Source organism: Lithobates pipiens, unplaced genomic scaffold (genome assembly GCF_037356315.1).
Source record: "Lithobates pipiens isolate NorthernLeopardFrog02 unplaced genomic scaffold, aLitPip1_a1.2 Scaffold_22, whole genome shotgun sequence".
Taxonomy (NCBI): Eukaryota; Metazoa; Chordata; class Amphibia; order Anura; family Ranidae; genus Lithobates; species Lithobates pipiens.
Window position 1 is genome coordinate 223,594,334 of NW_027507784.1, and position 72,089 is coordinate 223,666,422.

The 72,089-nt window shown below is 45.5% G+C and overlaps 1 long non-coding RNA gene across 1 annotated transcript; it reads right to left on the reverse strand.

Moving 5' to 3' along the window:
- Positions 1-23,536: 23,536 nt before the first annotated feature.
- On the reverse strand, positions 23,537-55,407 carry LOC143925487 (uncharacterized). The gene is made up of 3 exons (XR_013262004.1): positions 55,337-55,407; positions 24,306-24,428; positions 23,537-24,219 (listed from the first exon to the last, which is right to left on the reverse strand). It is a non-coding gene; the product is annotated as an uncharacterized LOC143925487 (long non-coding RNA).
- Positions 55,408-72,089: the final 16,682 nt, after the last annotated feature.

Here is a 72,089-nt window from a genome sequence, read left to right on the forward strand (position 1 = left end):
CTTCCCGACAACCCTGGCCGTTGGTTGTCGGGGTCTGCGGGCGGGGGGCTTATCGGAATCCGGGAGCCCCCTTTAAGAAGGGGGCCCCCGGATACCGGCCCCCCACCCTATGTGAATGAGTATGGGGTACAATGTACCCCTACCCATTCACCTGTAAAATAAAAGTACCCAAAAAAAAAACACAACACACGAGAAAAAATGTTTTATTGCACAGCTCCGGGGGTCTTCCGTCTTCGGGGGTCTTCTCGCCGGACTCCTCCGCTATCTTCTTGTAGCTCTTTTACTAGCGGAGGAGTCCGGCTTTCTTCCTCCCCGCCGCCGGCCTCTTCTCCTGACTTCGGGGGTCTTGTCCCCCTCTTCGGTTCTTCTGCCGGGCCACCGCGCCTTCTTGTAGCTCTTTTGCAGGCGGTGGCCCGGTCTTCTGTCGCCGCTGTCGCCGTCGCCGCCTTCCGTTCTTCTTCTTCTTCTTGTTCTTCTTCTTCTTCTCCAGGAGATGTTGACACGACGCTCTCTCCGGCCGGAATGCCAGAGCCGCCCTGCGCTGCCACTTATATAGTGCCAATGGGGCGGTGTCACATGGTATATGTCACATGGGTTGGTCACATGGGTTGATGTCACATGGTGACCCCGCCCCCTTACGATGTCATAGTCCCCATGTGACATCAACCCATGTGACCAACCCATGTGACATATACCATGTGACACCGCCCCATTGGCACTATATAAGTGGCAGCGCAGGGCGGCTCTGGCATTCCGGCCGGAGAGAGCGTCGTGTCAACATCTCCTGGAGAAGAAGAAGAAGAACAAGAAGAAGAAGAAGAACGGAAGGCGGCGACGGCGACAGCGGCGACAGCGGCGACACCGCCTGCAAAAGAGCTATAAGAAGGCGCGGTGGCCCGGCAGAAGAACGGAAGGCGGCGGCGACAGAAGACCGGGCCACCGCCTGCAAAAGAGCTACAAGAAGGCGCGGTGGCCCGGCAGAAGAACCGAAGAGGGGGACAAGACCCCCGAAGTCGGGAGAAGAGGCCGGCGGCGGGGAGGAAGAAAGCCGGACTCCTCCGCTAGTAAAAGAGCTACAAGAAGATAGCGGAGGAGTCCGGCGAGAAGACCCCCGAAGACGGAAGACCCCCGGAGCTGTGCAATAAAACATTTTTTCTCGTGTGTTGTGTTTTTTTTTTGGGTACTTTTATTTTACAGGTGAATGGGTAGGGGTACATTGTACCCCATACTCATTCACATAGGGTGGGGGGCCGGTATCCAGGGGCCCCCTTCTTAAAGGGGGCTCCCGGATTCCGATAAGCCCCCCGCCCGCAGACCCCGACAACCAACGGCCAGGGTTGTCGGGAAGAGGCCCTTGTCCTCATCAACATGGGGACAAGGTGCTTTGGGGTGGGGGGGCCGCGCGGCCCCCCCTTCCCCAAGGCACCCCCCATGTTGAGGGCACGCGGCCTGGTACGGCTCAGGAGGGGGGGCGCGCTCGCTCGCCCCCCTTTCCTGGCCGGCCGGGTAGCGTGCTCGGACAAGGGTCTGTTGTGGACTTTGGGGGGACCCCCACGCCGATTTTTTTCGGCGTTGGGGTTCCCCTTTAAGTCCATTCCAGGCGGCGGAGCCCGCGACGTCTCCTTCGCGGGCCCCGCCTACCTGTACACGCGCTCAAAATGGGCGGACTTGCCTCCGCCTTACGTGGGCGAGTCCGTTCATTTCAAAAGTTGAGCGAACTGTTTGGCAAACAGTTCGCTGAAACAGTCCGCTCATGTGTGGGCAAGTCCGCTCATGCAAATTTTGAGCGGACTGTTTGCCGAAACTGTTTGACGAACAAGGTTGGGCGAACAGTCCGCGCGTGTGTACGCGGCCTGAGATGTAGTGCATAATAAAAGCAAAAAGAAAGTGTTCTGAAATACAGAAAATACTGAATAAAAATACTATGTAGATCAAATTGTAAATGTAAAAGTCCTCAATCAAAGTGTTCCTATAAAGTTCATTAAATCCACAATATGTATATCCAAGTGCAAAAAAAACAAAAAATATATATATCACTAATACGTCCAATGTGACACTGGATTCCAAAACGAAGTCCAAAAAAAAATGTGCAAATTTGTAAATAAATTTTGCAAAAGGATGTGCAAAAATACAAATAAATGTGCAGAAAAAATGTGCAAAAATGCAGTACTCAAAGTTCCTTAACCACTTGCTTACTGGACACTTAAACACCCTTCCTGCCCAGACCAATTTTCAGCTTTCGGTGCTCTCACACTTTGAATGACAATTACTCAGTCATGCAACACTGTACCCAAATGAATTTTTTGTCCTTTTTTTCCCACAAATAGAGCTTTCTTTTGGTGGTATTTGATCACCTCTGGGGTTTTTATTTTTTGCGCTATAAATGAAAAAAGACCGAAAATTTTGAAAAAAAATGCATATTTCTTTGTTTCTGTGATGGAATTATGCAAATTATTAATTTTTCTTCATAAATTTTGGCCACAATTTATACGGCTACATATCTTTGGTAAAAATAACCCAAATTAGTGGATATTATTTGGTCTTTGTGAAAGTTAGAGAGTCTACAAGCTGTGGTGCGAATCGCACAAAATTGATCACATCTGATGTACTGGTGGCCTATCTCACTTCTTGTGACCCGAACAAGTCAGGAAAGTACAAATACCCCCCAAATGACCCCTTTTTGGAAAGTAGACATTCCAAGGTATTTAGTAAGAGGCATGGCGGGCTTTTTTATGTTGTCATTTTTTTCCCACAATTCTTTGCAAAATTAAGATTTTTCATTTTTTTTTTCTCCACAAAATTGTCATTGTAATAGGTTATTTCTCTCACATGGCATGTGTATACCACAAATGACACCCCCCAAAAAAATTCTGCTACTCCTCCTGAGTATTACAATACCACATGTGTGGGACTTTTTCACAGCCTGGCCCAACATGCAGGGAGCGCCATCATGTGTTCTAGGAACATAAATTACACATCTAACTTGTTGACTACTTATTACACTTTTGAAGCACCAGGACAATGACACATGACACTGATGACAGATGGCACTGATACGTGGCAATGATGACACTTATACGTGGCACTGATGACACGTGGCACTGATGACAGATGGCACTAATATGTGGCACTGATGACAGATGGCACTAATATGTGGCACTGATGACAGATGGCACTAATATGTGGCACTGATGACACGTGGCACTTATACGTGGCACTGATGACACGTGGCACTAATACGTGGCACTGAAGACACATGGCACTAATACGTGGCACTGATGACAGATGGCACTAATACGTGGCACTAATACGTGGCACCGATGACAGATGGCACTAATACCACAAATGACCCCCCAAAAAAATTCTGCTACTCCTCCTGAGTATTACAATACCACATGTGTGGGACTTTTTCACAGCCTGGCCACATAGAGAGGCCCAACATGCAGGGAGCGCCATCATGTGTTCTAGGAACATAAATTACACATCTAACTTGTTGACTACTTATTACACTTTTGAAGCACCAAGACAATGACACATGACACTGATGACAGATGGCACTGATACGTGGCAATGATGACACTTATACGTGGCACTGATGACACGTGGCACTGATGACAGATGGCACTAATATGTGGCACTGATGACAGATGGCACTAATATGTGGCACTGATGACACGTGGCACTAATACGTGGCACTGAAGACACATGGCACTAATACGTGGCACTGATGACAGATGGCACTAATACGTGGCACCGATGACAGATGGCACTAATACGTGGCACCGATGACACGTGACACTGATGACAGATGGCACATGACACTGACAGGTGGCACTGATGACAAATGGCACTGATACGTGGCACTGATGACAGATGGCACTAATACGTGGCACTGATGACAGATGGCACTATGTGGCACTGATGACATGTGGCACTGATGACAGATGGCACTTATACGTGGCACTGATGACAGATGGCATTGGGGACAAATGGCACTGACAACAGGTGGCACTGGGGGCAGGTGGCACTGGGGGCGGATGGCACTGGGGGCGGATGGCACTGGGGCGGATGGCACTGGGGCGGATGGTACTGGGGCAGGATGGCACTGGGGGAGGATGGCACTTTTTTTTACTTTTTTTTTACTTTTTGTTTTTTACACTGACGGCCGCTGCAGCCGTTCATCTCTCCCCTCTCACACTCTGTCTGTGTGAGGAGGGAGAGCGGCGCTGAGAGATGATCTCATATGTTTACATATGAGATCATCTCCCATTGGACACGCCGATCGCGCTGTAAACGGCCACTGTGATTGGCCGTTTACAGCGATCTGTGTTTGCCTGTCCCCGGGGGACATGGCAAACACAGAACTTCCCCGATGCGTGCCCGCGGCGGCGCGCATTGCGGAAGTAAACATTAGGACGTCCAGGGATGGCCACCCAGACGAAAGCGCCTGCTCTACGGCCGTCATTCGGCTATAGGGCGGGCACGAGGTGGTTAAAATGCAGTGTGCAAAATATGCAAAATTTCATAATCAAAGTAGATATAAAGTGCCCAGTCAATATGTAGTAGATCTTTAATCGGATCAAAAAAAGTGACTTTAGTGCTCATTTAAAGAAGTCCAGTGACTTCCGTGCTTACCCCCTCGGGTCCCCACTCACCAGATTTTTGTACCCATGGGGGGTTGTGTGCGTGTAATGACTCTTCAGCCGCTTTACAGCCAAATCCTCCAACTTCTTTCACTGCTTTGTATCTTGAATGATTCCCCTTTAAAAAAGTTAAAGGCAGGCCAGCGGATCCTCAGAAGGAAAAAAAGAAGCTCCCATAGTGCAGTACTTTCGTCACCAAAAAGTGTATTTTGTTAAAAAAAAAAAATTACAAATCAAAACAAGAAAAAAAACGATTTTTATATATAAAGAAATAAAAAATTGAAATTGTAAAAAAATAATTAAAAACCAACACCAGTAAGGTGCATGAGGGCAAAACATTGCACATACTGGGTCCCAGGTAAATACACTGATATCACTGTATCTCAGCGTGCTCTCCTACTGGCCCGAGTGCTGAGAAGAATTGTCCTCATACGCTAGGTAGAAAATATGGGCAGACTAATTTGCAAAAAATTTCGGCTATAACGCAAGATCTGTGGAGGAGTGGCGTGCGTTCCAGCTGTGCTCCACACTATCTGCAGACCGGAAGTGACATAATCTGCTGCTATTGTGTTAGTGTTGTGAACTTGATAGTGATAGTGTTGTGATAGCCTCAGAGGTTGCCCGTGTTGTGTTGTGGGGGGGGGGGGTATTATTATAGATTCTATATTATAGATTGAGATTCTATATAGATTATATATACCCTATCTTGTTACCTGTCTGATCAGTGATCACTATCCCCAGTCCATTTTCTGCTTGAACTATATACATTCACATGAACGACAAAGATTCGACAAAGCAGCGGAGAAAATACAAACGTTGAATCTTTGGCTTATGGTGTCTATTGAAAGTTCTAAGAAGATTCGACGGAGCAGCTAAACTATACATAGTCATACAGTTAGCTGCTCCGTCAAATCTTATTTGAACATTCGACAGACACCATAAGCCTTCAATGACAGATTCAACCTTAATTTGGATTTTCGGACTAATGCAATTTTTAACGAAAAACTAAATAAATAAAAACAAATTTCGGGAGTAACTAAATAAATGTATTTTTCGGATGAAAACTAAATTCCAAAACAAAATATTTGCATGTGCATATGTCTACTGAAGGGCCCATACATTTTTTATTTTTTTTTGGTTCCCTGTGGGGAAATTCCATGACGTTTTTATCAATGAACTATTATGTGTATTGTCGGACCGACAATTCATTATAGCAGCGAGTAGTTTTAAATTACTTTTTTTCCTTTAGAAATGTAATTTTGCTGTCAGACTGTTCTAAACACGGGAAAACATGCACCCCTTTACAGGCATACTATAGATACCCCCAGGTATGAAATTTAAAGGAATATTACCCTTTTATTGTTTCACTTTAACCACTTAAGGACCGCCGCATGGCAATGTACGTCGGTGCAATGGCACCAACAGGCACAAGCACGTACATGTACGTGCTCGCCTTCCAGCGGGTGGGGGGTCCGATCGGACCCCCTCCCGCTGGATGCGGCGGTCCGTTTCGCTGCAGGAGCGATCCGGGATGAGGGGATGGCCGTTGGTTTCTGGCCATCCCCTCTCGATCGCTCCTGGCGAATGAGAAGCTTCCTCCCACTGTGTATAGTAAACACAGGCAGGGAGGAAGTGATGTCATTCTCCTCGGGGCGGTCTTATTGACCGGACTACGAGGAGAGGACACAGTAAGTCTGCACCAAACACTACACTAACACATAGGCACACACAGGCACACAACCCCCCCGATCACCCCCCCGATTGCCCCCGATCCCCCCCGCCCCCCCTCCCCCACAGTCACAGTGTCACTGATTGCAGTGATCATTTATTTACTGATCACTGCATTCAGTGTCAGTTGTGACAGTAAAAACTGTCAGGGCAGTAAAGCCGCGTACACACGGGCGGACTGTCTGTCCAACTTAGTCCGCTGAAACACATTTCAGCGGACAGTCCGCTTGTGTGTGGGCTTCAGCGGACTTTTTCAGCGGACAGTCTGGCGGACTAAGTCTTTCGGAATTTCCGTAATATTGTCCGTCCAACTTTGGTTTCAGCGGACAGTCCGCTCGTGAGTAGGCAAGTTGGACGGACTAAGTATGGCGCATGCTCAGAAAGGATTTACACGGCGAAAGGTTGCATTGCTGTGTATTGAACGTCCTATTTCTAGTCCCGTCGTACGTGCTGTACACGTCATCGCGCAAGCTTTCAACGGACTGTCTGTTCATCGTGTGTGGTCAAGTCCGTTCATTCAAAAGTAGGACGGACTGTCCGTCGGATTGTCTGACGGACTTAGTTGGCCAGACAGTCCGCCCGTGTGTACGCGGCTTTAGTGTTAGGTCCAGGGTAGCACCCTACCACCCCCCAATAAAGGTTTAACCCCCTGATTGCCCCTAGAGTTAACCCTTTCACCCCCTTTTGCCAGTGTCACTAAGTGATCATTTTTCTGATCACTGCATTAGTGTCGCTAGTGTCGCTAGGTAGCTAGTTATTTTTTTAGGTTCACCGCCAGGTTTTTATAGCGCTAGGTACCCCGATATACTACCCAATAATGGTTTTAACCCCTTGATTGCCCCTAGTTAACCCTTTCACCCCCTTTTGCCAGTGTCACTAAGCGATCATTTTTCTGATCGCTGCATTAGTGTCACTGGTGCCGCTAAGTAGCTAGTCATTTTTTTTAGGTTCACCGCCAGGTTTTTATAGCGCTAGGTACCCCCATATACTACCCAATAAGGGTTTTAACCCCCCGATTGCCCCTAGTTAACCCTTTCACCCCCTTTTGCCAGTGTCACTAAGCGATCATTTTTCTGATCACTGCATTAGTGTCACTAGTGTCGCTAGGTAGCTAGTTATTTTTTTAGGTTCACCGCCAGGTTTTTATAGCGCTAGGTACCCCCATATACTACCCAATAATGGTTTTAACCCCCTGATTACCCCTAGTTAACCCTTTCACCAGCGATCACCGTATAAGTTTCACTGGTGACGCTGGTTAGCCAGTTAGTTATTTAGGTTCCCCGTCAGGTTTTTATATAGCGCCAGGGACCCCCATATACTACCTAATAAAAATTTGAACCCCCTGATTGCCCCTAGTTAACCCTTTCACCAGTGATCACCGTATAAGTGTTACGGGTGACTCTGGTTAGTTAGTTTGCTTTTTATAGCATCAGGGCACCCGCCATTTATTACCCAATAAAGGTTTAACCCCCTGATCACCCGGCGGGTGATATCAATTAGGTTTTAGGGTCAGGGTCTGCGTCGCCCCAGGCAGCGCTAGGTTAGTGCCAGTACCGCTAACACCCACGCGCAAGCATAAACCTCCCGTAGTGGTATAGAATCTGAACAGATCAATATCTGATCTGATCAGATCTATACTAGCGTCCCCAGCAGTTTAGGGTTATTGACCGGACTACGAGGAGAGGACACAGTAAGTCTGCACCAAACACTACACTAACACATAGGCACACACAGGCACACAACCCCCCCGATCACCCCCCCGATCGCCCCCGATCCCCCCCGCCCCCCCTCCCCCACAGTCACAGTGTCACTGATTGCAGTGATCATTTATTTACTGATCACTGCATTCAGTGTCAGTTGTGACAGTAAAAACTGTCAGGGCAGTTAGTGTTAGGTCCAGGGTAGCCCCCTACCACCCCCCAATAAAGGTTTAACCCCCTGATTGCCCCTAGAGTTAACCCTTTCACCCCCTTTTGCCAGTGTCACTAAGTGATCATTTTTCTGATCGCTGCATTAGTGTCGCTAGTGTCGCTAGGTAGCTAGTTATTTTTTTAGGTTCACCGCCAGGTTTTTATAGTGCTAGGTACCCCGATATACTACCCAATAATGGTTTTAACCCCCTGATTGCCCCTAGTTAACCCTTTCACCCCCTTTTGCCAGTGTCACTAAGCGATCATTTTTCTGATCACTGCATTAGTGTCACTAGTGTCGCTAGGTAGCTAGTTATTTTTTTAGGTTCACCGCCAGGTTTTTATAGCGCTAGGTACCCCCATATACTAACCAATAATGGTTTTAACCCCCTGATTACCCCTAGTTAACCCTTTCACCAGCGATCACCGTATAAGTGTCACTGGTGACGCTGGTTAGCCAGTTAGTTATTTAGGTTCCCCGTCAGGTTTTTATATAGCGCCAGGGACCCCCATATACTACCTAATAAAAATTTGAACCCCCTGATTGCCCCTAGTTAACCCTTTCACCAGTGATCACCGCATAAGTGTTACGGGTGACTCTGGTTAGTTAGTTTGCTTTTTATAACATCAGGGCACCCGCCATTTATTACCCAATAAAGATTTAACCCCCTGATCACCCGGCGGGTGATATCAATTAGGTTTTAGGGTCAGGGTCTGCGTCGCCCCAGGCAGCGCTAGGTTAGTGCCAGTACCGCTAACACCCACGCGCAAGCATAAACCTCCCGTAGTGGTATAGAATCTGAACAAATCAATATCTGATCTGATCAGATCTATACTAGCGTCCCCAGCAGTTTAGGGTTATTGACCGGACTACGAGGAGAGGACACAGTAAGTCTGCACCAAACACTACACTAACACATAGGCACACACAGGCACACAACCCCCCCCCGATCACCCCCCCGATCGCCCCCCGATCCCCCCCGCCCCCCCTCCCCCACAGTCACAGTGTCACTGATTGCAGTGATCATTTATTTACTGATCACTGCATTCAGTGTCAGTTGTGACAGTAAAAACTGTCAGGGCAGTTAGTGTTAGGTCCAGGGTAGCCCCCTACCACCCCCCAATAAAGGTTTAACCCCCTGATTGCCCCTAGAGTTAACCCTTTCACCCCCTTTTGCCAGTGTCACTAAGTGATCATTTTTCTGATCGCTGCATTAGTGTCGCTAGTGTCGCTAGGTAGCTAGTTATTTCTTTAGGTTCACCGCCAGGTTTTTATAGTGCTAGGTACCCCGATATACTACCCAATAATGGTTTTAACCCCCCGATTGCCCCTAGTTAACCCTTTCACCCCCTTTTGCCAGTGTCACTAAGCGATCATTTTTCTGATCACTGCATTAGTGTCACTAGTGTCGCTAGGTAGCTAGTTATTTTTTTAGGTTCACCGCCAGGTTTTTATAGCGCTAGGTACCCCCATATACTACCCAATAATGGTTTTAACCCCCTGATTACCGCTAGTTAACCCTTTCACCAGCGATCACCGTATAAGTGTCACTGGTGACGCTGGTTAGCCAGTTAGTTATTTAGGTTCCCCGTCAGGTTTTTATATAGCGCCAGGGACCCCCATATACTACCTAATAAAAATTTGAACCCCCTGATTGCCCCTAGTTAACCCTTTCACCAGTGATCACCGTATAAGTGTTACGGGTGACTCTGGTTAGTTAGTTTGCTTTTTATAGCATCAGGGCACCCGCCATTTATTACCCAATAAAGGTTTAACCCCCTGATCACCCGGCGGGTGATATCAATTAGGTTTTAGGGTCAGGGTCTGCGTCACCCCAGGCAGCGCTAGGTTAGTGCCAGTACCGCTAACACCCACGCGCAAGCATAAACCTCCCGTAGTGGTATAGAATCTGAACAAATCAATATCTGATCTGATCAGATCTATACTAGCGTCCCCAGCAGTTTAGGGTTATTGACCGGACTACGAGGAGAGGACACAGTAAGTCTGCACCAAACACTACACTAACACATAGGCACACACAGGCACACAACCCCCCCGATCGCCCCCCGATCCCCCCCGCCCCCCCTCCCCCACAGTCACAGTGTCACTGATTGCAGTGATCATTTATTTACTGATCACTGCATTCAGTGTCAGTTGTGACAGTAAAAACTGTCAGGGCAGTTAGTGTTAGGTCCAGGGTAGCCCCCTACCACCCCCCAATAAAGATTTAACCCCCTGATTGCCCCTAGAGTTAACCCTTTCACCCCCTTTTGCCAGTGTCACTAAGTGATCGTTTTTCTGATCGCTGCATTAGTGTCGCTAGTGTCGCTAGGTAGCTAGTTATTTTTTTAGGTTCACCGCCAGGTTTTTATAGTGCTAGGTACCCCGATATACTAGCCAATAATGGTTTTAACCCCCTGATTGCCCCTAGTTAACCCTTTCACCCCCTTTTGCCAGTGTCACTAAGCGATCATTTTTCTGATCACTGCATTAGTGTCACTAGTGTCGCTAGGTAGCTAGTTATCTTTTTAGGTTCACCGCCAGGTTTTTATAGCGCTAGGTACCCCCATATACTACCCAATAATGGTTTTAACCCCCTGATTACCCCTAGTTAACCCTTTCACCAGCGATCACCGTATAAGTGTCACTGGTGACGCTGGTTAGCCAGTTAGTTATTTAGGTTCCCCGTCAGGTTTTTATATAGCGCCAGGGACCCCCATATACTACCTAATAAAAATTTGAACCCCCTGATTGCCCCTAGTTAACCCTTTCACCAGTGATCACCGCATAAGTGTTACGGGTGACTCTGGTTAGTTAGTTTGCTTTTTATAGCATCAGGGCACCCGCCATTTATTACCCAATAAAGGTTTAACCCCCTGATCACTCGGCGGGTGATATCAATTAGGTTTTAGGGTCAGGGTCTGCGTCGCCCCAGGCAGCGCTAGGTTAGTGCCAGTACCGCTAACACCCACGCGCAAGCATAAACCTCCCGTAGTGGTATAGAATCTGAACAAATCAATATCTGATCTGATCAGATCTATACTAGCGTCCCCAGCAGTTTAGGGTTATTGACCGGACTACGAGGAGAGGACACAGTAAGTCTGCACCAAACACTACACTAACACATAGGCACACACAGGCACACAACCCCCCCCCGATCACCCCCCCCGATCGCCCCCCGATACCCCCCGCCCCCCCTCCCCCACAGTCACAGTGTCACTGATTGCAGTGATCATTTATTTACTGATCACTGCATTCAGTGTCAGTTGTGACAGTAAAAACTGTCAGGGCAGTTAGTGTTAGGTCCAGGGTAGCCCCCTACCACCCCCCAATAAAGGTTTAACCCCCTGATTGCCCCTAGAGTTAACCCTTTCACCCCCTTTTGCCAGTGTCACTAAGTGATCATTTTTCTGATCGCTGCATTAGTGTCGCTAGTGTCGCTAGGTAGCTAGTTATTTTTTTAGGTTCACCGCCAGGTTTTTATAGTGCTAGGTACCCCGATATACTACCCAATAATGGTTTTAACCCCCTGATTGCCCCTAGTTAACCCTTTCACCCTCTTTTGCCAGTGTCACTAAGCGATCATTTTTCTGATCACTGCATTAGTGTCACTAGTGTCGCTAGGTAGCTAGTTATTATTTTAGGTTCACCGCCAGGTTTTTATAGCGCTAGGTACCCCCATATACTACCCAATAATGGTTTTAACCCCCTGATTACCCCTAGTTAACCCTTTCACCAGCGATCACCGTATAAGTGTCACTGGTGACGCTGGTTAGCCAGTTAGTTATTTAGGTTCCCCGTCAGGTTTTTATATAGCGCCAGGGACCCCCATATACTACCTAATAAAAATTTGAACCCCCTGATTGCCCCTAGTTAACCCTTTCACCCCCTTTTGCCAGTGTCACTAAGCGATCATTTTTCTGATCACTGCATTAGTGTCACTAGTGTCGCTAGGTAGCTAGTTATTTTTTTAGGTTCACCGCCAGGTTTTTATAGCGCTAGGTACCCCCATATACTACCCAATAATGGTTTTAACCCCCTGATTACCCCTAGTTAACCCTTTCACCAGCGATCACCGTATAAGTGTCACTGGTGACGCTGGTTAGCCAGTTAGTTATTTAGGTTCCCCGTCAGGTTTTTATATAGCGCCAGGGACCCCCATATACTACCTAATAAAAATTTGAACCCCCTGATTGCCCCTAGTTAACCCTTTCACCAGTGATCACCGCATAAGTGTTACGGGTGACTCTGGTTAGTTAGTTTGCTTTTTATAGCATCAGGGCACCCGCCATTTATTACCCAATAAAGGTTTAACCCCCTGATCACCCGGCGGGTGATATCAATTAGGTTTTAGGGTCAGGGTCTGCGTCGCCCCAGGCAGCGCTAGGTTAGTGCCAGTACCGCTAACACCCACGCGCAAGCATAAACCTCCCGTAGTGGTATAGAATCTGAACAAATCAATATCTGATCTGATCAGATCTATACTAGCGTCCCCAGCAGTTTAGGGTTATTGACCGGACTACGAGGAGAGGACACAGTAAGTCTGCACCAAACACTACACTAACACATAGGCACACACAGGCACACAACCCCCCCCCGATCACCCCCCCCGATCGCCCCCCGATACCCCCCGCCCCCCCTCCCCCACAGTCACAGTGTCACTGATTGCAGTGATCATTTATTTACTGATCACTGCATTCAGTGTCAGTTGTGACAGTAAAAACTGTCAGGGCAGTTAGTGTTAGGTCCAGGGTAGCCCCCTACCACCCCCCAATAAAGGTTTAACCCCCTGATTGCCCCTAGAGTTAACCCTTTCACCCCCTTTTGCCAGTGTCACTAAGTGATCATTTTTCTGATCGCTGCATTAGTGTCGCTAGTGTCGCTAGGTAGCTAGTTATTTTTTTAGGTTCACCGCCAGGTTTTTATAGTGCTAGGTACCCCGATATACTACCCAATAATGGTTTTAACCCCCTGATTGCCCCTAGTTAACCCTTTCACCCTCTTTTGCCAGTGTCACTAAGCGATCATTTTTCTGATCACTGCATTAGTGTCACTAGTGTCGCTAGGTAGCTAGTTATTATTTTAGGTTCACCGCCAGGTTTTTATAGCGCTAGGTACCCCCATATACTACCCAATAATGGTTTTAACCCCCTGATTACCCCTAGTTAACCCTTTCACCAGCGATCACCGTATAAGTGTCACTGGTGACGCTGGTTAGCCAGTTAGTTATTTAGGTTCCCCGTCAGGTTTTTATATAGCGCCAGGGACCCCCATATACTTCCCTAATAAAAATTTGAACCCCCTGATTGCCCCTAGTTAACCCTTTCACCAGTGATCACTGTATAAGTGTTACGGGTGACTCTGGTTAGTTAGTTTGCTTTTTATAGCATCAGGGCACCCACCATTTATTACCCAATAAAGGTTTAACCCCCTGATCACCCGGCGGGTGATATCAATTAGGTTTTAGGTACAAGGTCTGCGTCGCCCCAGGCAGCGCTAGGTTAGTGCCAGTACCGCTAACACCCACGCGCAAGCATAAACCTCCTGTAGTGGTATAGAATCTGAACAGATCAATATCTGATCTGATCAGATCTATACTAGCGTCCCCAGCAGTTTAGGGTTCCAAAAAAACGCATTGTTAGCAGAATCAGCCCAGGTACCTGCTAGCACCTGCGTTTTGCCCCTCCGCCCAGCCCACCCAAGTGCAGTATTGATCGATCACTGTCACTTACAAAACAGTAAACACATAACTGCAGCGATCGCAGAGTCAGGCCTGATCCCTGCGATCGCTAACAGTTTTTTTTTGGTAGCGTTTTATATTTAAATTCGGAAGGCAGTGCTTGGTTTTCGGGGTCCCGTACGTGGCTAGGCTCCCAAAAAGTCCCACATATGTGGTATCCCCGTACTCAGGACAAGCAGCAGAATGTATTTTGGGGTGCAATTCCACATATAACTATGGCAAGTGTGAGCAATATATCATTTAGTGACAACTTTTTGTAAACTTTTTTTTTTTTTCATTATTCAATCATTGGGACAAAAAAAAATATTCAATGGGCTCAACATGCCCTTCAGCAATTTCCTTGGGGTGTCTACTTTCCAAAATGGGGTCATTTGGGGGGGTTTTGTGTTATTTTGGTATTTTATGGCCTTCGAAACTGTGATAGGTAGTGAGGAGTGAAATCAAAAATTTGCACCCTTAGAAATCCTGAAGGCAGTGATTGGATTTCGGGGTGCCGTACGCAGCTAGACTCCCAAAAAGTCCCACATATGTGGTTTCCCCGTACTCAGGAGAAGCAGCAGAATATATTTTGGGGTGCAATTCCACATATAACTATGGCATGTGTGAGCAATATATCATTTAGTGACAACTTTTTGTAAACTTTTTTTTTTTTTCATTATTCAATCATTGGGACAAAAAAAAATATTCAATGGGCTCAACATGCCCCTCAGCAATTTCCTTGGGGTGTCTACTTTCCAACATGGGGTCATTTGGGGGGGTTTGTACTGCCCTGCCATTTGAGCACCTCAAGAAATGAGATAGGCAGTCGCAAATTAAAAGCTGTGTAAATTCCAGAAAATGTACTCTAGTTTGTAGACGCTATAACTTTTGCGCAAACCAATAAATACGCTTAGTGACATTTTTTTTTTACTAAAGAGATGTGGCTGAATAAATTTTGCCCTAAATGTATGACTAAAATTGAGTTTATTCGATTTTTCTTATAACAAAAAGTAGAAAATATATTTTTTTCTCCAAATTTTCGGTCTTTTTCCATTTATATTGCAAAAATAAAAATCGCAGAGACAATCAAATACCATCAAAAGAAAGCTCTATTTATGGGAAGAAAAGGACACAAATTTTGTTTGGGTACAACATTGCATGACCGCGCAATTACCAGTTAAAGCAGTGCAGTGCGAAATTGTAAAAAGACCTCTGGTCCTTAGGCTGAAAATTGGTCCGGGGCTGAAGTGGTTAAGCATTATTAAAATCACTGCTACCGGAAAAATAGACGTTTTTAAACCTTTTTTTTGCATTGATACATGTCCCCTGGGGCAGGACTCAGGTCCCCAAAGACTTTTTATGACAATACCATGCATATAAGCCTTTAAAAATAGCACTTTTGATTTCTCCCCATAGACTTTTAAAGGGTGTTCCATGGCTTTCGAATTTGCTGCAAACACCCAAAATTGTTCGCTGTTTGGAAAACTGGTGACCAGTCAATGTTCGAGTCAAACTCATGCTCGACTCGAACATAAAGCCCATCCCTAGACAGTAGTAGCCAAAAATGATTGGGAGAAGAATGAAAAATGCGGGGGTCAGAATAATAGTCTTTTCTATTTGTCAACATTCAATTTGCAACAGTCATGAGCTCTAAATTGTGTGTGATTGATCACTAAAGAACTAAAACTATGTCCCATTTTCATACACAGGAAAGTCTCAGCCAGGAGGAGGGCATGGAAATTGGCAGTCAGAAGGTGGACATGGAAAGTGGCAGCCAAGAGGCGGTGGGGAAAGTGGCAGCCAGGAGGTGGCCGGGCCCAGTAGCCTGATGAATCCCATGCTCCTCCTCCACTTTCTGCAACAACTCCAACACCACAGCCATAGCCTGGAAGGAAGCGTGGAAGTCAAGAGAGTGATGGCCTGGGTTTGGTCTGGTCTGGTAAAAAATGCAGCCTGTTGTAAGACCACAGCCTTGGGACATATATGTCATCTAATGCCGCTCCCGATCTCTCGGAGTCCTGGACGAGATTGTGCTCCCTATTAAATGAACTCCTCAGGCTACCAATTTTGCCTGCCAAATAATTGATGTCTGCCTGAGGTACAAAGATTTTGCCAATTTCAATAGTTTATCCAGCATTGCATTCCTCTTTAATTTGTTATGACACCTAATAAATTACCTTTTTTTTTATAAATACTTGGCTATGTGTTTTAGTTCAAAAAGGACAGTTTGTTTGTGAGTAGGCAGGTACATTTCAAAAATACAATGTCAAATTAACAAGGGACACCAACACCAACCAACCTCTTTGAGGTTAAAAATACAAGATAATAATAGTGTTGTGGTAACTTGACACACAAAACGACAAAAAATATTATGGAGATCACTATACAAAAAAAAAAATTCAGGAGATCTTGATTAAAAAAAATTAAAAAAGTAGATCACTCTAAAAAATAAGAAACATTATTCTGGAGGTCTGGCAGAAAAAAAAATAAAAAAGATTCAGGAGATCACAAGAAATAATAAAGAAATCAGTTTGTCAGAACTGTGTGTGAATATCAGCAGCAAAGCAACTTCATTATTCTAGCATTATAAAGAAGAAGAGAATGTGCTGCATTAAAAGATTAAAAAATTTGCAGCGTGATCAATGTGTTATCTCCCTCCGAACGCTAGTTTTACCAGACCGAGCGCTTCCATCTCGTATTTGATTCTGAGCATGCGTGGAGTTTTGTGCCTCGGACTTGTGTACACACGCTTGGAATTTTTGACAACGTTTTTTGTCAGAAAACTTGAGAACCTGCTCTCAAGCAGTTGTTGTCCGATGGAGCATACACATGGTCAGAATTTCCAACAACAAACTCACTTCGAACATTTCCCGTCGGAAAATCAGTTTGTGTGTAGGCGGCATAAGAGTTACTCCTTTCCACAAATGATAACATGGTAATGCTCCAGTGTGAAATGCTTACCTGTGTGTGGAAGAGCACTGGAGCACCCACTTAGTGTGATAGTAAGAGGAGCAAGCCTGGTTTGATTATCCAAACCTGCCTGTATATATACCCCATCTGGGGAGGTGATCACCTCCGTAGGCCACCCATAGCAGTCAGGCTGGGACAAATACAATGGAGGTCCTGGAGGGAAAGGCGGGGGGGAGGGGAAGGGAGGAGGCAGGATAGATGAGAGTAAGGGGGGAGGGAGAGGGGGAAGGCAGAGGAGGGACCTCAACTACATAATTGGTTTTGCTTAGCATAAGGTAATTATTCAAGAGATCCTGTCAGTGGTTCATAATCATAGAGCAGGTACATCAACAATACCTTGAATGTCGTCTGCTACCTCAGCACCCCATGCATCTATCCATCCTGACCATATCTTGTCAAATTTGTTAGGGCAGTTGCGATTAGCATACGTGAGTTTATATAATGGGAGCACAGAGTTCATTGTTAGGCGCCATAAAGACACCCTAGGGGGTGTAGCGTCCTTCCAGTGGAGGAATCTCTCTCTGGGCATAAAAAGTAGCATAACTCAGGAACAATTTGGTATATTTGCTCCGTACATTAGGATTAGAAATATTTAGCAATATCGCTTTGGGGTTAGTTCCAACATCAAGGAGGTCAAGAATATCAGCTATTCCCAACCAATAGTCCCTGAGGTGGGGGCAGGACCATACCATGTGAAGGAAGGAGGAGGACTCTAGACCACACCTGGGACAGGGCACCGGGGTGCCAGGAGTCATGATTGTCAGTCATTTCGGGGTGTAATAGGCTCCGTGGAGGAACTTGACCTGCATAAATCTGTCTCTAGCCGAGATCGCGTTAGTACCATTCATCCTCTGACAAGTCGGGTTGTCTATTTTGCGGCTCCGACTCGAGGGCCCTGGTAGAGTATACAGGAAGCACAAGAGTCTGGAGTGGCACGAGTGCCTGGCAGGATCAACAGCAGCGGAGGGGTCTGGAACCCAGGAAGTACTGTGTAGCGGAAACTCCAGCAGGATCAGGAGACAGGCTGGGACCAGGGAGGAGTTGGGTCAGCGGACGGGTGCAGCAGGCTGGAACAGAACAGCAGGTAGGCAGCTAGAACCAGGACTCAGAAGCAGGAACTCAGGCTGAAGCTGGACTGCAGGCAGGAGCTGGACCAATAACTGGAGGCAGGACAGCAGACAGGCACCAGGAACCAGGATGCTGGAATCAGGGAAGTCAGACAGGCCGGGTCGTGGCCAGACGGTCAGCGGAGGTACCAAAGGAGCAAGCAGGAGGATGGTCAGACAAGCCGGGTTGGTAATCAGGCAGACAGCGGAGGTACCAGAGGATTAAGCAGAAGGGTAGTCAGGCAGGCCGGAATCAGGTGCAGACGGATAGCAGGGATGGTAGGTAGACAAGCCGGGTCAAAGGTCACAGAAGGCAGGTTCTCAGGGTCAGGATACTCGCACACTGTAGATCAGACAGCAAAATATCAACGTGACAGACCATATTGAATAGCCCGTCTGGCGTCAACAGGTGCACGCGCATGTGCACAGGCACGCGCATGCACCCGCGTGCACAGCCACATTTGCACGCACCGGCACGCACTTGCGAATGCATGGTGGAAGGCCCAGACTGTCTTTCGCTGGCAGGATCTTCCTGACATTGCCCCCACTCAAGGGGCAGCCTCCGAATTCCCAACCGGGCCCATCTTTCAGGGTGGGATCTCTTGAAAGCTTGGATTAAACTCTTTGCAAGGATGTTCTCCTCAGGCTCCCAAGAGTTCTCTTCCGGGCCATAGCCTTTCCATTTGATTAAGAATTGGGCTTGATTACTCCTTTTCCTATAATCCAAGATAGCTTCAATTTCAAATTCTTCCTCGCCATTCACTATTACAGGGTCCAGAGTATTCACATTCCGGTCAGAAAAAGGATTAGGGACAAAGGGTTTCAGCAGGGAGACGTGAAAAACAGGAAGGATCTTGAGTGAATTTGGAAGCTCTAGCTTATAAGCCACCTCGTTAATCTTCCTTTTTACAGGAAAAGAGCCCAGAAATTTGGGACCCAACTTCCTAGACGGACAAGTCAATTTTAGATTTGCAGATGACAACCATACACGGTTACCAAGTTCGAGCACCAATTCACCCCGCTTCTTCCTGTCGAACACTTCTTTATTTTGCTCCTGGGATTTTGCCATGGTCTTCTGTAATAACCGATTGTTAGAGGAGAAAAAATGTATTGTTTCCAGGACCGCTGGCACAGAACATTCAGGAATGGAGTTGGGAAGAAAGGCTGGATGGAAACCGTAATTAGCAAAAAATTTACTTTGCTTTGTAGCGGAATGCATGGAATTATTGTAGGAAAATTCAGCCAAAGGAAGCAGTGTGACCCAGTCATCTTGAGATAAGGATGAAAAACAATGCAGATATTGCTTGAGGGTCTGGTTGGTCCTCTCGGTCTGACCATGAGGGTGGTAAGCAGTGGAGAATGATAGTGCAATTCCCAGGGCTTTACACAGAGCTCTCCAGAAACGCAAGGTAAATTGCACTCCGTGGTCAGAAACTATATTGGCTGGGATTCCATGGAGTCTAATTACTTCTCTGACAAACATTTTAGCTGTTTCAGAAGCCAAGGGAGTACCCTTCATCGGGATGAAATGGGCCATTTTAGACAGCCGATCTACCGCCACAAAGATGGCAGTATGCCCATCCGCCGGGGGTAGGTCAACAATAAAGTCTATAGACAACATCTTCCATGGCCTGTCCGGAATGGGCAGGGGTTTCAATAATCCCGACCACAGGTAGTGCAGGACTCCACGTAACTCTTGCAGTCTTTAAGTACTCGGGCCACCAGAAAGTGTGCTGGACAAGATCAGCAGTTTTAGTGACACCAAAGTGCCCAGCCAGTGCAAAGTCATGGCAAGAATTAACACCTGTAAGCCTTCAGGTACAAAGATTTTGCTCCTGTACCAAAACAGTCCACCCCTAGCCTGTAGTTCTGCTCCAATGGCAGGTGCCGATCCAATTAAGGCTTGCTTAATCCGCGTGAGCAGGTCTTCCTGTAGCAGAAGGAAGTTCCCCGGGGCCAGCATAGCGTCAGGGGGCGAAGTTTCCTCAGATTTGTGGAACATCCTGGAGAGGGCATCGGGTTTCGTGTTTTTGGAGCCCGGCTGATAGGTGACATGGAACAAGAACCTGGAAAAGAACAGGGCCTGGCTTGCCGCGGTCTCAGCCTCTTTGCGGACTTCAGGTATTCCAGGTTCTTGTGGTCTGTGTAGATCAGGATAGGATGAGCGGCTCCTTCTAAAAAGGTATCACCATTCTTCCAGGGCAGATTTTATGGCCAGTAATTCCTGATCACCTACATCATAATTCCTCCATGCGGGGGACAGTTTGCGGGAAAATAAGGCAACAGGAAATAGCAAGGCTTTGGTCCCTCGTCGCTGGGAGAGGACAGCTCTGACGGCAATTTCTGAGGTGTCTACCTCCAGGACAAATGGCAGGGAAGAATCAGGATGTTTCAAGACATCAGCGGAAGTGAACAATCTTTTGAGGGACTCGAAAGCGGCTTGAACTTCTGGGGACCAATGAAAGCGCACCCCTTGCTTGGTTAGTTGCGTAATAGGGCAGATGATAGCGGAGAACCCCTTGATGAATTTCCTGTAAAAATTGGCGAAGCCAACAAAACGTTGGACCCCTTTCTTGTCTGTGGGAGCTAGAAATTCAAGAATTGCAGAAATCTTCTGTGGATCCATCCTTATTCCTTCTACAGAAATGATTAGGCCCAAAAATGAGATGCTTTCTTGCTCAAAGGCACATTTCTCACCCTTGGCGTACAGTCCGTGTTGTCGGAGCCGGGCTGGGACACATTTAATGGCACATACACATGATCGGAATTCTCATCTGAAGAAGCTCTGATGTTTTTTTCCGATGGAATTCCGCTCAAGATGTCTTGCCTACACACGGTCACACCAAATTCCAACCGCCAAGAACACGGTGACGTCCACCGTGTCTACAGTTTGTGCTTGTCAGTGCGTATCTGCTTATAAGTGCATGTAGTTAGTTAGCATTTTGTTGCTCATTGTGGACTATATCTTGGTATAGTACGCTTTGATTTTCAGTGCTTATTGTCCGCTCGTTGCTGATTTGCATTTCGTTCTTTCAGTCCTTGCTGTTTCAGTGCTTTCTGTTGTCCTTTCTGACAAGCCGACCGTTTTGAAGCCATGTTACATGTACGTACTCATCGTAGAGTTCATGCTGTGCGGTGGCTTGGTGTTGGGGTTCTTACTTTGACACAAGCTCGGTCCATGAACAGGGCGAGGAGGAGTTTGTGGACCAAGAATTGGTTGCGCCAGCGTGACCATTTCTCTCATATGCCTTTGCTGCGTGAGATCTGTGAGAATAATCGTGATGATGTCAGGAATTATCTCTGGATGACGGACCCCATTTTTCACCGTCTGCTGGCTTTGCTGTCCCCTTATATCAGCAGGCAGGATACCTGCATGCGGCAAGCTATCACTCCGGAGCAGAGGCTAATTGCCACATTGTGGTACTTAGGGGCTGGGAGAAGCCTTCAGGACCTCAAGTTCTCGACAGGTATCTCCCCCCAGGCTCTGGGAATCATTATTCCAGAGACCTATTCTGCCATCATACAGGTCCTGCAGAAGGAATATATAAGGGTAAGTTTTCTCCTTTAACATCACATTCTAGGTATTTAATGTTTGCTAATGTATTGTATTTCTTTCATTATTCTATAATTAACATAATTGTAATAAGCTGTGAATTTCCTTTTTGTCCTCGTGCATGTTGGAATTTTGTATGCTTCTTTTTTGTCCTTCATGCATATTTGCCTTCACTAACCCCCCCCCAGCATACTATCCGAGGCCCATATACTCCTATAGTCTAGTCACTTAACAATGTATTTTGTCATCTCCATTGTAATTCTTTACCCTAAAGACCCCCTAAACTGTTTACAAATGATATTGTTGTCCTTAAATTCATGCAGAGTGCCAGAGGCTTTTTTGGAACCCCCCTCCCCCCCACCGATTGCTAATGATAGCAATCCTCTATCTGCTGACTTTGCCAAACCCAATACACACTATACCTACCTCTTTTGTGGTCAGATTTATGGATGCATTTCTCCACAGCATGTAGTGCAATGGCCTGCCTCAATACTTGCAAATGCTACTGTTTAAATTTTTATTCTCCTATTATTATCTTGATAGGTAATTGCAGAATCTACAAATGTGCTTCCATTTATTCATTTGTTTTGATGCCACTTCTTATTACCTGTCTGGTGGGCTACCAATAGTGTAATTAGGAAGGGGCTGGCCAAAGTAACACACATTACTTTGTTATTACTCCATTACGTAGTGCAGAGGGTGGTTACCTGTCCAAAACATACCTCCCCCCCAAAATATTTACAAGGGGCCATCAGAGGGGGTGATGAATCTAATAATAATAATAATAATATTTTAGCCTTTAAATACTCTTTACAAGAAATGTTATACTGATGTTGGCCAACACTGTGTATAATCTTCTTGTAATGTTTTTGAGAAAAATTACTAATTAGATTTTTTTGTTTGACTTCACAGTTTCCTTCAACGCCACAGGAATGGTAGACTGTGGCCTCCCAGTTTGCCCAGCGGTGGTATTTTCCTAACTGCGGAGGGGCAATTGATGGGAAGCACGTCCGCATCGTCCCACCACCCCATTCGGGGTCATACTATTTTAACTATAAGGGGTTTCATAGTATCGTGTTGATGGCGATGGTGTCGGTGACATATGAGTTTATATATGTGAACGTGGGGAGGAATGGCCAGATGTCGGATGGAGGAGTATTTACCCGGACCAAGTTTTACCAACGTCTCTAGAGTGGTGGCTTGGGATTGCCACCCCCGGAGGGGAACATTGAAGGACTGCCATTTTTTTTTCATAGCAGATGAGGCTTTCAGTCTGGGAAACCATATCATGAGGCCATTCCCCCAGAGGACCCTCACCCCTGAGAAGAGGGTTTTTAATTTTCGTCTGGCCAGAGCCAGAAGAGTTATGGAGAACGTGTTTGGAATTCTGGCCAGCCGGTTCCGCCTGTTTCAAACGGCCATTAATATGGCGGAATACAAACTGAATACCATCATTTTATCTTGTTGCATCCTGCATAACTTTCTGAAGAGAAACAACCCAAATTATGTGGTGACATTTGGGCCCGACGCTGGACTTCCGCAATTAATGACATCCCTGAAAGCGGCCCGTCCTGGCTTGCCTCCCCAAAGTTCCTGTGAAGTGCGCCAAAATTATTTGGAATATTTTTCGGGGAGGGGGGCCATTGCTTTGCCAGCACATGTTTGAATAAGTTTTACATTTAAAGCTGGAAAAAATCTGGATTTTTGCATTCCTGCTTGTGTTTCTTTTTTCTGTCTCCTAGTGCACTTGCAGTACCAAGTGGTTTGTACATTATTATCTAAATCCATCGACAGTGTAAACACCAATTTAAACACAAAAAATGTTATTAATCATTGAAAGAAGAAGCCACACATTGTTGAGTAAAAATTATTTTACTCCGTACACATTCATGTGTGTGTTGTAAAACATATTTTTTTTTAAAATATAAAATTTTGAGTTAGCTACATATTTTTGGGGTTTAAGGTTACATAAACAGCCATGTTTCAAAACAGAACATACATGACTATGGAACTTACAAAGTTCAACATTGAAAAACTTAAAAGGCAAGATCACACATTATATTGTCCAAAATGTCTGGATCTTGCCTTCCACAGATGGGGTGAAGTCACCCCTGTAAAAGCCTAATTTTTAAGATGCACACAAATTGGGAGTCAAAGTGGGGATTTGCATTCTGATCCCATGCCTAATGTCAACCTGTACTCTCTCCCATCATGGACAAATGGACGTGTTTTGGGGGTGCAACCCCTTCCTCTCACCTACTTGAGTTTTGAGGAAGGGGTTGCAGGCCCAAAACGTGTACATTGCTATCCCCTGATGGCAGATAGCACATGTTGACATACTGTGTGCATCTTCAAAATTAGGCTTTTTTTAAATGTCAAACTTTTTGACACAAAATAGTGCCAATATTTAGTAAAATTAAATTCTTCCTAGGACATCAATCATGTTGTTAAGTTTTACTTCAATATCCATAGTTTTCTGTTTTATAACGTGTAAATCCTTACTGCACCACATAATGTTCTGGATTAGCCTTTGGGCGCTGTCACTGGTGAAATTAGCTGATGATTGTTCTTCCACAACCTGTACATCACCTAAAAATCAAAAAAAACACACCATGTATTAGAAATATGCAAGCATACATCTCTTATTACCTGAAGCTGGGGTGTCAGACACTCACCTGTTGTGGTCTCAGTCTAAAGCACCTCTCCTTCCTCCACATCCTCAGCTTGTGACCTCTGTTCCCCTTGTTCAGGAGGTGAGGGGTCCCTGGTGACCTCATATCTCCCGATTCTTTGCTCCCCTATGAGAATGAAACAAAAGGTATACTTAGCACACAGATATTTGAGGCAACAAATATGAATGATAAACATTGCTTGGAAGTGGGGTACAATTGTCTGTTTGGTCAGAATTACAAGCTGAAGGCATGATTTAGGGCCTACTAAAGCTGGAATACTTACCTTTTTTGGGCCCCCAAGTATCCAATATCGAATAAAATCGGGCCCACACCTTTTGTTGGGCTGTGAACCGAGGGAGCTCATTGTGACCATCTTGTCTTGGGACTACAGTACATGTTCCTGGACTGTTTGAGGGCAGAGCATGTCCAAAACAGTCCATGGCTGCTGACCCAGAAGGAGTTCCACTGGAGTTTTCCCAGTGGTTGCATGTGGTGTGTTTCTGTAAGCAGAAAAGGAAGAGTCCAGCTGCTAGGGTGACAGGGACTGTTGTTTACTTGCAGCCACTGTAGCTCTGAAATAGTGTTTGAAAGTCTGCACAGACTGTTCTGCCGGACCATTTGTAGCAGGGTGGTAAGGTGCGGTCAACTTGATGTTGTGGGCAGTCAGGAAATGCTGAAACTCCTGACTGGTGAATTGTGCACGGTTGTCCATGACAATTTCTCTGGGGTATCCAAACGTAGCAGTGAGATGTAACAGTTTCAAAACTGCTGCCTTAGTCGTTGGCTGAGTAACAGGAGTGACCTCAGGCCACATTGAATGGGTGTCCACTAGGAGCAAGAAGGTGTGTCCTTTGATTGGACCTGCAAAGTCCCAGTGTAGGGGGCGAAACCAAGGAACCGTGCGCCAAATCCAGGTCTGGATGCACCCTCGAGGAGGGTCTTTTGCATTTTGTGCACATCTGGCACAAGCACTCACATATGTCGTGATATCTGAGTCTAGGTTTGGCCACCACACATAGCCTCGGGCCTTTTGTTTCATTTGTGTGCACCCGGCATGATCAGTATGTAGCAAGTCCAGAATGTGTCTCTGGAGGGTCTGTGGAATGATCACTCCACGATGGTCTCCCCATAAAACACAGTTATCAGCCACAGTTAATTGCATACACCTATAGAAATAAGGTTCATAATCGTGTATGATGTTTGCAGGCCAACAGGACTGTACCCATGAGAGTATTTTTTTTCAAAATGGTATCCTTGGCTGTATGGGCTGCTATCTCCCCAGAAGACATGATGGACAGGCTGATGTAACGACAACTCTTGATGGTGGAGACGAGTCGATCGACATCCCTGTCAGTTGGGACATTGCATCTGCATTAGCATTGCCATCATGACCACAATATTGGATTTTGTAGTAGCATGCTCCCAAGATTAAGGCATAGCATTGGAGGCCTTTGTCAGGGCTAAAGATCTGAAGGAGTGGTTTATGGTCCATCAGTATGGTGAATTCCCCACCATACAGGTAAAGATGAAACTCAATGTGTGAGTAATTGCTTTCTGCTTTTGTCAAAGACCTGGAGGCATATGCCACTGTTTTTTCTGACCCATCTGGTAAGATGTCAGATAGTACAGCCCCCAGACCATAGGGTGAGGCATCACAAGCCAAGATGAGAGGCTTCTGGAGGTCATAGTGCACAAGCATGCGTGACGCCAACAGATTCCGCTTAGAAAATTCAAAATCACATTGGCATACAGTGTCAGGTCATCTTGAGCTAGGTGACAGATGCACACCATTGGGATCAGGAGTGCACTGCTAGGTAGTCTACCCTACCTCTGACTGCTGGGGATGGGAGTCAAGGCGGTAAGGAAGGCAGGGCCATTGGAACACCAAGAAGGACCCCACTGTGGTTAGAGCATAAGATTCCCTAGAGCGCGGAGTCTAAAGCCGCGTACACACGTGGCGGACTGTCTGGCCAACTTAGTCCGTCAGACAATCCGACAGACAGTCCGTCATACTTTCGAATGAACGGACTTGCCCACACACGGCACTTTTTGAGCGGACTAATACGGCGGACTAAGTCCGCCATACTATCCGCCCTACTTTTGAAATGAACGGACTCGCCCACACACGCGGAGGAAAGTCCACTCATTTCGAGCACGTCTCCAGGTAGGCGGGGCCCGTGAAGGAGACATCGCTGACCCCGCCGCCTGGTATGGACTTAAAGGGGAACCCCAACGCCGAAAAAAATCGGTGTGGGGGTCCCCCCAAGTCCACAACAGACCCTTGTCCGAGCACGCTACCCGGCCGGCCAGGAAAGGGGAGCGCCCCCCCTCCTGAGCCGTACCAGGCCCTCAACATGGGGGGGTGCCTTGGGGAAGGGGGGGCCGCGCGCCCCCCCCCCCAAAGCACCTTGTCCCCATGTTGATGAGGACAAGGGCCTCTTCCCGACAACCCTGGCCGTTGGTTGTCGGGGTCTGCGGGCGGGGGGCATATCGGAATCCGGGAGCCCCCTTTAATAAGGGGGCCCCCGGATACCGGCCCCCCACCCTATGTGAATGAGTATGGGGTACAATGTACCCCTACCCATTCACCTGTGAAAAAAAGTACAAAAAACCCATGTGACATAAAGCCATTTGACACCGCCCCATTGTCCCTATATAAGTGGCAGCGGAGCGCGTCCCTGGCATTCCGGCCGGAGAGATCGTCGAGGCAACATCTCCTGGAGAAGAAGAAGAAGAAGAAAAACGGAAGGTGGCGGCGACAGCGGCGACAGAAGACCGGGCCACCGCCTGTAAAAGAGCTATAAGAAGGCGCGGTGGCCCGGCAGAAGAACCGAAGAGGGGGACAAGACCCCCGAAGTCGGGAGAAGAGGCCGGCGGCGAGGAAGAAAGCCGGACTCCTCCGCTAGCAAAAGAGCTACAAGAAGATAGCGGAGGAGTCCGGCGAGAAGACCCCCGAAGACGGAAGACCCCCGGAGCTGTGCAATAAAATATTTTAACCCTGTGTTGTGTTTTTTTTGTACTTTTTTTCACAGGTGAATGGGTAGGGGTACATTGTACCCCATACTCATTCACATAGGGTGGGGGGCCGGTATCCGGGGGCCCCCTTATTAAAGGGGGCTCCCGGATTCCGATAAGCTCCCCGCCCACAGACCCCGACAACCAACGGCCAGGGTTGTCGGGAAGAGGCCCTTGTCCTCATCAACATGGGGACAAGGTGCTTTGGGGTGGGGGGGCCGCGCGGCCCCCCCTTCCCCAAGGCACCCCCCCATGTTGAGGGCACGCGGCCTTGTACGGCTCAGGAGGGGGGGCTCGCTCGCCCCCCTTTCCTGGCCGGCCGGGTAGCGTGCTCGGACAAGGGTCTGTTGTGGACTTGGGGGGGACCCCCACGCCGATTTTTTTCGGCGTTGGGGTTCCCCTTTAAGTCCATATCAGGCGGCGGGGCCAGCGACGTCTCCGTCGCGGGCCCCGCCTACCTGGATACCCGCTCGAAATGAGCGGACTTTTCTCCGGGCGGGAAAAGTCTGCTCATTTCAAAAGTACGGCGGACTGGCACACACACGGGCGGATTGTCCGCCGAAATGCAAGTCCAGCGGACAGTATTTCCAACATTCCGAAATACTTAGTCCGCCAGACTGCACGCTGAAAAAGTCAGCTGAAGCCCACACACGAGCGGACTGTCCGCTGAAATGTGTTTCGGCGGACTAAGTAGGCCAGACAGTCCGCCCATGTGTATGCGGCTTAAGAGCCAACAGGTGTTCACCAGGGACTCTAGTGGTGAGGATGGACTGGGCTGCAACTGGCTCCAGGTCATGACCCCCAGGGTCCCCCAGCTCAAGCCCACGGAAGGCAACAGGAGAATAGGGATAGTAAGGGAAGAAGCCAAGGTCGGGGCAGTTTCCGCTGGTTATTGGTTATCCTTGGTTACAGAGGCATAACCCCTCTTTTGATTGGCTCCATGCTGAGGTTCTCTCCGGGTCACCACAATGCAGTGAGACATTCTTTCTGAAGGTATTCAAGGTCCTGTGCACCTCTTCACTCTTCTCCTTGCTGGAGAAGTACCGCGATTTTAGCAATGTCTTTGATAAAGGTCAAGCCGGTAGTTTGCCTCCACACCTTATGATTGTGCATTTTTCCTTCAACCTGGTGCCATACCTCCTCATGGCCGGGTTTACCCTTTGTCGGTCTTGGAGGTTAAAAGGCCATGGAGGATAGGGCCATGAAGGAGTATGTTGCTGACATACTTTCTCAAGGTTTCATCCGCAAATCCTTGTATCCTGCTGATGCTGGTTTCTTCTTTGTGAAGAAGAAGAGCGGTGAACTGAGACCTTGCATAGATTATAGGGGTCTCAATCGTGTCACGATTAAGAATGAATACCCGATTCCATTGATTGTAGAGTTATTTGACCGCCTCAAGGGAGCAACAGTTTTTACAAAGCTTGACTTGAGAGGAGCATACAATCTTGTGCGTATTCAGGAGGGCGACGAGTGCAAAACTGAGTTTAATACCAGAACAGGCCATTATGAGTACCTGGTAATGCCTTTTGGCCTTTGTAATGCCCCGGCAGTTTTCCAGGAATTTATTAACAATGTCCTCCGAGATTTGTTGCAGTTATGTGTGGTGGTTTATCTCGATGATATGCACATGTTTTCCAAGTCCCTGGAGAGCCACCACACAGATGTCTGTTGTGTGCTTCAGAAACTAAGAGAGAACAATCTCTATTGTAAACTGGAGAAGTGCGAGTTCCATCGTGAACAGGTTACATACCTGGGCTATGTCATTTCCACTGCTGGTTTTTCGATGGACCCAGAAAAACGTTCGGCAGTCCTACAGTGGCCTCAACCCGTGGGTTTATGTCCTCTGCAACGTTTCCTGGGCTTTGCCAACTACTATCAGAAGTTTATTCGTAACTTCTCGTCTCTGGTCAAGCCCCTGACTGATATGACCAGAAAGGACGGTAACCCACAGAGTTGGTCTCCGGAGTCCATTAAGGCCTTTGAGAGTCTCAAGGCTGCCTTTGTTTTTGCTCCTGTGTTGGCACATCCTGATCCTACGTTGCCTTTTATCCTAGAAGTTGATGCTTCTGAGACTGGGGTTGGTGCCCTTCTGTTTCAACGTCCTAACTCTGAGAGCTCTATGCATCCGTGTGGCTACTTTTCCAAGAAATTGTCACCTGCTGAGTGCAATTATGAGATTGGTGACAGAGAGCTGTTGGCGATAATTTTACCCCTGAAAGAATGGAGACAACTCCTTCAAGGTACCACTGAGCCGGTTCTTATTCTTACTGACCATAAGATGGCGATGTGCTCTTTATTTGTTGAGTTTTAATTACATTGTCTTATTCTTACCCGGTACTAAGAATGTAAGGGCTGATGCCTTGTCACGACAATTTTCCTCCACTTCCAAGTCGGAGTCTGTTCCGGTTCGCACTTCTCCTTTGGGGGACAAAATTCTTGCTGCTCAGATCTCTGCTCCTCCTGAGAAACCTTGTGACCACTGCTTTGTCCCAGAGAGTCTCCATACTGCCGTGCTCCAGATTTACTATTCTCCCAAGGCAGCTGGCCATCCTGGGAAGAATCAACTCATTTGGGCCATTTCCCAACATTATGGTGGCCTAGTCTACGGGCTGATGTTACTGCCTTCGTAGCTGCCTGTTCTGTGTGTGCTCAGAGTAAGACTCCACGACACCTTCCAGTGGGCCTCCTACAACCTATACCCAATGGAGAGAGGCCCTGGACCCACCTGTCAATGGATTTCATTGTGGAGTTGCCCAACTCCCAAGGCAACACTGTTATCCTTATGGTGGCTGACCAGTTCTCAAAGATGTGTCAGTGTATTTCACGTAAGAAGTTGCCTACCTCTAAGGAACTGGCTTCCATTTTTGCTTGGGAGATCTTTCGCTTACATGGGCTACCCAAGGTGATTGTCTCTGACAGGGGCAGTCAGTTTGTCTCCCGGTTCTGGTGAGCCTTTTGTGCACAGTTGGGAATCCAGCTTGCTTTCTCTTCTGCATATCACCCGCAGTCTAATGGGGCCACAGAGCAAGCCAATCAGTCCTTTGAGCAATTCCTACGTTGCTATATTTCTGAGCACCATAACAACTGTTCGGACCTATTACCATGGGCAGAGTTTGCTCACAACAGTGCCTTGAATTTTGCCTCCTGATTGTCTCCATTTATCGCAAATTATGGTTTCCAATCCTCCATGTTGCCTGACTCGTTTGTTCCGCAGTGGAGCATCTCTATGGTCTTCGTTCCACTTGGGTAGGAGGCTTTGCGTCATGCTAATGATAGGTACAGACTCCATGCCGACCGCAGACGCCTGCCTGCGCCTTCCTACCAGGTTGGAGACAGGGTCTGGCTGTCATCTCGCAACCTCCGGCTTCATGTTCCCTCACTGAAGTTTGCACCTCGGTTTATTGGGCCCTACCATATTCTTGGCAGGATTAACCCAGTGACTTACGCATTGGACCTTCCTCCTAGTATGCACATCTCAAATGTTTTTCATGTCTCCTTATTGAAACCATTGGTCTGCAAGCGTTTTACCACCTCGGTGCCACGTCCTCACCCTATTAATGTTGAGAACCATGAGGTACAATCCATTGATGACTCCTGTAGGTTCCGTGGGCACATACAGTACCTGATGCATTGGATGGGGTATGGTCCGGAGGAACGCTCCTGTGTTTCATCCTCTGACGTACATGCCCCTGTTCTGCTCCGCGAGTTCCATGGATGTTTTACACTCAAGCCCCGGGCCCCTCCAGGGAGCGGGGTCATTGAGGAGTGGGTACTGTCAGGACTGGCTTCCTTCTCTGGGCTGGCTGCTCAGCTGTCGGCTAATTGTCTCAGTCTGATTCATGGTTTCTGACAAGTAACTGTGAGGGGTTACAGTGTTCTAGCACCACAAATAACAAAATCACCTGTTGCACTTGTTTGACTGGGGCATGAAATTACAATTTTTGATAAAAGCAGGGCCCGGTCCTGCCCTCAATAAGATTAATGCCCCATACACACGGTCGGACATTCTGACCACAAAATCCGTCTGATTTTTTTCGACTTAACAGCAGGGACCTTACCTGTCCCCAAAAAGTGTAACTTTGAGGGGTTACAGTGTTCTGGCGCCACCAACACCCAAAGCCCAATTTTTCTGCACCTGTTTGTCTGAGGCATGTATTTACACTTTTTGAAATAATATTTAACAGCAGTGCCCGTTTCTGTGCCCAACAAGAGTAACACCAATTGTCTCTGATTCATGGTTTCTGACAAGTAACTGTGAGGGGTTACAGTTGTCAGGGCTGGCTTAGCCCTTCCTCCTCTGGGCTGGCCACTCAGCTGTCGGCTAATTGCCAGCTCTCTTCTCTTTCCACAGTTACCAGCTGTTCCACATGATGCTCATCTGACCTGCCTATTTAAAGCCTTCCAGTTCACTTTTTCCTTTGCCTTCGCGTTGGTCACATCACAAGGAACCATCTCCTGCTGTTTGTTTGAAGAATGGCTTGCTTACATCCCTCCTGGCTACTTATCCTGCTTGCAGTTGCTCTCCTTGGATCCCTGACTTCTGGCTTGGCTGATTACCCGATCTGGTTAAATGAACTTTGGACTGGCTGACTACCCGATCTGGCTACTGGACTCTGGCTATGCTTGACTATGTTTTTTTCTATTTACCTTTTTATTTTTATTAATAAACAAGTGTGATTTGATTGTACTTCTGTCTCAGTCTGTTTCATGGTTTCTGACAACAGTGTTCTAGCACCACAAATAACAAAATCCCAACTTTTCTGCACCTGTTTGACTGGGGCATGAAATAAAAAATTTTGATAATTAACAGTAGGGCCCATTCCTGCCCTCAACAAGATTAATGCCTCATACACACAGTCGGACATTCCTACCACAAAATTAGTCAGATTTTTTGCGACGTATTTTGGCCGAAACTTGTCTTGCATACACACTGTCGCACAAAGTTGTTGGAAAATCCGATCGTTCTGAACGAGGTGACATACAAAATGTACGATGGGACTACATAGAGGCCAGTAGCCAATAGCTTTCGGCTCCATAATTTTTCTGAGCATGCATGGCACTTTGTGCGTTGGAAATCCCTACACGTGATCGGAAAAAGTCTGATCGGATTTTGTTGTCGGAAAAATTTTAGAACCAGCTCTCAAACTTTTTCAGTCGGAAATTCCAACAGAAAAAGTCAGATAGAGCCCACACACGATCGGATTTTCCGTCAACATAATCCGATCAGACTTTTTCCTTTTCCGACCGTGTGTATGGGGCAAACATGTTACAGTGTTCTGCCACCACCAACACCCAAGGCTCAATATTTCTGCACCTGTTTAACTGGAGCATGTAATTGCAATTTTTGAAATAATATTTAACAGCATGGCCCGTTCCTGCATCCCAAGAAGAGTAACTATTAGGAGTTACAGTATTATGGCATCACCAACACCCAAGGTCCAAATTTTCTGCAGGTTGGACCTTCTGTTAAATATTATTTCAAAAATTGTAATTGCATGCCCCAGTGAAACAGAAGGTCCAACATGCAGAAAATTTGGACCTTGGGTGTTGGTGATGCCATAATACTGTAACTCCTCATAGTTACTCTTCTTGGGGCGCAGGAACGGGCCATGCTGTTAAATATTATTTAAAAAATTGCAATTACATGCTCCAGTTAAACAGGTGCAGAAATATTGAGCCTTGGGTGTTGGTAGTCGCAGGTACAGGCACTTCTGTTAAATATTATTTTAAAAATTGTAATTACATGCCCCAGTGAAACAGAAGTGCCTGTACCTGCGACTACCAACACCCAAGGCTCAATATTTCCGCACCTGCTTAACTGGAGCATGTAATTAAAATTTGTGAAATAATATTTAACAGCAGGGCCCGTTCCTGCGCCCAACAAGAGTAACTGTGAGGGGGTTACAGTGTTATAGGACCACCAACACCCAAGGCCCAATATTTCTGAACCTGTTTGACTGGGGCACGTAATTACAATTTTTGAAAAAATAATTTTAAGCAGCGCCTGTACCTGCGCCCAACAAGAGTAACTCTGAGGGGTTACAACACCCAAGGCCCAACTTTTCTACACCTGTTTGACAGGGGCATATAATTACAATTTTCGAATTAATATTTAACAGCAAGGCCCATTCCTGCGCCCAACAAGAAGAACTGTGAGGGGGTTACAGTACTCTGGCACCAACCTCACCCAAGGCCCAACTTTTCGGCACCTGTTTGACTGGGGTGTGCAATTACAATTTTTGAAATAATATTTAACAGCAGGGCACATTACTGCGCCCAACATGAGTAACTCTGAGGGGTTACAGTGTTCTGGCACAACCAACACCCAAGGTTCAATATTTCTGCATCTGTTTGACTGGGGCATGTAATTGCAATTTTTGAAATAACATTTAACAGCAGGTTCCTGTGCCCCAACAAGAGTAACTTTGAGGGATTACAGAGTTCTGGCACCAACAACACCCAACGTCCAACTTTTCTGCACCTGTTTAACTGGGGCATGTAACTATCATTTTTGAAAATACATTTTTAAACAGTGTTTTTTAAAACCGCACCTGCTCTCAACAAGAATAACTGTGAGGGATTACAGTGTTCTGGCACCACCAACACCCAAGGCTCAATTTTTCTGCACCTGTTTGACTGGGACATGTAATTACAATTTTTGAAATATTTAAAGCCGGGCCCGTTCCTGCACCTAAGAAGAGTAACTGTGAGGGGTTACAGTGTTCTGGCACCACCAACAAAAGGCCCAACTTTTCTGCACCTGTTTGACCTGGGCATATAATTTAAAATTTTTAAATAATATTTAACAGCAGGGCCCGTTCCTGCGCCCAACAAGAGTAACTGTTACAGTGTTCTGGCACCACCAACATCCGAGGCTCAATATTTTTGCATCTATTTGACTGGGGCATGTAATTGCAATTTTTGAAATAATGTTTAACAGCAAGGCCAGTTCCTGCTCTTCAACAATATTGTGAGTGGTTACAGTTTTCTGGCACCATCAACACCCAAGGTGCAACTTTTCTGCATTTGTTTGACTGAGGCATGTAACTATCATTTTTGAAAAATATTTTTTATAGTGTCCGTACTTGCACCCAGTAAGAGTAACTGTAAGGGGTTACAGTGCTCTGGCACTACCAACACCCAAGGCCCAACTTTTCTGCACCTGTTTGACTGGGGCATGCAATTACAATTTTTGAAACAATATTTAACAGGGCCCGTTCCTGCGCCCAACAAGAGTAACTGAGGGGTTAACGATCCCATGCAGGGGATATAAAACATATCATGGCATAGCTTAGTAATGCACCTAGGAAGCATGTTTGTTCATAGCATCAACAGCCCTCTGGCAAAGGCCAGGGACAACAAAGGGTAAATGACTTTAGGTGCATGTGGTGTTGGATAATCCACAAATTTTTTTTGAAAATATGGCTAAAATCCAATTCTTAGAGAGAAATAGAACAAAAATAAAAATAAAAAGGACACCAAAAAACAAAAAATGAAGAGGGGGAGAGAGAATATATAGTGACAAGGAACACAGAAGGAGGAAAGGAAAGACAGAGGAGGAAATGAAGTGCAGAAAAGGAAGGTTAGGTAGGAAAAGGGGTTCCCCCAGGTTGGGGGGAAGGGGGTAGAGGAGGTCAATTGGCAGGGCCAAGACTGGTTTGGTGCAGAGAGGGAAGAGCGTATGACCACCACGAGCCCCACACCTTAAGGAACATGGCATGAGAATCGTGGAGAATGCTAGTCAACTTTTCATTAATCATGAGAGTCGTTAGGGTGCTCTTCACCTCGGCAAACGAAACAGTTGGTTTCCTCCAAGCCCTAGCTATTGTACGCTAGGGCAGTACCCGGGTCCCCATATACTTTTTATGGCAATAAAAATTGCATCTAAGCCTTTAAAATTAGCACTTTTGATTTTTCATGTTTGTGTCCCATCGACTTTAACCACTTCAATACAGTGCACTTACACCCCCTTCCTGACCAGACCAATGTTCAGCTTTCAGCACTCTCACAGTTTGAATGACAATTACTCAGTCATGCAACACTGTACCCATATGAAACGTGCGTCCTTTTTTCCCACACAAATAGAGCTTTCTTTTCGTGGTATTTAATCACTAGTGGGTTTTTTATTTTTTGTGCTATAAATAAAATAAAAGGTACATTTTGTGAAAAAAGCCTCTTTATTTCTGTCATAAATTTTTGCTAATTAGTAATTTTTCTTCAAAAAATTTTGCCAAAATTTATACTGCTACATATCTTTGGTGAAAAATAACCCACATTAGTGTATATTATTTGGTCTTTGTGAAAGTTAGAGTCTACAAAATATGGTGACAATCACTGAAAATTGATCACATCTGATCAGGCCTTCAGTACATCAGGTGAATCTCATTTCTTGAGACACTAACAAGTCAGGAAAGTACAAATACCTCCCAAATGACCTCTTTTTAGAAAGTAGACATTCCAAGGTATTAAGTAAGTAGCATGGTGAGTTTTTTTAAGTTGTAATTTTTCCCCACAATTCTTTGCAAAATGAAGATTTTTTTCTTCTTATTATTATTTTTTTTACAAAATTTTCATATTATCAGGTTATTTCTCACACACAGCATATGTATACAACAAATTACACCCCAAAATACATTCTGCTACTCTTCCCGAGTATGGCGATGCCACATGTGTGAGACATTTATACAGCCTGGCCACATACAGAGCACCAACCAAGAAGTAGTACCTTCAGACGTTCTACGAGCAAAAATGACACATCTCATTTCACAGCCACCTATTACATTTTTGAAGACCCTGGAGTACCAGGACAATGGAATTTCCCATAAAATTACCCCATTTTGGAAAGCAAACACTCCAACGTATAATCTGTGAGACATAATGAGTCTTTTGAACGGTTCATTTTTTTCCAGAAGTTTTTGGAATATGTGGAAAAAAATGAAAACACATTTTTTTTACACAAAGTTGTCAATTGATAAGATATTTCTAACACATAGCATGTATATAGCAAAAATTACCCCCCAAAACACATTCTGCTACTCCTCCTGAGTATGGCGATACCACATAGGTAGGACTTTTACACAGCCTGGTCACCTACAGAGGCCGAAACATTGAAGTAGTACTTTCAGGCGTTCTAGGAGCATAAATGACACATCTCATTTCATTCCTACCTATCACAATTTTGAAGGTCCTGAAGAAGCAGGACAATGGAATTACCCACAAAATTACCCCATTTTGGAAAGCAAACACCCCAACGTATATTCAATGAGGCATGGGCTGCAAATAGGTACTCGGGTACTATGATGGGCTGCAGATAGGTACTCAGGTACTCTGATGGGCTGGTGACAGGTACTTGAGTACTCCGATGGCCTGTTGACAGGTACTTGAGTACTCCGATGGCCTGGTGACAGGTACTTGAGTACTCCGATGGCCTGGTGACAGTTTCTTGAGTACTCTGAAGGGCGGTGATAGGTACTCGGTTACTCAGATGAACTGTAACAGGTACTCGGGTACTCAGATGAACTGGGACAGGTACTCGGGTACTCAAATGGACTGGGACAGGTACTCGGGTACTCAGATGGACTGGAACAGGCACTGGGGTACTCAGATGGGCTGTGACAGGTACCCGGGTACACAGATGGGCCGTGACAGGTACTCGGGTACTCAGATGGGCCGTGGCATGTACTCGGGTACTGAGATGGGCCGTGGCATGTCCTCGGGTACTCAGATGGGCCGTGACAGGTACTCGGGTACTCTGATGGACTGTGACAAGCACTCGGGTACTCTGATGGACTGTGACAGGCACTCTGATGGACTGTGAGTGACATGTACTATAATGGGTGGTGACAGGTCCTCTTTATTGGGGGGAATCAGTGTGATTGGTGTACACTGTAAGCGGTAACGAGATGTTACCACAATCTCCTCTTCACACACGATCGGTGTGTGAGGAGGAGAACCCGGTAACATCTCGTTACCGTGGTTTGTTTACATTTAGTGATCGGCTGTGAAATGATCACAGCCGATCACGTGGGTAAACAGCCGGCGGGGAACACGCCGAGATCGACGTGTACACGCAGCGAGCTCACGATTGCGCGCATTCGCCTTGCACAGTGGGGATGTGACCATCTGTGATCGGCCGTGAGTTCATCACGGCCAATCACGTGGTAAACAGCCATGCGCAATGGCTGTTCACCCCCTTCGGTGGCGAGCGGTGTCTCCGTGACATGCCACCACCGAAGGAACAGGGATGCGCGCGCACGATCGCGCGCATTCCCTGTTTAAACGGGAGGACGTCATATGAGGCCCTCCCACCACAATAGGTCTGCCGCCTGGCCATAATTTGACAGCCGGCCGGTCGGAAAGTAGTTAATACGGTTCACATATTCGCAGAAATGTTTTGCCTGTTTGCATGTTCTGGTGCGAAACCGACCAGAGGGGTGTTTGGCCAATCCCTATCAGGGACCATATATGTCCCTATCTATAGTCATTGTTAATGTTAATGGAAAAGGAGATATATAAACAAATCCTGTATAATAATATATCATACTAACCTCAAATAAAGAAATTCCACAAATCGCCCCTGGTACTTTGAATGAGGTGAATGCGGTTAGCCAACAATTGACCTCAACCTCAAATAATGAGCATGTATCAGTTATTCATGCCCAATAATAATAATTACAGTGATACAACTCTAGATGGTTAATGGTGGTCAGTAATAAACTAGTTAAGTCCCCCAGAGGTGGTGTCTTGAATATGCATAGATACAAGTCTCTCTTAGCAATTTAAAAGGGAAAATATGCTACTAGTAACTAGGGATGGGCTGAACATCCCCGGTTCCGTTTGCATCCAGAACATGCGAACGGACCGAAAGTTTGTGCGAACATTCGAAGACCGTTAAAGTCTATGGGACTCGAACTTGAGAAATCAAAGATGTGAATTTTAAAAGCTAATAGGCAAGTTATTGTCCTAAAAAGGGTTCTGGGACCCGGGTCCTGCCACAGGGGACATGTATCAATGTAAAAGAAAGTTTTAAAAAGGGCTGTTTTTCCGGGAGCGGTGATTTTAATGATGCTTAAAGTGAAAAAATAAGAGTGAAATATTCATTTAAATATGGTACCTGGGGGTGTCTGTAAAGTGGCTCGTGTTTCCCGTGCTTAGAACAGTCCCTGTACACAATTACATTTTTAAACGGAACAAAAGTCATTTAAAACTGCTTGTGGCCTTAATGTAATGTCGGGTCTCGGCAATATGGATTCAAATTAGTGAGCCAAATGGCATCGGTACCCTCCCCCCAGTCCATTAACAGGCCCTTTGGGTCTTGTATGGATATTAAGGGGAACCTCGAACCCAAATTAAAAAAATAAAAGGTGTTGGGCCGCGGGCCCTATATACAGCAGTATACAGGCGGTGCAAACAAGACAAGTCACTGTAGGTTTGTTCTTATGTAAAATATGTTTTTAATTTGGAACAGGTACATTTTGTAAGTGTAGTTCCAGCCCAAAAAAAATCTATTTTAAAGCTTTTTGGAAAACATAGGGAAGGGTTATCACCCCTGTAACATTTGTTTTGCTGTCTGTGCCCCTGTTCAGAAGATTTCACCTTTCTGTACCAATGACAATTGGATTTTGAAAATTTGGGGGTTTTAAGGGAAACAAGGATTGGTGATAAATCTGCGGAGGAGACACCCATTTCCCATATTATTATTATTATTATACAGGATTTATATAGCGCTGACAGTTTAAGCAGCGCTTTACAACATTAGGGCAGACATTACATTACAATACAATTCAAGATAGGGGGATTCAGATGGCCCTGCTCATTAGAGCTTACAATCTAGGAGGAAGGGTCAAGTTATGCAAAGGGTAATAGCTGTGGGGGATGAGCTCATGGAGAAAATAGTGCAGTTGTTAGATGGAGGCAGGATAGGCTTCTCTGAAGAGGAAAGTTTTCAGGGATCGCCTAAAAGTGTATAAATTTGGAGACATTCTGACAGATTGGGGTAGTGAATTCCAGAGAATGGGCGAGGCTTGGGAAAAGTCCTGGAAGCGGATATGGGAGGAGGTGATGAGGGAGCTAGAGAGCAGGAGGTCTTGGGAGGAATGAAGTGGGTGATTAAGTTGGTATTTTGAGACTAGGCTAGTGATGTAGCTGGGGGCAGAATTGTGAATGGCTTTGTAAGTAAGTGTTAGTATTTTTAATCTAATTTGTTGGTCAAGTGGCAGCCAATGGAGGGATTGGCAGATAGGGGTAGCAGACACTGTGCGGTTTGTAAAGTGGATGAGTCTGGCAGTAGCATTCATGATGGACTGAAGGGGGGATAGTCTATTTAAAGGTAAAGCAATGATTGCAGTAGTCAAGGCGAGAAATAACCAGGGAGTGAATCAGGAGCTTTGTGGTTTCATTGATTGGAAAGGGACGCAGTTTAGAGATGTTTCGGAGGTTGAGGCGGCAAGCTTTGGAAAGTGATTGGATGTGGGGCCGAAAGGAGAGTTCAGAGTTCAGGATAACACCTAGCACCCTGACGGGGATGGGTGGATAGTTGTGCCATTGCTCTTGACAGAGAAGTCAGGGGAAGAGGTTTGTGGGGGAGGAAATATTATAAGTTCGGTTTTGGACAAGTTGAGTTTGAGGAAGTGTTGTGACATCCATACAGATATGTCTGTTAGTAAGTTAGTGATGTGTGAAGAGACTGATGGAGTGAGTTGAGGGGTGGAGAGATAGATTTGTGTGTCATCAGCGTAGAAATGATATTGAAAGCCGTGAGTGAGCTGACCCAGGGAAAAGGTGTAGATTGAAAATAAAAGAGGTCCAAGAACAGAACCTTGGGGGACTCCGACAGAGAAGGGAAGAGGAGTGGAGGAAGTAGAATTGTAAGTGACACGGAAGGTGTGTTGGGATAGGTAGGATGAGAGCCACTGAAGAGCGCAGTCATGGAGACAAAGGGAGTAAAGTTTTTTTTTGAGGAGGGGGTGGTCAACCGTGTCAAAAGCAGCTGAAAGGTCCAGAAGTAGGAGTACAGAATAGTGTCCGTTGGTTTTTGCAGTTAGTAGGTCATTTGTGAGTTTTAAAAGAGCAGTTTCTGTGGAGTGTTGAGAGCGGAATCCAGATTGAAGGGGATCAAGAAGGTTATTCTTAATGAGGTGGTCACTCAGTTTGTTGTAAATCAGGCATTCAATGAGTTTAGAGGAAAAGGGGAGCAAGGAGGTAGGTTAAGATTGGTAGGGTCCAGGGATGTTTTTTTTAAGTATAGGGGTGACCAGTGCATGTTTTAGAGCATAGGGGAAAATGCCAGAGGTGAGGGAGAGATTGAAGATGCGAGTTAGAGAGTGTAGGATAGAGTCAGATGGACGACCGTAGTGTTTGAGAGGGAATAGGATCCAGGGGGCAGGTGGTTAGGTGGGCGTTAGAAAGGAGTTTAGCGACTTTGTCTGTAGTAGTAGTTTTGAATAAGGGGAGTTTTAAGAGTACCTGTTGTAATGGGGTCTTAACTGGGGGAGATACCTGTAGAGTGGAGATTTCATCAAGGATTGTATCAATCTTGTTTTTTGAAGTGATTAGCAATCTCCTGGGCAATGAGTGGGTGAGGCGATGGAGGACGAAGTAGAGAGTTGAAGGTAGAGAAAAGTTTACGGTGACTGGACGAGAAGGTGTTAATAAGAGTTGTAAAATAGGTCTTCTTGGCAGTGTGGAGGAAAGAGTAGTATTTTTGGAGGGCAGATTTGTATTGGTTGAAGTCTTTGAGAGATTTGGTCTTGTGCCACAGACGCTCAATAGCGCGACTACGTTTTTTGAGAAGTTTAGTGTCATCTGTTTGGCATGGGGTCGAGGCCTGATTCTGCGTGTGGTGAGGGGAGCGAGCTTGTCCAGGGTGGAGGACAGGGATTTATTGTAGATGGAAATGCCTTGGTTGGGGCAGGACAGGGGAGAGATTTTGTCATAGAGGTGGTCAGCAGCAGAATAGAGGAGGTAAGAGTTGAAGTTTCTATGGGTAATGGTTAGGCGATTGGAGGGAAAGGTGTTAAGACAGGGAGAGAGAGAAACTAATAAGGTGATGGTCAGAGAGAGGAAAAGGATTATTTGAGAAGTTGCATGGAGTGCAAAAGGTAGGAGAATACAAGGTCAAGGATGTTGCCATCAGAGTGAGTGGAAGCCTGTACCCATTGCTTCAGGTCAAATGAAGAGGTTTGACGTATGCCGCGTACACACGATCAAACTAATCCGCCCGTGTGTGGGCTCCGGCAGACTTTTTTCCCCCCAAAAACTTTTTTCCCCCCAGCGAACTTAGAAAGTAGTTTTAACTACTGGTGATGTCCCCGCCCATTATGATGCCACAGTCCTAGAGGATGCTGGGACTGTGACATCATAATGGGTGGGGACATCACCATGTGACCCCACCCATTGTCTCTATATAAGTCGCCACGCAACACGCCCCTGTCATTACGGCCAGAGACAGCGACGAGTCAATATCTCAAGGAAGAAGAACAGAAGGCGGCGATGACAGAAGACCGGGCCACCGCCAGTAAAAGAGCTGGAAGAAGGAGTGGAGGCCCGGCAATAAGAACTGAAGAGGAGGGCAAGACCCCCGAAGTCGGAAGAAGAGGCGACGGCGGTGACAGAAGACCAGGCCACCATTAGTAAAAGAGCTAAAGGAAGAAAGCGCGGCCCGGCAAGAATAACCGAAGAGGGGGACAAGACCCCTAAAGTCGGAAGACCCCTGTCACTCTTCAAAATTGCACATGCTCGTATAATGGCGCCAAACGTCGCTACTTAAAAATCCCCATAGGCGACGCGTTAAATTTTTTTTACTGGTTATATGTTTTGAGTTACAGAGGAGGTCTAGGACTAGAATTATTGCTCTCGCTCTAATACCTCACATGTGTGGTTTGAACACCGTTTTCATATGTGGGCGGGACTTACGTATGCGTTCGCTTCTGCATGCGAGCACATGGGGACAGGGGCGCTTTAAAAAAAAATGTTTTATTGTTCATTTTACTTTATTTATTTTAGTTTGACATTTTTTTCCCCAAAAATAATTTTTTTGATCACTTTTATTCCTATTACAAGGAATGTAAACATCCCTTGTAATAGGAATATGGCCTGACAGGTCCTCTTTACAGTGAGATATGGGGTCAATAAGACCACACATCTCACCTCTAGGCTGGAAAGCCTGAAAAAATAAAAATAAAAAAGATTCTGGCTTTGATCGTATTGGCGAGTCGGTAGAAGCACCGGAGGGCGGCGGGAGGGGGGGGGATGTCTATGGCTGGGTATTGCAGGGTATCTCCGAGTATGGCTGGGTATCTCCGAGTTTGGCAATTTATGGCAGGGTATTGCAGAGTGCAGAGTATTGGCGGGTACTGCAGAGTATTGGAGGGTAGTGCAGAGTATTAGCTGGTATTGCAGAGTATTGGCGGGTGTTGCAGAGTATTGGCAGGTGTTGCAGAGTATTTGCGGGTATTGCAGAGTATTGCAGAGTATTTGCGGGTATTGCAGAGTATTGCAGAGTATTTGCGGGTATTGCAGAGTATTTGCTGGTACTGCAGAGTGAGTACCTGAGTGTTTGAGTAGTGTGTGTATCATTGTACTTGTGTATTGTGGGTGCACGCTGGTCTGTAAGTACCTGTGTACTGTCTTGTAGAGTATTAGTGTCAGGAAGCTAGTTGTTAGGTAATTTGGACTGGGTATAATCTCTAATCCTCATTAAATTAATAGGTACGATGACTGGCGTGTGTGAAGAGGCGACTCTGTGTACATCTTGCGGCATGTATAGCAAGTCCTAGTTGTAATCTTGGAACACCCAAGAGGATAGTATGTGACCGGTCAAAATATATGAATGCATTAAAATGTTTGTTCACCAATGCCAGAAGTCTGCCAAGCAAAATAGGTGAGTTGGAAGCTCTGGTGCATCAGGAGAGCTATGATGTAATCAGTATTGCTGAAACTTGGCTTCATTCCTCACATGACTGGGCTATTAATATTCCGGGCTATGCACTCTTTCAGAAAGAGAGTAAAAAGGAAAGGTGGAGGGGTCTGTCTGTATGTGAGAAGTGATCTTAAAACGAATGAGAAAGAGGACCTGGTGGACGGAGAGTGTGATGAGTCTGAGGCATTATGGGTGGAACTGCATACAGATGTGCGTAGTTCAAAGTTAATCATTGGAGTTTGTTATAGACCACCCAATGTTAATGAGGAGGTGGAGACTCAGCTCCTTGCACAGATAGAAAGGGCTGCAAGGGCTGGGACAATGATAATAATGGGGAATTTTAACTACCCAGAAATTGACTGGGGTAATGGCACTGCTGGGACAGTTAAAAGGGCAAAAATGTATAAACCTATTACAGGACAATTTTATGGTCCAGTTTATTGAGGCCACAACTAGGAATCATGCTCTGTTGGACCTGGTAATCTCAAACCATGCAGAACGTATTACTAATGTTCAGATAAAGGAACACCTGGGTAGAAGTGACCATAACATGATTTCATTTGATGTTAGCTGTAAGCAAAAATCACATACGGGGAAGATAAAAACACCTAATTTCAAGAGAGCAAATTTTACAAGGATGAGGGCTGCTCTCCAGGACCTAGACTGGGAGAGAAAATTGGCATCAATGGGCACAGAACAGAAATGGGAATTCTTCAAAAAGACTGTTTGTGATCTCACGGCAAAGTATATTCCCATGGGCAATAAGTTTAAAAGGCTAAAAATAAAACCGATGTGGCTCACGGCCAAAAAATTAAATTAATTAAATTAAATTAAATAAAAAAAATGAAAGACAGATTGCAAAAAATAGTAGGACAAACCCCCAAAAATTCTTCAAATATATTAATAGTAAAAAGGTCAAGTCTGAGCATGTAGGCCCTTTACAAAATAATCTGGATTGGGTGACTAGGGACAAAGAGAAGGCTAACTTATTAAATACTTTCTTCAGCTCTGTGTATACAAAGGAGCATAGGGGAGCTCATGTCTATAATGGGGGTGGTAGGGACGCAGCCCCAAATCCACAATGGCTCAAAAGTGATATGGTCCAGAAATATTTGGACAGAATAAAGGTGGATAAAGCACCTGGACCTGATGGCATCCACCCACGGATCCTAAAAGAATTGAGCTCTGTAATTTCAAAGCCATTGTATCTAATTTTTAGGGACTCATTAGTGCCTATATTTAGAAAGGGAACAAAGTCTTTACCAAGTGTTGTGATTTAAATGGTATTTCTATATACCTGACAAAGACCAGCTAGGTGTAACTAACGCAATTACAATACTCATGGAACCCTTTACTTAATACTGCAGTAATAAGGAGACAAAATCCTGACAAAGACAATAAGAGATGAGTCAAGACCAAAGTTCAGGAGTTGTCTAATATATTGTGGGAGGGACTGCATTTTATATGCACCCTTATCAGCCAATCATTGCATAGAACATGGGTGTGGTTAATACATAGGCGTACATTACACACCATCATTACATATCAATACATATCATTACTCATGTCATATGCTTCTGAATCACAGTCATGGGATATGTGGCCCAGACATATTGTGACACAATCTCTTTACTTAGACAGCATAGAATGAGACTGCCTATGCAAGCTATATTTCCCTATGTACATGTTTACAGAAAAACTGCTACAGTCTGCAGATACATAATCTAAACCAGCTAGTAAAGTTACCCAGGTTAATCCTATATGAACTTACAAAGATGGAGTCACTCTGGTTCAGCCATATTACTACAATCCCCTCTAAGTCATGACAAACCACGAACATGACTTACTTCTTCTCACTGTGACATACTCATCCCGGTGGCCACAGTAAAAGTTAAGATATATTCTATTAGCTGCAGCTGGGTTGGAAGGTCAAGTACCTCGGAAACCAAGCACATAATAAACCTGAAGCAGGCATATAAAAGTAATACCATAAGCAAAATCAGTAAAACACAGATTGCAATATCCCCAATCCAGGATTAATCCAGGATTCAGCATTGAGACCAAACCCCCCATGTTACCCAGGGGGCTCCCAAGCAATTATTTTGCTTTTTCATCATGTCAATACCCCCTCAGGCTCCTGAGAGGAACCATGCCCAGGTCATGTTCATTTACAGAAACAATGACTTAGCATAACGGTGTTTGAGGGGGCATCCAGGATGAACACTAGCCTTGAGCAAGTGACGTTCCTCACTGTCCCTGAGAATAACCCCTATCAGAACCAATGAGGCCAAGTAACACCATCCCCTGGAATCATTCAGAATCCATGGATGGCATGGTCTTCCACAACAGATGTACATGCTGTTGTCCAAGGCCAGTGGCTGTCTGCTTAAGGACCTTTTGGGCACCCTCAGAGAATCGTGCAAAAGCAAGCTGTGAAAGTAGCTTGGCCATCTCAGTATGGGGGCCAGAGGCATGCATGAAGTGTGACGTAGGGCACGATCTAAGGTTTCAAGCACTGTGGAGTTCCTGTAGACTCTGAATGCACATCCCCTCTATGTCCAATAAGTGTGTTACTAGTGATTTTATCGGGTAGGCCACATATAACCTTAAGGCTCCCCCTAGAACACAGAGGCTGGTAGATGACATGTGAACCAATACATATATAATACAGTGCCTATGCCAGCATCCCTTCAAACAGTATACACTGAAATGGTCGAGCATGTACTGGACACACTACAACAACAATCCCAATATTACCCCCTGACCCTCACCCGGATCACCTTCTAAGCATGCAAAAATAGGAAACAACAAACATGTAATCTCAGCCGCATAGCAATTGTCCATGGAATGCAAAAGGGAGGAAGGGGCGTGACAGTTCATAGAAACAAGTGGGAGGGGCATGATAGCCTTTAGGCCAAATGAAAATAGTCCCAAAGAAATACTCAAAAAGAAAAGTCTCTTGGATGGCTTCTGAATGTCCATTAGATTTGAAGAAAAAGAAGGAAAAGGAAATGTCCACATTATAACTCTCATTCTGCTCAACTTTTTCCAAAACCTTTTAGTTCAATTCTGTGATCACTCATATGTACAGACATGAATTCTCTACCCCAAAACACTGCCTCTTTGTAAGTACAGAACTTGATATCCACAGACAGACTGGAACTGATGCGTTGGGCGAGACCGGGGACTTTCGGCTGGCACATCTGGATCTTTTTCATGTGGTGCTCACAGGAATTTTTGTACCCCAGGTTTGTGTCACGTGGCTCCCCCTTGAGGTATCATTCGCAGGAACATTTTCCAGCCGGAGTCTGCCTTTAGTCATCTGAGCACCTCCTATGGTATTTGAACAACAAAGATGAACAACAAAGATTTCCATGTTAAAGCTGTAGTCATCACTTCACTCGGACAGGATATAGGGCAGGGTATGGATGGGGTGTAGGGTATGACTGGGGTGGGCATTTCTTCATGTGAATAGGGCTGTGGGTGAATGCAGGCTGGCTGGGGCAGATACTCCCCATCTGACATGAGTAGTCACAGAATCTACCTGATCAATTCAGGCCTTAACCATTGGAGATATTAAAAATAATATTCTCAGCTGCATGGACGTGTGAGCCCAGAGCTCCGAGCGAACCGGGACTACAGCGGCTTATAGCGACTCAGCTCAATGGCCCCCTGCCTCGTTTTAGCAGCGGGACTCACCACAGCACTGTCCACCATGTCGGGGAGACGTCGCCAGCACCGCAAACCGCAACGCTTGACCGATTTCTATCCGCTCAGCGGGAGAGAGGTGGAGCAAGATGGCGCCGAGGCCTACACAGTGAGGAGACCGGCACCTAAACACAAACCAACGGCGAAAGGTACATCTCTCTTAAATACAGACTTAGATGAGGAGAAATCTGCCTCCCCCTCCACCCCATCCTCCCGCAGCCCTGTTAAAGCTAAACCCAGACTAGATGAGGATGGATTGAGTCCGGCAGCGAACCAGGCCTCGGATTCAGGGGAGGACACTAGAGATTTACCTGAACCTATTGAGACATTATCTACACAAAACCAGCCTGTGTTGGACACAGTTTTAAAGGATATGTTACTATCCTTGCGTAGCACATTGCAATCGGATATGGCTAAGCACATGCACAGATTCCACACGGATATACTAGCATTGGGAAACAGGGTGGATCATGTGGAAGCAAAAATGGAGGAATTTGCAGGCACTATCAACGATTTGGTAGATGCTCATGATGAGCGGGAAACTGACATGGAATGGGTTAAAGCAAAGATGGCGGACATGGAGGACAGATCCAGGAGGAACAACCTTAAAATAAGGGGCATCCCTGAATCAGTACAACAGTCGGACCTCACCCTCTATGTCGCCAATATGTTCAAAGCCTTGCTCCCTGATCTCAGCGACTTGGACGTTACTATTGATAGGATCCATCGCCTACCAAAACCATCCCACCTATCGGAACAAGTGCCTAGGGATGTTCTTATGAGATTGCACTTTTTCCACGTAAAGGAGCAGCTGATGATATTTATGAGGAAACAAGAGTCGCTCCCTCCACAATATCACCAATTGCAATTTTTCAGTGACTTGTCGCAATATACTCTGCAAAAGAGGAAAAACCTCAACACAGTGACAAAGATTCTGCGCAACCACAAGATCTTGTACAGGTGGGGTTATCCTACTAAGCTTTCTATCACCAAAGATAATCAATCCTTTACCATCACATCCCTGGAAAAAGGGATCGATTTGCTTAGAGAATGGGGCATTATGTCGGAGGAAGATGAGAAGGGCTCCACCACTAGCACTCCACATGGCCTCCCACAGGAATGGAGACGAGTCACCGCTAAAAATGCTACTTCGCACAACTGAAGCGGGCCAAACAGCTTCATTATTTTTACCATCAGTCCCGGTCCAGGACTGCTTTTGCACCAGAACTGAACTCACCCCCCCAGCACGAGTTCGGCCTCGTGCTGCTAAAAGGTTCATCACCTTCCCCAAGGATGGACAGCAGTGACTTGGAAATGCCTCGTACCATCCGGGGACTTTCCCACCTGCTGCATTTATGCTCTCCCTTTTGTTTGTTCAACTTTTTTTCTCTTCTTTCATTTTCTTCCTATTTTCCTATTCTTCCTCTGAGGTACCTGACTGATGCGATTCGGTCCCGACTTTTGAACTCCCTCAATCCACGGACCTGCCTTCCTCTTCGATACATGAAGGACTTGTTTGATGTGTCGACGCTTCCTGCGTTTCCCTGGGTGCCCTATTTTGTGAGTATTGACGCTATGACACCGAGACCCGGCAGGATCAAATCATCATATTTCCCATCCAAGTATGCCACTTAACATCCTCTCACTTAACACCAAGGGTCTGAATCACCCTGTGAAGCGTAAATCTCTGTGGAGAGAGGCATCCATGTATAATAGTGACATTGTGTGTGCGCAGGAAACTCATTTCTGTAAGCAGGCACCACCCAAATGCACGCACAAACGGTTTCCCTTTATATTCACTGCAAATGCAGACACAAAGACCAAGGGTGTTTTAGTGGCTATCAGAGATACGGTGGCCTTTAAACTAATTGAGCAGATATCAGACTCATTGGGTAGATACTTAATACTGATTTGTGAATTGAATTCTACTGTATACACTCTAGTGAATGTCTATTCCCCCAACAGTAGACAGGTGCATTTTTTTAACAGGTTGATGAAACGGGTTAACTCTTGCAAGCAGGGTCGGTTGCTTATATGTGGCGATTTTAATATCACTCTAGATCCTCAGATGGACTCCACTTCCAATGTTTCTAGAACCCAACCTTCCTTGTCACAGTCTGTCCACGGGCAGGGGTTATATGATGCCTGGCGTTGTTTACACGCCAATGAAAAGGATTATACTTTTTTTTCCCCACCACATGGAGTTTACACAAGAATTGATTTTTTTTTGGTGGATCAACAGCTACTCTTACAGACAGCTTCGGCTGGTGTGAACTCGATAACGTGGTCGGATCATGCGTCGATAACCCTGTCCGTGGCAGACTCGTATAACCCGCGTACAGCACCGGTCTGGCGATTGAACACCTTTCTATTGCAACAACCAGAATTGAAGGAAAAATTAAGCACACACTTATTGAATTTTCTAAGCGATAATGTAGGGTCAGTGACTGATCCAGGTGTTTTATGGAATGCACAAAAAGCATATATGAGGGGTATATTTATTCAGCTGGGAGCGGGGGTCCGGAGGAGGAGGCAGCAGAGACTTAACGCGTTACTCAAAGAGATAACGGACCTGGAAACGCAAAATAAAACTCAATTTTCCCACTCTAACTCCCAAAAGTTGTCTATACTCAGGTCTGACCTTAGAATACACTTACTGGAAAACTTTGAAAAAGCATCTAAACAACTCAAAATGACTTATTATTCCACAGGCAATAAGGCGGGGAAGTTGCTAGCGCACACTATCCGAGGGCATAGATACAAACATAGAATTCAATTCATTCTACACCCCACTACTAATCAGAAACTTTATCACCCACAACAGATAGCTGACGCCTTTAGCTGGTACTACAGTAGCTTGTACAACTTGAAGGACGACCCACTGACTACTCAACCTACATCGGAGACTATCGAACAATTTCTGTCAGGTTTACCGATACCCAAATTGACAGCGGACCAGTTTCAATACTTAAATGCCCCGTTCACTTTAGCAGAAGTGCAAAAGGCTATTGAGTTGCTTCCGATCAATAAGTCACCGGGCCCAGACGGTTTTAGTGGGGAATATTATAAAGCATTTACAGCTACACTGTCACCTCTATTGCTCCAGGTTTTCCAATCCGCTGCTGCCTCATCCTCCTTTCCTCGGGAAATGTTGGAGGCCTTGATTGTCGCGCTGCCAAAACCGGGGAAGGAGACCACCTCTGCGGCAAACTTTAGACCAATATCATTATTGAATACTGACATTAAGCTTTATGCTAAAATGATAGCTTTACGATTGATTGACATACTACCTACGATTATACACCCGGATCAAACCGGATTTACCAAGCACAGACAAACCTCAGATGCCACGCGCCGCATGATAAATGTTATCCACCTTGCGCGGACGCAGCGAAGGCCTTCTCTGCTCCTGTCTCTGGACGCGGAGAAGGCCTTCGATAGGGTGCACTGGCTCTATATGACCAGGGTGCTGGAGTCCTTTGGTTTCTCTGATTTAGCTTTATCCACGATTCTGGCCCTGTATTCGGAACCCTCAGCCAGGGTTTACACATCAGGCATCCTCTCGACCCCATTTAAAATATCGAACGGTACCAGGCAGGGGTGCCCTCTGTCACCTCTAATATTTAATCTATTGATGGAACCCTTAGCCATTGCTATTAGAACCCATCCGAATATTAAGGGTTTCCCTCTTGGTAACCAGACGCACTCTATTAGCTTGTTTGCGGATGATGTAGTTGTAATCATGACAGAGGTGGGCCCCTCCCTGGCGGCAGCGCATGCTACTTTGAAATTGTTCGGACAAGTGTCCTACTATAAGGTGAACACTAATAAGTCTTATATCCTAGGATTGGGTATTGATAATTATACTAGCAGCAAGCTCAGGGCTCAATTTCCTTACGTCTGGAGCGCCAGGGGAATTAAATATCTTGGAGTCACTCTGACTGATAAATCGGAACAGCTGGTCGAAGCTAATTACACGCCATTTTTGAATGAACTTCCCCTGAAGCTCCAGACAATCAGCAAGTTGGAAATGACATGGTCCGGCCGATTAGCGGCCTTCAAGATGATGGTACTCCCCCAGTTCATTTACTTGTTTAGGGCTCTGCCCATCCCAGTGCCAAGCCCCGTTTTCCGCACAGCACAAGCTAAATTGAATGCTTTCTTATGGCAGGGGAAAAGGGCGAGATGTGCTTTCCACAAACTGCTTAAAGCCAGGCTGGCTGGGGGAGTGGGACATGTGCTTATCCAGGATTATTACGTCGCGGCAGTTCTAGCTCAATTGAAATGCTGGTTTCTGGAGGACCATGTTCCCCGTTGGAGGGACATGGAATCATACCAATCTCCTAATGGAAGGCTGTGCGACTTACTTATGTCTAGCAGATTCATGCAACGCTTCCCGTCACACTTGCCACCCACTGTCAAGGCAACATTACAGACGTGGAATCTCTTTCTTAAGGATTCCTCAACCACAACCCCGGTCAGAGTCGTACGGCATTCCATTACGAGCTTACAAGTATTGATCCCGAATTTACACATTGCCCATTGGGTGCCCAGGGGAATCGCCTTGGTGGATGATTTGAAAATTGGGCCTGCCCTTAAAACTTTTCGCACTCTCCAGATTGAATACGCTTTGCAGCCAAGGGATCACTATGCATATGCCCAAATCGCGCACTTATTGCAGAACATTGGGGACATGTCTACTGCTATCCCTCAGCAAGTTTATGCTTACCTCCATAATTCAAAAACCTCCATCCGAGGTATCTCTCTATTCTATGGTTCCCTACACCAGAAGAAGGTCTTTCTTAAATACCCCTCCATGAGAACTTGGAAATTAGACTTACAAGAGCATTGGACCATCGAGCAATGGCAGACCGCTATAGCGTCTGTTTATAGAGCCACTAAAAGCGTAAATCTATGGGAATTGTACCAGAAAATCTTGTTGCGGTGGTATCTAACGCCCACAAGATTGGCTGGGTTCGACCTGAGCAGGTCGCCTCTTTGTTGGCGACAGTGCGGGCAGAGGGGATCCCTACAACATATTCTATGGGCCTGCCCAAAACTAACAAAATTCTGGAGGGATGTTTTTGAAATTATAAGTGGCGTCTTAAGTACGCACAGGAGGGGCGATCCGGGTCTTGCACTCCTATCCTTAGGTATAGATTCATTCCCCCACTCACATAGACACGTCCTGTCTCAAATTCTACTAGGGGCACGATTGGAGATAACGAGGAAATGGGCAAACCCAGACCCTCCTATTGTAGCGAAAGTAATCGAGACAATTAACTTACATGTTACGTATGAAATTATGTTTCTGGCTTCCCAGAACAGTCTCCAATCTAGAATTCAAATCTGGCGGCCTTGGGTGGAATGGTATAAACAATACGGTAATAGGCGCAATACCGTGTAAATGGAAATGGCAAATGGACCTGGGTACCTACACCTCTTTGATCTCTTTTATCCTCTCTTTCTCTCCATCTCTATTCTTTCTTACTTGTTTTCTTTCTCTTTTCTTTGTTATCTCGCACATTGATACTGATGCACATTCATGATTACAGATCCGACTGGGATGTTTGAGTATTCTCTAAGAGCTAGTTTGGGTATAGGTTGAAGCAAGTTAGAGGTTAAATCTGCTGCTGCTGTCAAATGTTTCATCATTTATTTGCATTTTGTGAGGAGTTATAGGGCGGGTCCTCGGCCTCCGGCTGCAGTGTGATCCCTTTTGGGGCGGTCGGGGGCAGGGGACCCATAAGGCCTGCGATTAACAGAGGCGTAGCTCGGGGTGTGCGCAGACGCCTCGAGCTTAGCCCAGCACTATCTTATGAAGATTCTCCTCCGTTAATGTTACTATTACTGTCTTACAGAAGTTCTTATGTGTAACCTCAGGTTTTATATGTTCTGATTACTGTCTATAAGTCGGCTGTACTAATATTCGCTGGAAAGCATTTGTTATATGCATGTTTCATGTAAACTTTCTTAAAAATTTAATAAAAAACTATTGAAAGAAAAAAAAAATAATATTCTCAATTGACTCAAACATAAGTAAAACATGCAGGAATGAAAATGTTTCTCAGCAAGGGTTTTCATTATATAGCTTCAATGTATTTAACTAAACATTTTTCCAAACCCAGTATTATAGCATAACTTCAACAAAACTTAAACCTCTTTAGTTTCTTCTATTCCGGGATCCAAGTGGACCCGAGGGACTTAGGACAGAACATTTTACCCAAACGCATATTCTGACTCAGAAGTCTCCCAACTTTGCAAATATGTCTGATCATCAGCATCAAACAAAACATTGATGGATAAACAACATTTCATCACCAACACTTCATGACTGATACCCTGGGAATTCAGAAGGTAGATATCCAGAATAGTCATTCTGATTGCTTATTTCAAATAAATCCTTCCCATCACATTTTAGTACCCCATGGACTCAATATACGCAGCAATGTATCTTGATTACAGTCATTTAATTTCAGTAACTTCTTCAAACAATTTTTCAAATTTTCACCCTTCCTTTACCAAAATCCCTTTATCAATTATTTTAATTTAATTTAACCCCAAACTTTTAGGGAAAGTATAACATGGGCCTAAACACAATATGAGACACCTTGTTGTGCGCATTCCAGACACACATACAACAACTCTCTCTCATCCCACATTCATCTGGCCATTCCATTCATAACACCGTCAAACCTTAATATTTTTCTCTCTAGTGTCCGGAATTACACAACACAGTCACTTCTCTTTTTCTTTACTAACCACAATTCCTCTGGCGTAGCGCCTGGAATATACAACTTCCCTTTTATTTACTTTCGAATTCTGTTTTTCTTAATTATAATATTCTCAACCCTGTCAAAATCAATATTTCAAAATCATTGTTAATACAGCTTAAACACTATCAAAACAATTTGCACAAATATAGCACTTTTGCTGTTATCAGAAAAAAACACACTTTAACTCTAATAATGTAAGGATAGGCAACCACACCCAAAATAGTCTTAAAGTCAGACTCTAAAAATTTGCATCTGATCAGATTCCTTTAAAAAAACATTTGGTAATTTTATCAGTGACATGTCACATTCCCCTTTTAATGTTCCCAATTTACTATGGAGTAAATATCGGCTTAGTATACGCCCAACACATTTCATTTATAGACTGACACTAGTTGCAACATTTTAACAATAAACATGTACCTTTTATAGATAACTTCTCTGAATCAGATCCTTCGTTAACATTCATTTTCCACTTCAGCAAGTCCCTGACTCGCTGACTATGGAATACAAATATAAAAATATACTCCCCACAAAACCCGTGGTGAAAATATAGTTGAAATTTGTTCCCCTCTTCCACCCGAAACAAAATAGCAGATCTCTGTGAGCGGATATGTACCTCCGTGCATTGTGCTAAACAGTACTTTGGACAGGAGGGATCACTCAAATAGTAATCTGTCTTTGTCCAAAATCTGCGATTCAATCCTCTTAAAGCACCACACACAGATGAGTACCCTACTCTGTCCCTTTTACCTGCCCACTTTAGCAATACTCTCTGTCTTAGCAGGATCATAGGACATATATCAACTACCCAACCATCTATCTGAATTCAGAAAACAAAAACAATCTTATACTCTAAATTGGAATTCCAAGACAAGACAAAAATCCACATACACATAAAATTAAGCATTTCTCTCCATTAACCAGTTCCCTCTACCCATGTGTCCATCTTATAAAACTGCGAACAGGGCGACCCAAGGACTGCCACTAACCACAGTCCACAAACAGTCCATGAAGCAGAGACAGTCGTGGGAGAAGTGTTTAAACATGTTCTCCCTCCGACAGAAACAGTCAGTCCATAAAACTGCGACCCTTTTGCCTCACCGGAGATCCATGTCAGAATTCACACCCCCAAACCCACCAGCTCAGAGGTGGAGAATCGGAGAGAGCGATGAGGGAATCCGGGGGAATCCGAGGGGGGAAGCAGGAAGATTCATATTCTCCCTCTACCGAACTCAGACCCCCCAAAACAGTAACCATGTCCCCCTGTCAGTGCATCCAGCAGCAATTTAATCACTGCCCAATTAACCAACATCTTGATGTCTCTATGAATCTCTGGTACCGTAATCCCGCAAAAGTCTCACGAGACCCCAGCACCAGGGCTGCTCATTTCACGAGGTGGGGTGCCTTCAACTAGATTTCTAGCCTCCCCACCAGCTCTCTCTCTTTTTACCCTTGGTTGAACATTTTTACCGTGCCCGTTGCCAAACAGGGATCTGCACTGATCTGCACATCCCTAGTTTAACAACACCTTTTATCTGACAATACAAATGAAACTAGCTGTGACACTTTAAAAATCCTTATTTTAAACAAAACTCTCTCTGTGTTAATTTCCTTACCTGCCCAAAACCTCCCATCCTGGCTGTCCTTTAAAATCATTTCCTCAACGCAAATAGAATGTTCCCTTTAACTCTCAAAACAAGCTCTGCTAACTTCCCGTTTTTAAATGTAACTTTCCTTCACTTTTTTTTTCTTTCTTTCTATGTCAGTTCTAAAATGGCTCTGAAACCCGGCTTGTATATAAAAAGAACAATGCATTGAAAAACCTTGCAAAATGCACACCTTCCTTTAATAAATAACTCAAATCTCTCCTTTACCTTCTAACGTCACTTACTTTACCCTCAACAAATGTAGGATATTCTTAATTAACATCTTACTCACTTACTTAAGGCTCCATTCACACAGGGGCAACACGACTTGTAGGCGACTTGAGTGAGGCAACTTGTACACGACTTGAGTTAAGATCACAGCGCGACTTGGGACGACTTCAACACGACTTGTGATGACTTCAACCTGACTTGGGACGACTTACAAGTCGCCCCAGGCCAGGCGACTTTTGCCATGGCCAAGCAGAGAATGAGCTCAAGGGGGAACTCCACGCCAAATTTCTGCAAAAAAAATTGGCGTGGGGTCCCCCTCCGAGAGCATACCAGGCCCTTAGGTCTGGCATGGATTCCAAGGGGAACCCCCTACGCCGAAAAAACGGCGTGGGGGTCCCCCCCAGATCCACACCAGACCCTTATCCGAGCACGCTACCCGGCCGGCCAGGAAAGGGGGTGGGGACGAGCGGGCGCCCCCCCCCCCCTGAGCTGTACCAGGCCGCGTGCCCTCAACATGGGGGGGTGCCTTGGGGGAGGGGGGGGCGTGCGCCCCCCCACCCCAAAGCACCTTGTCCCCATGTTGATGAGGACAAGGGCCTCTTCCCGACAACCCTGGCCGTTGGTTGTCGGGGTCTGCGGGCGGGGGGCTTATCGGAATCCGCGAGCCCCCTTTAATAAGGGGGCCCCCGGATACCGGCCCCCCACCCTATGTGAATGAGTATGGGGTACAATGTACCCCTACCCATTCACCTGTGAAATAAAGTACAAAAAAAAACACAACACAGGGTTAAAATATTTTATTGCACAGCTCCGGGGGTCTTCCGGGGTCTTCTCGCCGGACTCCTCCGCTATCTTCTTGTAGCTCTTTTGCTAGCGGAGGAGTCCGGCTTTCTTCCTCGCCGCCGGCCTCTTCTCCCGACTTCGGGGGTCTTGTCCCCCTCTTCGGTTCTTCTGCCGGGCCACCGCGCCTTCTTATAGCTCTTTTACAGGCGGTGGCTCGGTCTTCTGTCGCCGCCTTCCGTTCTTCTCCTTCTTCTTCTCCTGGAGATGTTGACTCGACGAGCTCTCCGGCCGCAATGCCAGGGACGCGCTGAGCTGCCACTTATATAGGGACAATGGGGCGGTGTCACATGGGTTGATGTCACATGGGTTGGTCACATGGGTTGATGTCACATGGTAAGGGGGCGGGGTCACCATGTGACATCAACCCATGTGACCAACCCATGTGACATCAACCCATGTGACACCGCCCCATTGTCCCTATATAAGTGGCAGCGGATCGCGTCCCTGGCATTCTGGCCGGAGAGCTCGTCGAGTCAACATCTCCAGGAGAAGAAGAAGGAGAAGAACGGAAGGCGGCGGCGGCGACGGCGGCGACAGAAGACCGGGCCACCGCCTGTAAAAGAGCTATAAGAAGGCGCGGTGGCCCGGCAGAAGAACCGAAGAGGGGGACAAGACCCCCGAAGTCGGAAGAAGAGGCCGGCGGCGAGGAAGAAAGCCGGACTCCTCCGCTAGCAAAAGAGCTACAAGAAGATAGCGGAGGAGTCCGGCGAGAAGACCCCCGAAGACGGAAGACCCCCGGAGCTGTGCAATAAAATATTTTAACCCTGTGTTGTGTTTTTTTTTGTACTTTATTTCACAGGTGAATGGGTAGGGGTACATTGTACCCCATACTCATTCACATAGGGTGGGGGGCCGGTATCCGGGGGCCCCCTTATTAAAGGGGGCTCGCGGATTCCGATAAGCCCCCCGCCCGCAGACCCCGACAACCAACGGCCAGGGTTGTCGGGAAGAGGCCCTTGTCCTCATCAACATGGGGACAAGGTGCTTTGGGGTGGGGGTGCACACGCCCCCCCTCCCCCAAGGCACCCCCCCATGTTGAGGGCACGCGGCCTGGTACGGCTCAGGAGGGGGGGGGCCGCCCGCTCGTCCCCACCCCCTTTCCTGGCCGGCCGGGTAGCGTGCTCGGATAAGGGTCTGGTGTGGATCTGGGGGGGACCCCCACGCCGTTTTTTCGGCGTAGGGGGTTCCCCTTGGAATCCATGCCAGACCTAAGGGCCTGGTATGCTCTCGGAGGGGGACCCCACGCCAAATTTTTTTGCAGAAATTTGGCGTGGAGTTCCCCCTTGAGCTCATTCTCTGCTTGGCCACGGCAAAAGTCGCCTGGCCTGGGGCGACTTGTAAGTCGTCCCAAGTCAGGTTGGTGTTGAAGTCGTCCCAAGTCGCGCTGTGATCTTAACTCAAGTCGTGTACAAGTTGCCTCACTCAAGTCGCCTACAAGTCGTGTTGCCCCTGTGTGAATGGAGCCTTAAGTAAGTGAGTAAGATGTTAATTAAGAATATCCTACATTTGTTGAGGGTAAAGTAAGTGACGTTAGAAGGTAAAGGAGAGATTTGAGTTATTTATTAAAGGAAGGTGTGCATTTTGCAAGGTTTTTCAATGCATTGTTCTTTTTATATACAAGCCGGGTTTCAGAGCCATTTTAGAACTGACATAGAAAGAAAGAAAAAAAAAGTGAAGGAAAGTTACATTTAAAAACGGGAAGTTAGCAGAGCTTGTTTTGAGAGTTAAAGGGAACATTCTATTTGCGTTGAGGAAATGATTTTAAAGGACAGCCAGGATGGGAGGTTTTGGGCAGGTAAGGAAATTAACACAGAGAGAGTTTTGTTTAAAATAAGGATTTTTAAAGTGTCACAGCTAGTTTCATTTGTATTGTCAGATAAAAGGTGTTGTTAAACTAGGGATGTGCAGATCAGTGCAGATCCCTGTTTGGCAACGGGCACGGTAAAAATGTTCAACCAAGGGTAAAAAGAGAGAGAGCTGGTGGGGAGGCTAGAAATCTAGTTGAAGGCACCCCACCTCGTGAAATGAGCAGCCCTGGTGCTGGGGTCTCGTGAGACTTTTGCGGGATTACGGTACCAGAGATTCATAGAGACATCAAGATGTTGGTTAATTGGGCAGTGATTAAATTGCTGCTGGATGCACTGACAGGGGGACATGGTTACTGTTTTGGGGGGTCTGAGTTCGGTAGAGGGAGAATATGAATCTTCCTGCTTCCCCCCTCGGATTCCCCCGGATTCCCTCATCGCTCTCCGATTCTCCACCTCTGAGCTGGTGGGTTTGGGGGTGTGAATTCTGACATGGATCTCCGGTGAGGCAAAAGGGTCGCAGTTTTATGGACTGACTGTTTCTGTCGGAGCACGCCCCCCCCTCCCCCAAGGCACCCCCCCATGTTGAGGGCACGCGGCCTGGTACGGCTCAGGAGGGGGGGGGGCGCCCGCTCGTCCCCACCCCCCTTCCTGGCCGGCCGGGTAGCGTGCTCGGATAAGGGTCTGGTGTGGATCTGGGGGGGACCCCCACGCCGTTTTTTCGGCGTAGGGGGTTCCCCTTGGAATCCATACCAGACCTAAGGGCCTGGTATGCTCTCGGAGGGGGAACCCACGCCAAATTTTTTGCAGAAATTTGGCGTGGAGTTCCCTCTTGAGAGCTGATAATTCTGTCAGAGTCGCCTCCGTATAGACGGAGATCCGACTTGGAGGCGATCTCCATTGAAATCAATGGGTACCGGTCGCCTACAAGTCGGATAGAAGTAGTACAGGAACCTTTTCTGAAGTCGGAGCGACTTCAGTAGTGTGCATTAAGACGGCTCTCATTCACTTACATTGCTTTTTAAATGTTGTCCGACCTGAGGCGACCTGAGGCGACTAGGGTCGACCTGAAGTCGGATCAGGAGTTGCCCCTGTGTGAATGGACTCTAAATCTCATCACTCCTGGGCATTCTTCCAAAATACCCACCTGTCAAAATCAGGATTAGGCACACAGCTAGCAGAGCAAATCTTTTCACATCATATTCAAATTGCAAGAGGAGCAAAAGGCCAAATTTGTAAAGATAAGAGAACCCATAATTTAGGTAAGACTTAATAGCTAAATAAACATTGAAATAATGTGAGAATGGCTACAGATTGAGTTGAAACAGCAGTGACAGACATATTTACCAAATATGCATGTGAGCAGTACAGTCAATGTTCAGTTTGAAGTAGATGAGGGTAGGGATGGCCGATCTGTTCACCCGGCGGTCAGTTCGCGGCAAATTTCGGCTGTTCACGATTCGCCCGATCGGCGGACTATTGCCGCTGTTCGCCCGGCGGACCCACATGTTTACTGTGTAAAAGAACTTTGACCTATGTTGACACATCCATCATGGGGTACAGGACAGCCAATTGAGACATTACAGCACATGGACAATTGGACATTCCCCCTAACTTATAAATAGACCCGATCCGGCGGCCATTTTACATTCTTTCTACTGTCACTATAGGGAGATGTTGCTGTGTGGAGCAGGGAGAGACTGCAGTGACCCAAATCACTAGCTATTAGGACCACAAAAGTCCTTTTAAGGACTGGTATAGTGTAGATGTAGTTCAGGATATAGGTTTGAGGCACTGCTATTCAAGCCATTGTTGCAGCAGATTGTCTTTTGTCAGTGCAGATAGGGACAGACAGGACGCTGTGTGTAGCAGAGAGGGACAGTCAGTTTAATCATTAGCTGTTACTATTAGGTCCACAAAAGTCCTTTTCAGGACTGGTATGGTGTAGTACAGGATATAGCTTTGAGTGCACTGCTATTCAAGTTATTGTTGCAGCAGCCTATGTTTTGTCAGTGTACAGAGGGACAGACAGGACGCTGTGACAGTCAGTTTAATCATTAGCTGTTACTATTAGGTCCACATAGGTCCTTTTCAGGACTGGTATGGTAATAGGGTTGTACACGTATAATATTCTTTCTTCCAAATATAGAAAGAATATTATACTTGACTGCTGCCCTTATGCTGCAGCAGTACTTTATCAGTATAGGGACTGAGGTACAGTCTACTAATCACAACCTACTAGTTCCACAAAGGTCCTTCTAATGACTGGTAAGGTATAGCGTAGTACAGTATATAGGGTTGAGTGAGGTACAGTCTGCTAATCACAACCTACTAGTTCCACAAAGGTCCTTATAAGGACTGGTAAGGTATAGCGTAGTACAGTCTATAGGGTTGAGTGAGGTACAGTCTGCTAATCCTTAAGGGCTGGTATAGGTCCACAATATATAGGATTGAGGGGAACTACTGCTGACTGCTGCCCTATTCTGCAGCAGTCCTTTATCAGTATAGGGACTGAGGTACAGTCTGCTAATCACAACCTACTAGTCCCACAAAGGTCCTTCTAAGGACTGGTATGGTATAGCGTAGTACAGTATATAGGGTTGAGTGAGGTACAGTCTGCTAATCACAACCTACTAGTTCCACAAAGGTCCTTATAAGGACTGGTAAGGTATAGCGTAGTACAGTCTATAGGGTTGAGTGAGGTACAGTCTGCTAATCCTTAAGGACTGGTATAGGTCCACAATATATAGGGTTGAGGTGCACTACTGCTGACTGCTGCCCTATTCTGCAGCAGACCTTAATCAATATAGGGACTGAGGTACAGTCTGCTAATCACAACCTACTAGTTCCACAAAGGTCCTTCTAAGGACTGGTAAGGTATAGTGTAGTACATTCTATAGGGTTGAGTGAGGTACAGTCTGCTAATCACAACCTACTAGTTCACAAAGGTCCTTATAAGGACTGGTAAGGTATAGCGTAGTACAGTCTATAGGGTTGAGTGAGGTACAGTCTGCTAATCCTTAAGGACTGGTATAGGTCCACAATATATAGGGTTGAGGTGCACTACTGCTGACTGCTGCCCTATTCTGCAGCAGTCCTTTATCAGTATAGGGACTGTGGTACAGTCTGCTAATCACAACCTACTAGTTCCACAAAGGTCCTTAAGGACTGGTATAGGTGTACTATTTGGTGTGCAGTATATAATTGTGTAATCCACGTAAAAAATGCTTGCACATATAGAAAGCATAGTATAGTGCATTTCTACTGTGCAGCATGTGTATTGTAACTGGTGTGATAGACCAGTGTCCCCCAAAAACAACAGATTGAAGCGGGGTGTCATATACCTTCTTCCACATATATACTGCACTTCTGTAGAGAGATTTGTCACAGGGTCATTTAAAAAATTACAGGCAGAGGAAGAGGCAGGCCCTTCCGCAGGGGTGGTAGGGGTAGGGCAGGAGCAACAGGATTGAGCCAAAGGGGGAAATTGCAGAAGGTGCATGCGATTACGTCAAAGGAAGCACCAGAATTGGTTGAGTGGCTCACTCAGCCTTACTCTTCTGCACCCTCCTCATCCTCTCGATCTGCACCCTCTTCTTCACTCTCTGCTATGTGCACCCCCAAAGACACTACCACCAACAACACCACCACCACCACATACCTTCCGCTTGAGTCACAGGAATTATTTTCCGATCCATATCAAGACATTTCTAATGCACAGCCACTCTTGGATTGGATCAGGAAGAGGAGGTAGCAAGAACCGCCACTCAGCAGTCTGACGACAGTACCCAAATCAGCCCAAGGAGGAGGTTGGTCCCCGGTGTTGCACAGGAGGGACAAAGCAGACTGCTAATGTATCAGGAGCGAGTCATCGACCATGTACAGTCACATCTGGCGCTCCCAGGACGCCGCCACATGGCTCCGCAGTGTGGGCTTTTTTTACCGTGTCCGCTGCTGACAATAGTGTTGCCATCTGCAATCTTTGCAGCCAACGCATTAGGAGCGGTAAGCCCAACACTCACCTAGGGACGACCGCCTTAAGAAGGCACATGAGCTGCCATCACCGAGCCCAGTGGGAGCAACGCAACACACAAAGCCACACTCCAGGCTCTCACCGATATGAGGTCATTCTTTCAGCCGACCCATCGACAGGTGTCATCCGGATCCAGCATCAGGGAATGCCTAGACCGACAGGTGTCCGACTACATCGGGTTAACGGCCGATGTGGATGCTCTGAGGAGTGATGAACCCCTGGACTACTGGGTGGGCAGGCTTGACCTCTGGCCAGAGCTTGCCCAATTTGCAATCGAACTGTTGGCTTGCCCCTCGTCTAGTGTCCTGTCCGAAAGGACGTTCAGCGCAGCAGGGGGGGGGGATCGTGACCGATAAGCGTACTCGCCTAGCTCACAACAGTGTTAACTACCTCACATTTCTAAAAATGAATGAGGCATGGATCTCGGAGGAATTCAACACATGTGACCAGTAGATCATGTATATGTCTATAAATTATTTTTTTAATCGAGCACACAGACCTTCTTTCTTCATTTGGCTCACTTCCTTGTACAAAAAAAAGCACACCGTACTATATGCCCGTACCCTCCTGTTTGAAGAGGTTGAGCTGTGTCATATTTTTGTCACCGGTGTCATACCATCCCTGTGCTATGCTGACTTCCTCCTGGGGCTGCTTATTATGAGGGGCTCCCACCATCCCTGTGCTATGCTGACTTCCTCCTGGGGCTGCTTATTATGAGGGGCTCCCACCATCCCTGTGCTATGCTGACATCCTCCTGGGGTTGCTTATTATGAGGGGCTCCCACCATCCCTGTGCTGTGCTGACTTCCTTCTGGGGCTGCTTATTATGAGGGGCTCCCACCATCCCTGTGCTATGCTGACTTCCTCCTGGGGCTGCTTATTATGAGGGGCTCCCACCATCCCTGTGCTATGCTGACTTCCTCCTTGGGCTACTTATTATGAGGGGCTCCCACCATCCCTGTGCCAGGCTGACTTCCTCCTGGGGCTGCTTATTATTAGGGGCTCCCACCATCCCTGTGCTATGCTGACTTCCTCCTGGGGCTGCTTATTATGAGGAGCTCCCACCATCCCTGTGCTATGCTGACTTCCTCCTGGGGCTGCTTATTATGAGGGGCCCCCACCATCCCTGTGCTATGCTCATTATGAGGGGCTCCCACCATCCCTGTGCTATGCTGACTTCCTCCTGGGCCTGCTTATTATGAGGGGCTCCTACCATCCCTGTGCTGTGCTGACTTCCTCCTGGGGCTGCTTATTATGAGGGGCTCCCACCATCCCTGTAATGTGCCAACTTCCTCCTGGGGCTGCTTATTATGAGGGGCTCCCACCATCCCTGTGCTATGCTGACTTCCTCCTGGGGCTGCTTATTATGAGGGGCTCCCACCATCCCTGTGCTATGCTCATTATGAGGGGCTCCCACCATCCCTGTACTATGCTGACTTCCTCCTGGGGCTGCTTATTATGAGGGACTCCCACCATCCCTGTGCTGTGCTGATTTCCTCCTGGGGCTGCTTATTATGAGGGGCTCCCACCATCCATGTGCTATGCTGATTTCCTCCTGGGGCTGCTTATTATGAGGGGCTCCTACCATCCCTGTGCTATGCTGACATCCTCCTGGGGCTGCTTATTATGAGGGGCTCCCACCATCCCTGTGCTGTGCTGACTTACTCCTGGGGCTGTACCTCTGCTGTGCAAATTATGAGGGGCTCCCACCATCCCTGTGCTATGCTCATTATGAGGGGCTCCCACCATCCCTGTGCTATGCTGACTTCCTCCTGGGGCTGCTTACAGTGCAGTTGTCAGTGCTGTATATCCCAGTGCTGGTGTCAGTGCTTTATGTCACGCTGCTGATGTCAGTGCTCTCTATCACGGTGCTGGTGTCAGATCACTCTATCACGGTGCAGGTGTCAGTGCTGTATATCATGGTGCTGGTGTCAGTGCTTTATGTCACGCTGCTGATGTCAGTGCTCTCTATCACGGTGCTGGTGTCAGATCACTCTATCACGGTGCAGGTGTCAGTGCTCTATATCATGGTGCTGGTGATCATCTCCTGCACCCTCTTCTTTGCCTACCCTGACCTTCCCTCTCCTCCATTGCCTTCATGCGCTCCAGAGTCCTGAATTGTCAGAATTTCACATATAAAAAAAGAATGCTTGTAGTTGTCGATCCCTGATTCCCCTCATACATGTGTTATGTCATTGGCCATGTGGTGGGACTATATGTGCACAGCTAGTAATTATTTTGTGGCTGCAAATATGACCTGTAGGTTTGTAAAGTTCGCCTCCCATTGAAGTCAATGGGGCCCGCCGCGAATGTTATGGTTCGCAAACTTTTGGCCGCGTTCACGTTTTGCGTTTGCGAAAAACATCCCGTCGGAAGTTCGTCCATCACTAGATGAGGGTATAAATGCAGATTTACCTCTAAAGAGAGAAGAAAATGTTCAGATAGATCTAGCAAGAGCAGAAGTGCAAATTATTTAACCACTTCCCAACCAGCGCACGACGATGTACGTCGACAGAATGGCACGGGCAGGCATATTGGCGTACAGGTATGTCCAATATTCAATGCCGCCCTGCCATCGGGGGCACGCTGCCGGCGGCGCGCTCCCGCGCTGGTCGGGACCCCCGTGAGTCCGGTCGCGGGACCCGCGGACTCGATCGCCGCGGGCATCCCCACGATCGTCTCACGGATCGGCCGAATGGAGGAAATGCCGAGTAAACAGCATTTCTCCATTCTGCCTAGCAACTAGTGACGCTGATCTCTGCTCCATGTGAGAGATCAGTGTTCACTAAATGAAAGCCCAACCCCCCCACAGTTAGTAACACACCCCTAGGAACACTTAACCCCTACACTGCCACCCCCTGGTTAACCCCTTCACTGCCAGTGTCATTTACACAGGAATCACTGCATTTATATAGCAGTGATTACTGTATAAATGACAATGGTCCCAAAAATGTGTCAAAAATGTCCGATGGGTCCCCCACAATGTCGCAGTCACAATAAAAATCACTGATCGCCGCCATTACTAGTAAAAAAAAAAATAATAAAAAATTATTAATAAAAATGCTATAAAACTATCCCTATTTTGTAAACACTATAACTTTTGCGCAAACCAATCAATAATCGCTTATTGCGATTTTTTTTACCAAAAATATGTAGAAGAACACGTATCGGCCTAAACTGAGGGAAAAAAAATGTTTTTTTATATATTTTTGGGGGATATTTATTATAACAAAAAGTAAAAAATAATGCGTTTTTTTCAAAATTGTCGCTCTATTTTTGTTTATAGCGCAAAAAATAAAAACTGCAGGGGTGATCAAATACCACCAAAAGAAAGCTCTATTTGTGGGAAAAAAAGGACGTCAATTTTGTTTGGGAGCCACGTCACACGACCGCGCAATTGTCAGTTAAAGCGACGCAGTGCCGAATCGCAAAAAGTGGTCTGGTCTTTGACCAGCAAATTGGTCCGGTCTGAAAGTGGTTAAAGAACCCCACTTCTTTGGAAAAACCCCTATATGTGCAGCCCCCTTTATGTTTTCCCCCATAAAGAAGGCCTTGTTTTTATACAGTGTTAGGTGTGGGTTGAATCTGGCAATTAATTAGGAGGTAATATTAGGCACACAGCTAGCAGAGTAAATCTTTTCACATCAAATTCAAATTGCAGGAGGAGCAAAAGGCCAAAATTTAAAAGATAAGGGAACCCATAATTTATGTAAGACTTAATAGCTAAATAAACATTGAAATAATGTGAGCATGGCTAAAGATTGAGCTGAAACAGCAGTGACAAACAGATTTACCAAATATGCATGTGAGCTGTACAGTCAATGTTCAGTTTGAAGTAGATGGGGGTATAAAAGCAGATTTACCTGAGAAGAGAGAAGAAAATGTTGAGATGGATCTAGCAAGAGCAGAAATGCCACTTATTTAAAGAACCCCACTTCTTTGGAAGAACCCTTGTATGTGCCGCCCCCTGTATGTGTTCCCCCGTAAAGAAGGCCTTGTTTTTATACTGTGTTGTGTGTGGCTTGAATCTGGCAATTAATCACTCAGGAGGTAATATTAGGCACACAGCTAGCAGAGCAAATTTTTTCACATAATATTCAAATTGTAAGAGGATCAAAAGGCCAAAATTGTAAACATAAGGGAACCCATAAGTTAGGAAAGACTTAATAGCTAAATAAACATTGAAATAATATGAGCATGGCTACAGATTGAGTTGAAACAGCAGTGACAAATAGGGATGAGCCGAACACCCCCGGTTCAGTGCGCACCAGAACTTTCGAACGGACCGAAAATTCGTATGAACTTTAGAACCCCATTGAAGTCTATATGACTCTAACGTTCAAAATTAAAAGTGCTAATTTTAATGGCTAATATGCAAGATACTGTCCTAAAAAGGGTTTGGGGACCTGGCTCCTGCCCCAGGGGACATAGGTCAATGCCTAAAATGTTTTTAAAAATAGCCGTTTTTGCGGGAGCACTTATTTTAATGACGATTAAAGTGAAAAATAAAAGTGAAATATTCCTTTAAATATCGTGCCTGGGGGGTGTCTATAGTATGCCTGTGAAGTGCCACGTGTTCCCCGTGTTTAGAACAGTCCCTGCACAAAATGACATTTAACAGAAAAAAAGTCATTTAAAACTGCTTGCGGTTTTAATGTAATATCTGGTTCCGGCAATATGGATGAAAATCATTGAGAAAAATGGCATGGGTAGCCCCCCCTGCCCATTACTAGCCCCTTTGGGTCTTGTATGGATATTAAGGGGAACCCCGTACCCATATTAAAAAAAGGAAAGACGTGGGGCCCCCAGGCCCTATATACTCAGAACAGCAGTATACAAGCGGTGCAAACAAGACAGGGACTGTGTAGGTTTGTTGTGTTAAGTAGAATCTGTTTGTAATTTTGAACTGGTACATATTTAAACTTTAGCTCCAGTCAAAAAATATATTTTTAAGGTTTTTGGAAAACATAGGGAAGGGTAATCACCCCTGTATAATTTGTTTTGCCGTCCGTCTATTTTCATCTCACTTCCTGTTGTCTCCTTCCATTTGCAAGTAGCAGACGTTTGTAAGTTGGATGTTTGACAGTAGGGGCCTGCCCTATATGCTCTGCAGAAATGGCGGAACTAGGTGTTGGTATTTAAAAAATTGAACAAGTGTGTATCTATCACAGGGTGGTGTCTGTGGATACACTGATAGACAAAATGCCGCGTCCTAATTATCACTTTGTGAATGTAAATATTGACAGGGAAAAGGGGAAGTAAGGAAGAAAAATAAAAAAAAAGGAATAAAAGAACCTTCACATAAAAGACCTCAGAAGAAAAAATGTGGGTTCAGTTGGACTTTTTAGGCATAAAGAAAGTTGTGAACAGAACCAGTATATTCAAAAAGAATTATTTCTATTTATTTTTAAAAAAAGAAAGACAATTTTTTAAAAAGAACAGGGAAAAGTTCAATTTCCTTTTTACACAAAAAAAAAAAAGGGAAATGTTACCTCCTTAAAACTACACATTTAAGACCTAATTGACATCCTATCAAACATAGTAAAATCCATTTCAAATTTCCAAAAAGGAAAGAAAAAAACAAAATATATATCTATACAAATATAGGATCAAGGATATCAATCATACAGTCAACGATTACATATATTTTTGGTGCTCTACATGTTTCGCGTCTACGATGACGCTTCTTCAGGAGCTGATAATAATGTTCTAAATTCTAAGGAGAGAATATAAATAAGTAAAAGAAGAAAAACATATATGTGTATAAAATACTAGAGAGAAAAAAACACACATCTATAAACATTCGTATAAATAAAATACATATATCCAAATATATATAACATATTTCGTTATATCACCCATCAAGGTACTAAGGTGTTAAAAAAAAAAAAAAAAAAAGGGGGGGAGGGGGGGGGAAATTTCCTGAGACCACAATGTGGGGGTGGATATAACATTCCTATTTAATACCATATAGTATCAAACACTCGATACTTACATTCCTTCGTAAAGTGTGTCCCAAATAGGGAGATCACCGTTTCCAAAGGAGGAAGTTGGTACGATTGATTACACAAAACTTTTCTCCACAGAGAGAAACAAAAAAGGAAGAGAAAGAGGGGGAGAGGAAGAAAAAATAAAAAATAAATGTTGAGCAAATATATAAAAAAAAAAAAAAATTGAATAGAGAAATATATTTTTTTGAGCTTAGTGGTATCACTATAATGGTGTATTCACCTCATAAAGTTTAAATCTTCAGTGTTTAGTAAAATAAGTAAATAAACTATGCATAAAAATTAGTAAGTAAATAAGGGAGAGACTATTTGGAGAGAATTCCAAAATAATTTTTTTTTTCCCCCTTACTATGGATTTCATAGGAACAGCGTGGACAGGATATATGAATGAAATTCAAACCAATGTAAATGTAGATACAGAACCTGAGATTAATATTAATCAATACATGAACAAAATGAAAAGGCTTTTGAAAAAGAAATCTAACCTATACTGGCATGTTGATTTTTTGCAACAATATATAAGAGAAAACATTAGTCCAATTGGTCTTCGAACCCATGTATATCCAAGTTTCCAAAATCCCACGATGGAATTTAAAAAAACATGGGAAAAATTCTTACACAGTGTAGTGTGGAACTTATGAAATTACTCATTGCACAATATCAAGCAGAGTTGAATAGTTTGGACCAAGACATACTAATGTTACAATCAACAAATGAAGCAATAAAAAATCATGCTCAGTATACGAAACGATGGCAAGAATTAAAAGAATATATTACAAAAATTACTAAAGATATAATTTTTAAGAAACAAAACAAAATGTCAAAGGATAGGTTAGCGTTCCTAGAAGGGTTGGCATACAAATGGCAGACCTCCCAACAAATGAGAGGCCCTAGGCCGAATTCACGGTTTAGAAATGTTACTAATGATTTTGATTTTACAGAGGAAGATACTGAATCTGATTCATCCGCATCAACTACTCCATCACTACCTAATACGAAACGATCAACATCAACATATACCAACACCAACTCAGGACCACGTAAGCGGGGTCATGGTGGGGGACATCATACACCATATGCAAAACGGTCAATTAATGATGAGAATAAGCAGAGATTTCAAAATCATAATGTACCTCACAATGAAAGTCAGGAAGGGACGAAACCACACAATACCTATATGGGGGGATTGGCACAACAAGCAGTACAGATTATGAATAGTCAACCTACACCTCGAAGGACATCTCCATCTAGATCTGAAAAAGCATCCCCTGGAACTAATAAACAAGCTATGATAAATGGACGAACACGTTTTCCTCCCTCGACACCATTACCAACTGGGTTTCCTTCTATAAATCCTGCTCTGATTGGTGGTCAAAATGGACAATATGCCCCTTTGGGCCCTATGTACACCTCTACAAACATGACCCAAACGGGCACTAAACAAACAACGTTAGACCCCCATCTAACACAGGCAGGATCTATGGCATCAAATTTTCACTTGGCCGAACCAATGATACAACCGACTTAAAGCTGGATATAATAAATCTAACCCCCTACCAGTTCTCAAATATTGAATTAGAAGTTCTGGGTTTGGGCCTGGGTTTCTGCCCCTCCACCAATCTTGACAAATATGAGCTTATAAAAGATATTTATTTATTTGCACGAAGCCTTACCTATAGATACATCTATGACTCGGAAGTCATTAGGAACAGACAGGAATGTGACCTTGCTGAGAGTATAAAACACTACTCAATGGCTGAGTTTAGAGCACTCCGGGATTTAATTTTTCTCCTGGAAGAGAATGAAGGAAAGGAAACTAATTCTAAAACTACACAAGCAATTCCTGAAAAACAATCATGCTCAATGGTAAATGGAGGAAGGGGCCCCCTCAGGCCTAGATCTCAAAACTTCCCTGACTTAACTACAAATGCGTTCATTTGGACCTTTCTAATTAGTGTAGTAAGCGATATCAAACAAATGCAAATCACACCACAGGGGTCCAATATAAACAACTCCCAAAAACGAGCTATAAAAAATTTGAAGAAACATCCTGATCTAGTCATTAAAGCATCAGACAAAGGAGGTAACATCGTCCTGTTGACGAAATTACAATATGAAAAAATGTGCTATGACATATTGACTAATGAGAATTGGTATAAAAAGATCTTACCTTCAAATATAACTCGCTAAAAAATTCAATTTCTAAACATTCTCAATGGAGGATATGAACAAGGCCTGATAGATCAGGATACGTATAAATATCTTAATAATGTACATCCACGAGAAGCAACTTTTTACGCTCTCCCAAAAGTACATAAAGGAGTCTCACCCCCCCCCCCCCCCCCGGACGTCCCATCATCTCAGGGATTGGGTCTCTAACTGAAAATACCAGCAGACTCATAGATGCTACTTTGAGGCCACATGTTATAAGTCTCTCCTCATACACTAGGGACACTCTTGATCTTATGAAAAAATTGGAGGGTTTGGTGGTTCCTCCCGACGCCCTTCTCGTGACTCTTGATGTGGAAGCTCTATATTCCAGCATCCCTCACGAGAAGGGTGTCGGGACGATACACACCTTCCTCCATGAGGAACCACACACTAATTGGAAATACAATGATTTCATCCTCACCCTTCTTGATTTTGTCTTGACGCACAATTGGTTTAGTTTCAACGGGTCCCACTACCTCCAGGTACAGGGTGTCGCCATGGGTACGTGCTGTGCACCGTCCTATGCGAACCTGTACCTGGGGGGGTGGGAGCGGGAAATTTTCTCAAATGAATCTTTGTCAATATTTACCGATTGTGTGATGTCGTGGATGCGTTATATCGACGATATTTTTGTAATTTGGACGGGAACAACTAGGAGTCTGATAGACTTCATTGAATCCCTTAACATCAACACATACAATTTGAAATTTACCCTAAATATGGATCTTCAAAAAATAACGTTCCTAGACTTAACAATCTTCAAAGACAAAAACAACTGTCTAGCTACAAAATTATATCGCAAGGAAACTGCAGGAAATACTTTACTTCACGCAGCAAGTGCTCACCCCAGTTCATTGGTAAAAAATATTCCTTATGCACAATATGTCAGAATACGTAGAAATTGCACTCATGATAATGACTTTCATAAAGAAGCAGATCTCCTCCGTACACGGCTACTAGCTAGAGGGTATAGTAAATCTCAACTACGAAGGGCGTACAATCGTGCATACAGAAAACCTAGGAACACTTTATTATACTCAAAGAAAGAATGTAACCCTGAAATACAAACCAACACAAGATTGATAACACGCTTTTCATCTCAACATGAAGAGGTCCGTAATATTCTTACAAACCATTGGCATATTTTACACCAAGATTCGGTAATCAAAAAATACATAGGGAAAAGACCCCAATTGACATTTAGACGCACTACCTCGCTGAGAGATCATTTGGTATCAAGTTTTTACTTATCTAAAGGACGCGATATCAAAAATGGCAGGGGTTTGTACAAATGTGGAACCTGCGATTTCTGCCCCTGGGTCAAGCAAGGTGCAGAAGTCGCACTTCCTAATGGTGAATTTGTCTATTTAAAATCTAGGGCAGACTGCAAAACACAAGGTGTCATTTATTTAATGACATGCACATGCAGAGCTTTCTATGTCGGAAAGACTATGAGATGTCTTTGGCAACGCATAAAGGACCATGTATACGTATCCTCTAATGGGAAAATGTTAACAACAGTGAGTAGACACATTGATTTATGTCATGCTTTTGATGCAACGTGTGTCCTTTTCAGTATTTTAGAGATTATTC